The sequence below is a fragment of the Geotrypetes seraphini genome, chromosome 18, assembly GCF_902459505.1.
Source record: "Geotrypetes seraphini chromosome 18, aGeoSer1.1, whole genome shotgun sequence".
NCBI lineage: Eukaryota > Metazoa > Chordata > Amphibia > Gymnophiona > Dermophiidae > Geotrypetes > Geotrypetes seraphini.
This window is the reverse complement of record NC_047101.1, coordinates 17,204,084-17,259,867: the sequence shown is the minus strand read 5'-3', so window position 1 is coordinate 17,259,867 and position 55,784 is coordinate 17,204,084. Positions and strand designations below refer to the sequence as shown.

The window sequence follows — 55,784 nt, the reverse complement described above, 5'->3', positions numbered from 1 at the left end:
GCCTCCTAGTATTATTTAAGGGCCCAGAATGTATTTCTTTATGAATATTCAACATTTAGAGGCGCATTTTCAAAGCACTTAGACACAAACCACCTCTTTTTACTAAGGTGCGCTAACTCATCCATAGACTTAACATGCACGCGTTAGCGTTTAGTGCACGCTAAATCGGTTGACGTGTGCTAATCGGTTAGCACACCATAGTAAAAGAGGGCCTAAGCTCCATAGGTGACTGGGGTACTTTATATTAGAGAATGACGCGGTGACAAAATTCATCACTGTTCCCGTCCCCGCGGATAACCGCGGGAAACCATCTTCATGTCATTCTTTAAGGAGAGAGGGAAGAATCAGAGTATGAAAGGCCACAACCACTGACCCGCAAGCTTTGCTTTGAAGAATGCTGGTGTAGAAGGACCGAGGTTGAAACAGACACTACAGAATGACAGCCTCTGGTATCCAGAGCAGATATTGTGATGTCATAATGCTTCATTCCACCAGTGCCTAAGAGCCAATCACATCAGTGATGTCACAATGGCTTCATTATCCTTGGCTCACATAAGAATCAGAGTATGAATGGCCACAACCATTGACCCGCAAGCTTTGCTTTGAAGAATGCTGGTGTAGAAGGACCGAGGCTGAAATAGACACTAGAAAATGACATGGGATTATTTCCCGCGGTTATCCGCAGGGACGGGAACGGTGATGAATTTTGTCACCGTTTCATTCTCTACTTTATATGTCTAAGTGCTTTGAAAATGAGCCCCTTATTATACAGTGTTGATGCTAGAAAGAAATTAAACTATGTAAATGATCTCTGTCTGTATTTGTACGTATTTTTTAACCTGCTATGAGTAGGTGTGTATTCTGCTGAGCACCTTAGGTGTTAAAGTCCCAAATTAATATTTGCCCTGCGATATAAGCCGACACCCTTGCCCGTGTTACATTGACGCAGGTTTTCTGCCTGTGTGTTGGCGGCACTCCAAAGATGCAAATGCCTCTATATCCTCTTCCGTCCAAATTATTTTCAAATGCAGGTGTAATCTGCAGTGACGGAGATAGTTGCACAGACGTGTGCAAAGGGTTAACGTAAGTGATAAAAAGAAAGCCGTGAGCGCAGAACCGGTGTGTAGTAATATGGGAAACTGGAAAAGGAAAAGCCGCTGCCAGCAATGTGGCCATTCGATCCTCGGTTTATTCATGATGAGGTCATTAGCTATGTATGCAGTGATTTACTTAAGTAGCTGTACTATTCACATGCTATCATGCTGATTTACTAAAGGTAAACACTGAGACGTACTGTACACACTCGAATATAAGCCGAGAATTTGGGGCCAAAAACAATAGCCCCAAAATGGGGGTTTCCACTTATATTGGGACCATTGCCTACCCACCCCCTTCCCGGACTTATTGCAGGCCTTCACAGGGTCTCCCGCAAGATCGGTGGTCCAGCGATAGGCTGGGACATGAGGGATCAAGTTTATTAAGTATTTTGATTTATCGCCTATTCAAAATTCAAGGCGATGTACAAGTAAATAAAATTTTTGGTAACATACTTACAATTATTAAATTAAAAAATTAAAAAATGATAATCTTATATATAAGATTGTCTCCTGTCCCGGCCGAAACAAAAATAAAACCCACCTCCCCCCATGCACACACCCCGACTCCTCAGCAGCCTTTGCAGTGGATGGGACAAGAGGAATCCCCTTCTGCCTCCTGTGCCTGCCGATATTGACAACCACACCTCCCTCCCAACTCCCCCATGTACCTTTCGGGTCCCTGGTAGTCAGTCGGTGCACGGAGCAGGAGCGATCTTCCTGCCCTCCTGCTCCGTTCAAGGCTGCTGGCTGATTGGCTGCTGTGAGTTCTCACGTGTCAAGGCAGATCACTTGAATATTAAGCCCCCATCTTATATTCGAGTCAACTATTTTTCTTTTTAGGGGGAAATATGGGGGTCTCGACTTATATTCGGATTGACTTATATTTGAGTATATACAGTATTTATATTGTACTGTCATTTCATCTGATGATAGGAGGACCTTCGGATTTTTAACAACACGCCATCTGATTGTCTCACTCACAGATCTGTAAATACAACTTCTGATGTCAAAGGCAGGTTGCGTCTTCTGTAACTTGTGATTTTGTGACGGCCACTTTGCTGTTTTCATGGATGGAGCTTTGATGTCTTGCCATATTGGGATTTTATTTTTTTTTGGGGGGGGGGTGGGAGGGGTTGTATATTGTCCTGTATCTGTATAGTTTTGAAAAACGGACACTGGTCCTTTCAGATGAATGAAAAAAATAAAGTTAAATTGGAACAACAACAAAAAAAAAAGTAACCTGAATTTGCCTCCTTGCCTTTTTTTTTCTTCCACTGCAGAGCCGCCCAAGGCAGTTTACAATTAATGCAATGTATTTTTGTGTAGACCACGCAGAAACCTGTTTGCTGCGAGTAACACGATAAATCAGGGCTGCCCAATTCCGGTCCTCGAGATTTACAGGCAGGCCAGGTTTTCAGGATATCCACAATGAATATTCATGAGAGAGATTTGCATACCAAGAAGTCAGTGCATGCAGATCCATCTCATGCATATTCATTGTGGATAACCTGAAAACATGACCTGTCTATGGCTCTCGAGGACCGGAATTGCCTACCCCTGGTCTAAGGGCTTGATATTCGACCAGTGGCAGGCAGCCATTTTGAAACCACAAGTTTCATTAAGACCAGCTTAGATCATTGCAAAGAGGTTCTTGCAGATTCCCAAGAGGAGGAAAATGTGACATGTGAAAGAGATTTGGGATTTAGCTCACCCTTTTCATTTGTACTTCAAGGTGAGTTACATCCAGATAGAATAGGTATTTCTCTGTCTTTAAGGTTCTTACAGTCTTAAGGGCTTGATATTCGACTAGGGCCAGGCAGCCATTTTTAAACCACAGGTTTCATTAAGACCAGCTTAGATCATTGCAAAGAGGTTCTTACAGATTCCCAAGAGGAGGGAAATGTGACTAGGAAGAGGTGACACATCCCATGGGATAGCTGTAGGATTACCAGCAATCTGGAAGGCTTTGCAGCTATGTAAGGGGAATTTAGAGACAGAACTGGACATGGGGTTAGAGAAGGGGTATTTGTATTTATTTATACCCCCACCTTCACAATAGAGTACATACACAAACAGAACAGAATCACATACAGCACAACAAATCAAACATGAATAAAATATAATAGTGATAATGTAAAGCCTCCTAAAATTGCAAAGAGGCTACCAGCGCCTCGCGTCGAAAAACTATGAATCAAGTCCCATATTTCATCTTACAGAAGAGGTATTTCTTCAATATTTTCTTAAAACTACTCAAACATGTTTGCTGTCGTAAATATCCCGGAAGCTTATTCCACTCCCGAGGACCCACACACGAAAACACACTAGCTCTAGACACGGCAGCTGTTTCACTGTTGGCATATGTAAGTCATCTTGAGTCACCGAGCGCAACATGCGCTGTGGTTCATATGGCAGAATGCTATCCATCAAATGTTTTGGTGCCTTATTATGTATACAAAGATGCACCATGACCTGTAATTTACAAAGGATTTGATGTTCTAATTTTAACCAATACAAAGATATATGCTTCTCCCTCCGTATTCGCGGCTCGACACTCGTGGTTTCACGTATTCGTGATTTTTCATCGGCTGGCTCCGCCCCCCCCAAATTACTTCATGATTAAAGTTCCTTTCCTGTTGCTGTACAGTAAAAAAAAGTTTAACGTTTACCAACATTCACTCTGCTTTCTCCTACAAAATCGAAGTTTCAAAACTTTCACCCTGAAAATCGCTGGTTCACAGCGTGCACAGAAAAAAACGCTGCATCCCAGCATCCATAGAGAGAAATGCTGCTTCCCAGCATGCTTGGAGAACATCGCTTGCCTGCTTAAAGCTTTCTGAATCGCTGCTTGCCTGCCAAAAGCACTAACATATCTGAAAAGTTATTTGCGGTTTTAATAGCAACACCGCTGTCTCTTACAAAAAAACGCAAATAACATATACAAAAGTTATTCGTGGTTTTTCCATATCCGGAACGCATCCACCGTGAATACGGAGGGAGAAGTGTGTAGCATTCTGTCACATGATCACTCTTTCTTAATTGAAACAGAGTTCAAACAATCACGTTCTAGGCTACCTGTAGTGCACTCGGTGCTGATACAGGCATACCCAGAAGCACCAAATTGCAGTAGTCTAAGAATAATAATGCCACACTCTGCAAGACAGTCTGTAGATGGAGCTGGATAGTATGTTTTTGTTTGTTTGGGGGATATTTTTTTTTTGGGGGGGGGTTAAGTTTAATGGTTGTATACTGTATATGGTATGCATTACAAAGTTTTGTTTTCATGGGAGACTTTCCAAGAAGACGTGGTTGAAAACTGTAAATAAGAATATCCTATATAATAAAACCCTAGCCGCGCATGCGCACTCAACTGCATGCTTCTGTGATCTGTGAGATGTCGGTCCATGGCCGCAGGAGTGCACATGCACGAGTCCCCAGCCTTACTGCTTTCCAGCCGCCAGCGTTGGACTCCCTGCTCTCCAGATCGTGGTGTCGGCTCCTCTCATGAGCCGCACCAGCGTCGGAGAAGGCTTCCGACGCTGGCCGGGATCGAGAGGAGCCCCTGTGACACTCGCCCGGAGCAGGCCAGACCGCAGGCCAGGCAGGGAAGCGTCAAAAGAGACTCCAGCTGCGAGCCGCTCAGTGGGACCAGGCAGGCAGCCACGCGAGGGAGGGAAACAGAAACAAAAAAAGGGTACGTGCAGGGAGAAGCTGGGCCTGCCTGCGGGAAACATGATAAGGGAAGGGAGGGAGCCCTTGGAGCAGGCTACACTGCGGGAGGGAAGGGGGAGGGGCCAAAAGGAGCAGGCCACATCGTGCTAAGAGTAGGGAAGGGGGTGGGGGAAAATGCTGATACTGCTGCACAGGGACTTGGAGGGGAAGGGAAATACCTGCTGCTGCTGCACAGGGAAATGGAGGGGGAGAAAAATGCTGTTGCAGCTGCACAGGGAAATGCAGGGAATGAATGACAGACAGACAGCAGGAGGGGGGGGGGACAGAAAGAAAGGAGGAAAGACACAGGGGCAGGGAGAGGGACAGAAAGACAGAGAAAGGGGGCCAGGGAGAGAGAGAGACAGTGGGAGGGAGAGAGATAGAAAGACAGACATACTATATTCTAGCACCCGTTTATGTAACGGGCTTAATGACTAGTATTATATAAAGTTTTAGGAGCTGTACGTCAAAGATATCAGGAATCTAATGCCTTCCTTTTTTTTTTTTTAATAACAAAATGTTTCATTTCTGCTCTAGTACTTTATGGCTCGACTGATGAGAACAGAAGCTTAAAACTGAGGAATGTTAGCTGCACTGCAGCACGAGTCTGTCCAGTGGCCCAAATTCCTACCATGAGCTCACTCTGCTATTCCTTGCGCATCAGACTTGTATTTCAGGTATTACCACATTACAAAGAGTTTTTCCTTCAAGAAAAGGAATGAATCGGTTGCAGCTAAGTAACTCATTTATATTATTAATATTGGGAGAGTCAGAATAGGTATATTCCAAAGAGGAAGGTGAAACTGAATTTGGTATACACAGGTTAGCCTATAAATCCTTCAGTTAATGTATTAAAAGAGCAATGTCGGGCTGGTTTGTAGTGCCAGGTAGAGAACAGAAAAAAGAAAAAAAAAAAAGTATTTTTGAGATGCAGAAATCGAAGGGAGTAGCATCCGATGGCCATATTAAATTGAATCAGGTTGGGCAGACTGGATGGACCATTCAGGTCTTTATCTGCCACCATCTACTATGTTATGTTTATATCAGGGATCTCAAAGTCAATGCAAATTCATTGGGGAAATCCTGAAAACCCGACTGGATTGCGGGCCTCAAGGAGGGACTTTGACATCCCTGGTTTAAGTGGAATATGATCAATTGAAATTGGAGCAGTTAAGTGTAACCCTTCTTTCCATGAAAATAGCATGATGTTAGTTTTAGTAATGCTTAATGAAAGCATATTTGTATTTAACCACTCATGAATAATGGATAATGTTTGATTAATAGAAAGAATGTCGTATAGACTTGTGGGGTCTATATTGTGTAAAAGTTGAAGGTCATCGGCGTAGGCATAAGCTGTAAATCCAATTGATTGACAAAGAGTTAAAAGTGGTGCCAGATAGATATTAAACAGTAAAGGAGATAGAATAGAACCTTGGGGAACGCCGAAGTTGGAAAAAAATGGTTTTGAAATGGAATTATTAAAATGGACTGAGGAAGATCTAGAGCATCCACTATCTCCTCCTCTCCCTTTTGGCTAAGGCTCTTAACATTTGCATCTCTTCCTATAGGCCAGTGGTCTCCAACTCAAACCCTTTGCAGGGCCACATTTTGGATTGTAGGTACTTGGAAGGCCTCAGAAAAAAATAGTTAATGTCTTATTAAAGAAATGACAATTTTGGATGAGGTAAAACTCTTTATAGTTTATAAATCTTTCCTTTTGGCCAAGTCTTAATAATAATATTGTAATTTGTAGCTAAAGAGACATATGATCAAGAAACTGTTTTATTTTACTTTTGTGATTATGATAAACATACCGAGGGCCTCAAAATAGTACCTGGCGGGCCACATGTGGCCCCCGGGCCACAAGTTTGAGACCACTGCTCTAGCTCATCTGTTGTGGCTCTACAGGAAGTTTCTGTGACTTAGCCCAGAAGTTAAAATTTAAGGTTTATATTGCACCCCTTATCAAAGTGGATTACATACGATAAACTGCTCTGCCCATCACCCTACGCGTATGAAAGATGTATCAAGTTTATTTAAGTCTTGATATCCCGCTTATCAAGAGTCTAAGCGGTTTACAAATTACTCCCCCCCCCCCCTCCTTTTTCTCCTTTTACAAAACCGTGGAAGCGGTTTTTAGTGCAGGCCAGCACGCTGACTTGTTCTGCGCTGCTCCTGACACTCAGAGTTCCTATGAGCATCAGGAACAGCGCATTTGGCGCACCAGCCTGCGCTACAAACTGCTTCTGTGGTTTTATAAACGGGGGGGGGAGGGGGGATTAAGTAAAAACAGCTAAAAGGACAGATACGGATAACAGATACATTAGGGAAGGAGCGGAGAAATACAATATAATAAAGGAACGAGGAAGAGGTAAGACACATTAGTGGAAAGGGTGAAAATCATAAAATTGTCCCATTCTGATCTAAATTTCTCGATTTAAGTTCAAACAATTTTTATTGATGCAAACAACAACAAATACAACATTAAAACTTGTATAACGATGATGCATCAAATATAATAATATGATGAACATATTGATGTGGTCAATATTACATACAACACCAAGGTGCTTAGTATAATAATGAAGCATCGAGTAAAATACATCCCATATAAACCTAGAAAATACCTTCATCCCCCATCAAACCCCACTCAATCTATGTATGACTACATGTTTTAAATCATTTAATACCCTCTACCTTCCCTTCCCCATTCAAAGGTACTCGCCTTCATCCCCCATCAAACTTCAATAGGACTACATGTTTGAATCTATTTAATACCCTCTACCTTCCCTCCCCAAACCCTCCCTTCCCTTCCCCTTCCAATGGTACTCTCTACCCCTCCTCAATCTCAGTTAGGACACCCATCTTAAAACTGCACTACGACCTTTAGGAAATAAGGCTTGCAAATATGGATCCCATATTTGCATAAACAACATCTTTCGCTTCCTCATCCTTCCAGTATCTCTAGCTTCCCAGATTTTTTAGATGCTTTACAAGCGCGTGGGAGTTAAGAGTTAAAAGCAATCTTGAAAAAGTATGGGTGAAGATAGTGAACCCCCCCCCAAGCTACAGATGGACACAGTGGTAACATGTGAAATAGGTGACCAGTCAGCCCTGTAGTGTGTAATGTAGTGTGTCTCAAAATGCATTATATTCTGCTTACTTTGGCTGCTTATGTCCAAGTATGGGTGCGAACAAAGTGGATTTGTGGTATTCATATAGGAAACCAAAAAAAACCTCTGTGGAGTGACGATGTTCCTAAATGGACTTTATTTGAAAGTGTCAAAGTTCCAAAGGTACACTGAAATCATCCACATAAAAATAAATCATCCACATAAGAGCCTTAAAGGACCTCCTAGTCCGCTAGGGATACAGGACCCAACATGGTCCGCGTTTCGACAAAAAGTCTTCTTCAGGGATCCCTGGGGGTCTTATAAAGGTGAGTATGTGGGAAACAAGCAAGCAGTGTCTCACTTCCAGCTCACCACACAATTGGACCCCTGAAGAAGACCTTTTTGTCGAAACGCAGACCGTGTTGGGTCCTGTATCCCTAGTGGACTAGGTCCTTTAAGGCTCTTATGTGATGATTTACTTTTATGTGGATGATTTCAGTGTACCTTTGGAACTTTGACACTTTCAAATAAAGTCCATTTAGGAACATCCACAAGAGGTTTGTTTTTGTTTTTTTTTTTTGTTTTCTTTGGATTTTCTTCTTTGTGGATATTTTGGGGTCAATTCCTTTTGTTTTTTACTTGGTATTCATATAGGGCCAGCCTCCCCCCAGCCACAAGAGGAATCTGGCAGTGCTATTGCTGCCGGGCAGCTGTGAGTGTGGCCCTGGACAGCGAAGGGCAGCCACGTCGCCAGGAACCCTGAACAGAGACCTATCTGCACAAAAGTCCCTGCGCATCCCCTCAAATATCCACCTGGATCTGGCCATGTTGCTTCTAATCGGAAGCCTGTAAGCTCTAGGGAGCAGAGACCTTCTTTTTATTTGTAGCTGTGCCTGTAACAATGTTTTAGCCATCACAGATGCCAAAATTAAGAATGACAGGGGGTGCTAAATCCGTCGCAAATTACACTTCCTTGGACAGACTGAAGCATTTGCTCAATAACAGGAGTGCTCAAACACTCACAGCACCCAAAGTGCTAAGGTAGTCATAGCAGTGTTTAAGGCTGACAAGTTCCCTGCCTGGAAAAGGGAGGGAAGGAGTCATGACTCAAAACAAGCCAGCTCCTTTCCCCTTTCCCTAGTACGGCAAATCTAGTAACATCAGATGACAGATCCACCTATTACCTCACAAGTCCCATGCGTTGATTTCCACCTTTCCTCCTGCAGTTTCGTTGGGGCTTGGATGCTCTAGGACACAGCAGCGGCGGTGGAAGCAGGGAGGAGACTGGAAGCCTTTCGTGGGAGGAGCTGGCTGAGCCTGAAATTAGGGCTAAGAGAGTGATCGCTGCCTGTCGGTGCTGGGGATGATCTCCTGAAGCTGCTGGGAAGGGCACCCGGAGACATGGAGCTGGCGGCCGGACACAGCTGTGCAAACGGTAAGCCCGGGGAGGGAGCAGGTCAGGTCTTCGGGTAGGGTACGTTTTATCACTCCCACGTGATAAGCTGTGGCTTTAGCTCGGAGCTGGTCTGATCCTTTTACACTAGAAGGGGAGTGGGGGAGTCTTAAACATTGATTGCTCCTCTCTAGGCACAGCTGGGGCTCACAGAGTTCATTGCTATGGCCTTTATCCCGGGGGCCGTCTGCCCTTTCAATGAGCTTCTGGAGCTGCAAAGGTGACTTTTTGCATATAATTCAGAGCAGTTACCATGTAGTAGCTGACTTTTTGAAATGCAAAAGAAAGCAAGTCAATCCACTGACTTCCATTGTGCCTGGAAGAGTGGATAGCGGTGGACAGAGGCAGTTTGAAAAGTTTTAACTAACCTGGGTAAAGGAAATGTGAATTTAGTCTAGACTGATCTCCGGTGATTTTTTTTTGTTGTTTTAAATTTTTCCATAACCTGTTCCCAAAAAATGGAATCCAGCAAAAATATTTATTGCTTTACAAAGGGGATACTTTAAGAAATTTCAGGATGTGTGGAAACCATTAACAAAATATTGTAAGGATTAAGTAAAATTATTTCCCTTTTATTTATCAGTTCAGGATGTAGGGAGGGGGGTATTTTATTATTACATATATTATATAATAATGGAATATATGGTTGGGAGGGATGGGAAAGGGAAAGGGATAAAAATTTATATAATGTTTATAAGTGATGTATTTATTGTTATTGTGAATGAATATATTTTACACTTAATGTAATTTTGAAAATGAATAAAGAATTTAAAAAAAAAAAATAGAGGTTGGTTTTCTCCTGCTTGCTCTGGTGGGACAGACTGAAGGTCCATCGAACCCAGTATTCTGTTCCCAACAGTGGCTAACCCAGTTCCCAAGTACCTAGCTAGATCCCATTCTAGGAATAAGCAGTGGATTTCCCCAAACCATCTCAATAATGGCCTACGGACTTCTCTTATAGAAAATTATCCAAATCTTTTTTAAACCCTGCTAAACTAACTGACTCCCCCCCACCTTCTCCAGCAACAAATTCCAGAGTTTAATTACATGCTGTGTGAAGAAATATTTTCTCCGGTTTGTTTTAAAATTATATTTGCCTCAAAATTGGGGAAAAAAGATCTGTAGTCTTTTTTTTTTTATTTTTTCTTTCAAATGTTCATTTTCTTTTTACTGTTATTATTTAGCACAAGATGAGTTGCATATCAATACAAGGGGTATTTCTATAAACTCAAAACTGAAATCAATATGTCGTTTTATTGTTATTTCTCCCACCCTGAGACTGACCTTGTTCCTCTTTCTATCGAATGGTATTTTCTCCTCTTGTAAAATTTATGCTTCAGAAAATCTTGTTTCATAAGAGGCTGACTGCCTTTGTGACACTTCTGCTGCTTCAGGCTAAGATGGCTGCCTCTCTAGAAGCTTGTCTAGGATGAGTCTTAAGATTTTGCACAGGTGTGCAGCCTCCCTGCCCCTTTCCATTTTTTAAACTCTGACTTGACTTTTTAAAGATTTTGTTAATCATTTTATTGCTTTGCATGCACAAAATCAAATTATATGCACAACACAATTTACGGGTGTAAAAAAATTTAGCATTTAGCGCGCCTGCGAAGATAGATGGCTATGCTGGCGGGCGTTATATCAAATGAAAAATAAACTTTTGAAATGTTTAGCAAATGGGACGCTTAGGCACATAAGTGCTTGGAAGTTCCTTCATTGGCTGTAGTGCATCTATTAAGTAACCATAAATCGATGCTTTCTGTCCAGGGTCCAGTGCTTTGGAACGCTCTTCCGTCATTTCTCTGCCAATCTAATTTTACATTTTAGGAAGGGGGTGAAGACTTTGCTGTATGAGCATTTTATGGGGGTAAAGTCTGGAAATGTTTGAATTTTATTTTGCTTGTGATGCTGATCTGTATTTGATTTTATTGATTATGGGCTCCTTTTACAAAGGTGCGCTAAGCGTTTTAGCGCGTGCTGTATATTATAGAAACATAGAAGATGACGGCAGATAACGGCCCTAGCCCATCAGGTCTGCCCACTCTACTGACCCACCCCCAAGTCTACTATCCTAGGGATCCCACTCCTGGTGACAGGTTCCCTTGGCTTAACCCTCTAAGGGATCCCACATGGGCATCCCCTTTGCTCTTAAATTCTTGCACGCTGTTTGCCTCGATCACCTGCGCCGGGAGCTTGTTCCAAGGATCAACCAATATCTCTCGGTGAAGAAATATTTCCTGGTGTCGCCATGAAATTTCCCGCCCCTGAGTTTGAGCGGATGCTAATGCGTGCATGCTAGTCTATGGACGTGTTAGCGGTTAGCGCGTGTGTATATTTAGCGTGCGCTAAAACGCATGGCGCACCTTAGTAAAACGGGGGGGGGGGGGGGGGTATGTTTTTTGCTGCAATTTTTGATAATGTTGTTTTGAATTTATATTTTGTTTGTAATGTCGTTCTGTGTTTGTTTCATTGTGTATATTTTACTGTTCCTCACCTAGATTTGCGGCTAGGCGGGTTTAAACAAATGAGTAAACCAAAATACACCTTCTTACAAAGAACATAAGAAGTTGCCTCCACTGGGTCAGACCGGAGGTCCATCTCACCCAGCGGTCTGCTCCTGCGGCGGCCCACCAGGTCCTTGACCTGTGAAGTGAATTCTTGACCTTTATAATCTTACCTCTACTTCTATAACCTACCTCTGCTGCTATCTGTACCCCTCAATCCCTTTATCTTTTAGGTACCTATCCAAACCTTCCTTAAACCCCTTTACTGTGCTCTCGCCTACTACAACCTTCGGAAGAGCATTCCATGCGTCCACCACCCTCTGGGTAAAAAAGAACTTCCTAGCATTGGTTCTAAACCTGTCCCCTTTCAATTTCTCTGAGTGACCCCTGGTGCTCGTGGTTCCTCGCAGTTCGAAGAATCTGTCCTTATCCACTTTCTCTATGCCCTTCAGGATCTTGAAGGTTTCTATCATGTCTCCTCTAAGTCTCCTCTTCTCCAGGGAGAACAGCCCCAGCATTTTCAACCTGTCGGCGTATGTAAAGTTTTCCATACCTCTTATCAGCTTAGTCGCTCTTTTCTGGACTCCTTCGAGTTTGTCCTCTCTGATTGCGACCTTGCTACGCCCTTAGGCCAAGTTGCCCGTCCTGGTGCAGCACTGATTTCAAGTCCCCGCTCTCACTTTCTCAGTGGTCACTTAGGGATGCAAAAGCTGGACACTACGGAAACGAGACAGAAAGAAGATTGACTCATTTGAGCTTTGGTGCTGGAGAAGGATTTCAGGCGTGCCGCGAACCGCCAGAAGAACTAACAAGTCGAGTCTGGAAGAGATCAAACCGGCTATGTCAATCGAAGCCCAAATGAAGTTACGACTTGTCTTATTTTGGTCACACCATCGGAAGAGAGAGATCACTGGAGAAGGACATCACGGGGTCCTTTTTATTAAGATGCTCTATGTAATTTAGCTAAGGCATCCATTATATCCTATGGGCATTCTTAGCATTTAGCATGCGCTAAATTTGCTAGAGCACCTTAACAAAAGGACCCCCATGTTTGGGAAGATCGAAGGAACCAGGCGAAGAGGGCAAGCTGCAATCAGATGGCTTGACAGGCTGGAAACAACCATGGGGATGACGCAGGAACATAAGAATCGCCACTGCTGGGTCAGACCAGTAGTCCATCATGCCCAGCAATCCACTCACGCGGCAGCCCTCTGGTCAAAGACCAGTGCCCTGAGACTAGCCCTACCTGCGTACGTTCCAGTTCAGCAGGAACTTGTCTAACTTTGGCTTGAATCCCTGGAGGGTGTTTTCCCCTATGACAGACTCTGGAAGAGCGTTCCAGTTTTCTACCACTCTCTGGGTGAAGAAGAACTTCCTTATGTTTGTACGGAATCTATCCCCTTTTAACTTTAGAGAGTGCCCTCTCGTTCTTCCTACCTTGGAGAGGGTGAACAACCTGTCCTTATCTACTAAGTCTATTCCTTTCAGTACCTTGAAAGTTTCAATCATGTCCCATCTCAATCTCCTCTGTTCGAGGGAGAAAAGGCCCGGTTTCTCTAATCTTTCACTATACGTCAACTCCTCCAGCCCCTTAACCATCTTAGTCGCCCTTCTCTGGACCCTTTCAAGTAGCATCATGTCCTTCTTCATGTACGTTGACCAGTGCTGGATGCAGAACTCCAGGTGAGGACGCACCATGGCTCGGTACAGCGGCATGATAACCTTCTCCGATCTGTTCGTGATCCCCTTCGTTATCATTCCTAGCATTCTGTTCGTCCTTTTCGCCGCCGCCACACATTGCGTGGACAGCTTCATCGACTTATCGATCATAACTCCCAAGTCTCTTTTCTGGGAGGTCTCTCCAAGTACCGCCCCGGACATCCTGTATTCGTGCATGAGATTTTTCTTGCCGACATGTATCACCTTACACTTATCCACGTCGAACCTCATCTGCCATGTCGATGCCCATTCCTCGAGCCTGATTATGTCACATTGCAGATCTTCGCAATTCCCCTGTGTCTTCACTACTCTGAATAACTTCGTATCATCCGCAAATTTAATCACCTCGCTCGTCGTACCTATGTCCAGATCGTTTATTAAGATGTTGAAGAGCACGGGGCCAAGCACCAAGCCCTGCGGCACCCCACTGGTGACGTTCTTCCAGTCCGAGTATTGTCCATTTACCCCCCACTCTCTGTTTCCTATGCTCTAGCCAGTTTTTAATCCACATATTTCACCCTCAATTCCATGGCTCGCAATTTTCCGAAGTAGTCGTTCATGCGGAATCTTTCCGGACTAGCACAAAAGTGATTTTCTTTTTAGATCCGCAATTCATCAAGTCGCTAGGACTCAAGCACGAGTCGATGGCACCTAACAGCAACAACATATTAACTAATTACCGTACTTGATCCCTACGAGGGTCAAGATAAGGAAATTGGGTCATTAGGGCATAGACAGGGGGTGGGTAAACAGAGTGGGCAGACTTGATGGGCTGTAGCCCTTTTCTGCCATCATCTTCTATGTTTCTATGAGTAAAAGAACAGGACAACATTTGTTACTTTTACTACTCAAAAGGGTCCAGAGAAGAGCGACTAAAATGGTTAAGGGGCTGTAGGAGTTGCCATATAGTGAGAGGTTAGAGAAACTGGGCCTCTTCTCTCTTGATAAGAGGAGACTGAGAGGGGACATGATCGAGACATTCAAGATAATGAAGGGAATAGACTTAGTAGAGAAAGAGAGATTGCTCACCCTCTCCAAGGTGGAGAGAACGAGAGGGCACTCTCTAAAGTTAGAAGGGAATAGATTCCGTACAAACATAAGGCAGTTCTTCTTCACCCAGAGAGTGGTGGAAAACTGGAACGCTCTTCTGGAGGCTGTTATGGAGGAAAACACCCTCCAGGGATTCAAGACAAAGTTGGACAAGTTCCTGCTAAATTGGAACGTATGCAGGTGAGGCTGGACTCATTTAGAGCACTGGTCTTTGACCTAGGGGCCGCTGCGTGAGCTGACTGCTGGGCAGGATGGACCACTGGTCTGACCCTGCAGCGGCAATTCTTATGTTCTTATGCAATCGTTTTTGCCAAGTTTTACTACTGTCACCTAGTTGCATTTGACGCTTGCAGTTAAAAGTAAAAATGGAAGGAAGATGTAAGTGACAATTCCTCAGTAAGCCAAATGAAACGGCAAAACTGGAAACCGGATTTTGCTATTGCAAACAGCGGATCAGATCATTTCGTCTTTAATTTTGCCGTCCGACGTATACAAGATTTGTTGAAAGAACTCTTACCTTTTCAAGCTGGTAAATGGAGTACAATACTAAAGTGGTCTGATTGTGGCATCTAATTCCTACCAAATCTGTAGGAAAAATATTAAAACTTATCTTTTTGATAAATTTGTCTGATGTTGTAATGAAATTGAATGCTAATGCTGTACTAATCGCTGTTCTTGTTCAGCTTTTTATTATCGGTATATAAGACCAAGGATTGGATTGGATTGTGGATTAGATGCTATTATGACCTCTAGACATATATAAGGGTAAAACATCCATACATATTTCATACTTTTTGTCTATCAGAACCTTTTTGGGTTTGCCAAGTTGATATCAACCATACTGCCAAAACTAAACTGTTTAAGGAATAAGGTATGCTTGTTTTTTTTTAAAGTTTGGGATGCATGTATGTTTTTTATTGTATACATTCTCTTTTACATTTGACAAATTTGTTACCTCATCATTTTTCTTTTTTTTTTTTACTTTATAATTTATTCCCATATTTTCTGTTGCTTGTACTTCACTGGTTGTCAGTTGTCTCTTTATTGTGAACCGCTTAGAACTTGTTATGGTATTAGTGGTATACAAAAATAAAGTTATTATTATTATTGCTAACCGCATAGAACTGAGAGGTGCTGCAGTGTAAAAATAAAATGTATTATTATAGCTTTTAAGAACAGAGGAGTTGCCTGTGTTTGAACTGGTTAGATGAGTTGAGTCACTTTTAAAATGGAGATGAAGCAGGAAGGAATTCGGGATGAACAGATATTGCAGTTGTGGTACTTTTTTACTCAAAAAGTATTATTTTAGACACTGTTTCAAGTAAATTTTTTAATTTGGTTTTCATTTATTTTCACTGAAGTACTTTGACCCTAGTACTTTAAATAACATTAGATTTCAGTGGACAGGGTTGAGCTGCAAGTTCAAAACCAGGACTATAATGTTACCATGATCCGACCCTTCCTCTCTGAGCACTCTACCGAAACCCTTACCCGCGCCTTCATCACCTCGCGCTTAGATTACTGCAACTCGCTACTCTCGAGCCAACTCGCTCCCCTCCAAATCCGTCCAGAATTCGGCTGCATGATTTATATTCCAGGAGAGCCGCTGAAATCGCTGAATTAACTGGCTTCCTATCCATTTCCAAATACAATTCAAACCCCTCTTACTGACTTACAAAATGCACTCACTCAGCTTCCCCTCACTATCTGTCTTCACTTATCTCCTCTCCCCCCCCCCCCCCATGATCTCCGCTCAGCTGGTAATTTCCTCCTATCTGTACCCTTCTTTTCCTCTGCCGACTCCAGACACTGTCAGAGTCAGAGCCCGCCGTAGGGATTCAGGCCTGTCCTGTAGGCAGTCAGCCAGCGTAGATGACTCCTCATCGCCAGTGTGTCGCGGTACACCTGAAATCTCAAGAGGCGCACAATTTGCGATACACTGCCATAGAAGTTTCGTTTTACTTATAGCAGTAACTAACTCTCTGTTGCTGAACCAAAATAAACTCATAAGCGCTTGTTTATTTGCTAAGGTGTGCACACCTTTCTTTGTTCTCCCTCTCTTCCCTTTTTAATTCACACCCATCACAATATGTGTTCTTAAATTCTCCGCTGGGAACATGCCACATATTTAAGGTTTCACTACACCCCTGTTTATACAATATGATGAAACCTGATCTTCTAAACCTATCTGGCCGAATGTTGGAATACGGTAATTATGTAATTTCAGAAAAAACATTTGAATGGGAATACCTAAACCAGTTCCTTTCATCTCCTTGCTCTGTGCTGGCTGGGTCCTTGGGCATTTGAAACCAGAGGACATGCCTTTGAAACAGAAAAGAAAGTGGTTTTCATTTTACGGGTACTGGCGGTGTCCTGTGTAATAATAGTTTCAAGTTTATTAAAAAAAAATTATACTCCTTAATCAAATTTCTAAGTGGTGTACAATGAAAAAAATGATATAAAAACAAGTTAAAATGAGGGGTACTAAAAAAATCATATAAAACACACACTTCCCACTTATATTTAAGTGCAAATACTATTCTATATACACAGGAGTCGGCCTCAGTAACGGAGCCTACGCGTAGTCGTAGTCAATGACTGGAGTATTCAGCGTAGTTTGTTTTCGCTCCTTTTTCTCCAATCATTGGCCATACTCCCGTATATTTATTACAAAGTATCCAATTTATTCAAATTATTTCCTTGAAATACAAGCGCTGACTAAAAAGCTAAGTGACCTTTGAATAGCACTCATTATATATTTTGCTATATATAATTGAAAAAAAGATAAAGTTTCGACATGGTAGTCTTTCCATAGCTGAAATAGTGCAAATATACGTAGAAATGAGAGTGTGTTAAGACAATAAAAATATTTAAAAACTTTTTAGTGTGAGATGATAAAAAAGAAAATTTACATAAAAAATAAATTATAGATTAAATTATTAGAAGTTTTCTAAATAACTAAATTTGAATAAATTGGATACTTTGTAATAACTATACGGGAGTATGGCCAATGATTGGAGAAAAAGGAGCGAAAACAAACTACGCTGAATACTCCAGTCATTGACTACGACTACGCGTAGGCTCCGTTACTGAGGCCGACTCCTGTATATATAGAATAGTATTTGCACTTAAATATAAGTGGGAAGTGTGTGTTTTATATGATTTTGTGAAGTTCCCACTAGGGTATTTCAATTTAGTGGGTACTAAAAAAAACCAGAAAAGGTTCATAAAACACATAACAAAACAAAACAAAACATCTTCACACAGATGGGGAAGAAGGGCGGAAAAGAGCACAGTAAAAAGGAAAAAATAATAGGTAAGGGTAAAAAGCTATATTAAGATAGGTTATTAAAAAAAAAAAAAGGGGGGAGGAGTTCACCTTCAAAATGTTGTTTTTCTATCGGAGGAAACGACAGCAGTAACGGGCAAAGGCTGTGGTTTTGAAACACCAACCTTGTACTGTTGACTTAGCGTCACTGCTAAAGCACACAAAGCTAATATGTTAGCAAATATTTGAAAAAGATAAAGATCCAGTGCACAACTGGTAAGAGCAAGCAGGAGAGTGAGAATTGGGGGAAAAAAACAAAACAAAAAGAGTGATGTTGGACTAGCATTAGACTCTTATGAACACAGTTTTGTAGGTGTAGGACACTAGTCGCACCCAGGGCAGGGTTAACCAATAGGCCAAGTAGGCACGTGCCTAGGGCCCTAAATGGTCAGCGGGGCCCGATGAAGGAAGGCGTCGACATTGTTTTTTTCCAAACGGCGATGGGCCCCTCCAGCATCGATCGGCAAATAAGACAAGCAAGCAACGCGGGTAAGAAAGGTAATTGTGCTTGCCCAAAGCTTCCCTCTGACGCAGCTTCCTATTTCCGCCTGGGCGCATGGTGGGGCGGGGCAGGGGGGGCCCAGTGTACTTGTGTCCTAGGGGCCCTCAACGAATTAATCCTGCCCTGGTCACACCTGCCACTTCTTGTGACATTGAGCAAGTCGCATTATATGGATATCTTGAGAGAGAGGAAGCTCTTATTACACCTGAATACTTATCATACACGGTGCTGTACAGTGGCGATAATACTCTATGGTTCTACTGGGCATGCACAGTGCTGATATGTGTTAGGTGCATTACGTCTATCGCGGATGTTTCAGATACCCTTTTAAAAGGGGGTTTGTATAAATGACGCTCAAACGGGTGCCAGAAAAATCAGCTCTAAGCGCAGTTCTGTAAAGGTCCCATTATAAAAGGCATGTTTGCTTTATAGAATAGCGCCTAGCACAGATTCCCATCCTTAACTGTACGCACCGCACTTATGCCTGCTGAAACCTGGTGTAAATACTGACACCCGCGTAAGGAACGCTAGAGGAGTATTCTGTAACTACATGGTCTATGCTACGGTCATGCCCGCTTTTGAGTGATGTGTTAGCAGAGTTAGGCACCATGCCTTATAGCCAGGGCCGGATTTTCCTATAGGCTAACTAGGCTTCAGCCTAGGGCCTCAAGATCAAGAGGGGCCTACATTCAAATTGTTAGCAAAATTAAAATTACACTATTCTAAAAACAGTGAACACTAAAACACTGAACCAAAAATAAGGAGAAATTCTACGCTTCGGGATCGGAACTGACTTCGGCCACAACGGGGTGCCGACTCGGCTTCTCCCTTTCTTTTTCTCACCCTGGGAGGAGGATCGGGGAGGGAAAGATGTCAGTCCGGAAACAGCTGGGCAAAGCCCAGCCCCGCGGGGAGAGAGGCAAAACGTGGATCCATCAGGACAGGGCGGCCCAGACTGGCATCAGGGGGGGGTTCAGTGGAAGGGGGATGGGAGGCAGGCAGGCTGGCATCGGACGAGGGTGGTGAGGTTTAATGAAGGCAGGCAGGCAGGATGGCATGGGGGGGGTGTTCAATGGAAGGAGGATGGGAGGCAGGCGGGCTTCGGAGGGGGGGATGAGGTGAGGAAGGACGCACTGGGGGCACTATGGACATAGGAAGGGGCAATGTTGTGTGTTATGTTTGATTAGTTATTGTTACAAGTACTATATATGGTGCTGAGAATAAATGTCCAAATAAGTGTTCTCGACTTTTTTTTATTTATTATCCGTGTCTCATTTTTTATAAAGGTTAGTACCAATAACAACATGTTTCATTTAACATATTGATATATATCACAGTAAGGATGTATTTTATTATCTCTCATGTAATTTACAAACTTAAAAATGTTAGGTGAAAGGGCCTCATAAGTGGAATAGCTTAGGGCCTCTTTTCATCTAAATCCGGCCCTGCTTATAGCAGTGTTTTTTTGCAAACTGTGTGCCTCCTGAGATTTCAGGTGTGCTGCGGCCCACTGGGGGAGGAGGAGAGGTACTGGCCCTGGGCATGTGAGAGGCATGTCCTGTAGGCAATCAGTCGGCGCCGGCGCCCTCTCCTTCTCTCCGGCCCTCTTCCCTGCTGGCACCCCCCACCCCCACTGGCGTCTCAGGGCCCATCTAGAGGGCCTTCGCGCCTGCGCAGACATTGACATGACGATGTCGCGCACACATGTGACATCATCATGGCAACGTCCGCACTTCAGATGCCTTGAGCCGCGGCCGCTACGTTTTACTGTGCCGTGGCTTGGGAAAGTTTGTGGGACACTGCCATAGAGAGAAAAGCAGAGTTGTTGGTTTTTTTTAATTATTATGTGAGCCCAATCACATTTGTTCACCTAAAGGCCAGCAAAGAATTAATACTGCTCTGACTGTGCTGTTGTCTAAGGCAGTGGCTCTTAAAACTGTCCTGGGGGACTCCCAGCTAGTTGGGGGTTTCAAGATATCCCCAATCAATATTCACAAGACAGACTTGCATATAATAGAGGTGACAGGCATGCAAATCTGCCTCGTGCATATTCATTTGGGGATATCTTGAAACCCCGACTGGCTGGGGGGTCCCCCAGGACAGGGTTAAGACCCACTGGTCTAAGACCTCACAGGAATAGATCCCGTTCTAGCTGGCAGATTCTGGCAAGGGCTGGCAAACATTAAGCCCTGGCAGTAAAGACATTATTCTGATATCTCTTATCAAACGTAACAGGACACACAAAGCACTCCATTCTCCCTTTATGGCATGTAACTAAATTCAAGCTTTTGTTTTCTTCTGATCTTCAATCTAAGTTCATGACTCCCCTTAGGGGCTGACTGCATGTGGTTGCACGTACCACATTAGATAAGCATTCATGCCACGAATTTGTACTGCGTTTTGTAATTTCTTTTCAAAGTGAAATTGAGAAGCTGGATCACTCGTGCATTGCCATGCAAAAGGACCCGAGTTTGATTTAAGGCGCGGGTCTGTCGTTCCCCGGCCCACTGGGATGCTGCTGAGGCCAGCGTTCACATCCCATGCTGCAGGGTGAAGGGAGAGTCGGCCCCCTTTCAGACTCCCGTTACATAGATCGCGCTCACTCTGCAGCAGACACCTACAAATCCAGTGGAAACAAACCGAGAAGTAATATGAGAGCCTAAGGAGTGTCTAAGAATTTTGCAGCTTTCATGAATCAAGCAGTCAGGAAATGCAATGAAATATCCTGCTTGGCAGAAAAGTTGTGATCAATAAGAACATAAGAACATAAGAAGTTGCCCCCGCTGAGTCAGACCAGAGGTCCATCTTGCTCAGTGGTCCTTTCCCGTGGCGGCCCATCAGGCCTAGTGCCTGAACAGTGGTCCCTAATTAATTTTGTAACTTACCTCTAATCCCATCCCTAAAATCTACCTCTACTCTTATCTGTACCCCTCAATCCCTTTGTCTTCCAAGTACCTATTCAAAGCTTCTTTGAACCCCTGTAGCGTGCTCCTGTTTATCACATCCTCTGGTAGCGCGTTCCACCACCAACTGGCTCCAGATCCACCCAACAGGGTTGATCTGGTCTTGGGTTTACCCTATTGTATGAAGGTACTTATAGTCTGGCTTTTCGTGAGAAATTCTCTCGGGATATCTGTGTGCAATAGGGAAAACCCGGGATTGGATCAACCGTGGTAGGCGAATCTGGAGCCAGTTGACAAACCTTAGTTACGAAGGACCTAGACCAGGGGAAGGCAATTCCGGTCCTCGAGAGCGACAGGCAGGTCAGGTTTTCAGGATATCCACTATAAATATGCATGAGATAGATTTGCATCTCAAGGAGGCAGTGCATGCAGATCCATCTCATACATATTCACTGTGGATATCCTGAAAATCTGACCTGCCTGTGGCTCTCGAGGGCCGGAATTGCCTACCACTGGCCTAGACAAGATCTTCAAGTGCAAGGATGCATATCTGCTTGCAAAAGACTTCCATTTCTCCAAGCCAATGTATTTTCACTAATGTCATATGTACAGTATGTGAAAGCCAGACGGTGACCTAAGCAGTTTAGAAAACTACAAACATATAATCACATAACCAACATACAAATAAATAAACATCTTCAATCAAGATCCTAGGTCAGGGGTATCAAAGTCCCTCCTCGAGGGCTGCAATCCAGTCGGATTTTCAGGATTTCCCCAATGAATATGCATGAGATCTATTTGCATGCACTGCTTTCATTGTATGCTAATAGATCTCATGCATATTCATTGGGGAAATCCTGAAAACCCGATTGGATTACGGCCCTTGAGGAGGGACTTTGACATCCCTGTCCTAGGTCAATCGAGAGAATGCCTCCATAAAGTTTTTTTTTTTTTAATAGTTTCTTAAAGTTTTGAATATTAGAAAGCAACCTCAGCTGTCCTGTTAGATTATTCCATAATAAAGCACCTTCAACTGATATTATAGATGTTCTCATATGAGCATAATGTACATTTGTTAATTCATCTGTTGATAGTCATAACTTTCCCTCTGATCTTAATGATCTAGACAGCTGATAAAGCCTCATCAATGGTGTTAGATACCAAGGGATCTTCTTTCCGTCTTGCTTCCACAGTGTCCAACTTTCACATCCATAATTAACCACCGAGAAAATAAGTGCGTGGAGAAGTCTGATCTTCATTTTGAATGTTATTTCCTTGCCTTTAAACACTTTGTCAAGAGCCTTCATAATAGGTCAACCAAGTGCCATTCTACGGCATATTTCTTCACGACTAGTTGCTTCCTTGTTTATAAAGGAACCTAATTTTAGGCACTATTTGGGGGTGACTGTCAAAATATTTGACTGTACATACAGGGCTGGTTCTCAGTAAAAGTTGATATATATATATATACTAGTATTTTAGCCCGTTACATTAACGGGTGCTAGAATATATGTCTGTCTGTCTTTATTTCTGTCTCTCTGTCCCGCTGTCTTTATTTCTGTCTTTATTTCTGTCTCTCTGTCCCGCTGTCTTACTTTCTGTCTGTCTCTCTCCCTGGCCCCCTTTGTCTGTCTGTCTTTCTGTGTCTCTCCCTGTCCCTGTGTCTTTCTTCTTTTCTTTCTGTCTCCCTTCCTCCTGCTGGTGCTAGAATATATGTCTGTCTTTCTTTCTGTTTCTCTCCCTACCCCTGTCTTTTTTTTCTGTCTCTCTTCCTCCTGCTGTCTTTCTTTCTGTCTCTATCCCTCCCTGGCCCCCTTTGTCTGTCTGCCTTTCTGTCTCTCTCCCTGCCCCTGTCTCTGTGTCTTTCTTCCTATCTCCTTCCCTACTTCCCTGTGCAGCAGCCGCAGCATTCCCTCTCCCTCCATTTCCCTGTGCATCATCATTTTTTCCCTCTTTTAGCTTCTCCTGCCCCTCCTACACTCAGGTTAGGGGTTTCTCAAGCTGACCGCCACCAGCTGCTGGTGGCTTCGTGTTCCGTGCTCGGCCGCCACAGCCTGCAGCCGCCGCCGCCAGCCGCCACGGCCTGCAGCCGCTGACAGCCACTGCGGCCTACAGCTGCCGTGGCCTGCAGCCGCCGACAGCCATCGCGGTCTGCAGCTGCCGACAGTCGCCGCGGTTGACATCCGCCTTGGGGGGAAGAGAGAAAGAGAGAGAGATTCGCGCGCATGCGCATTCCTACCTGCGGTGCCCTACAGGTCACAGAAAACAGGAGCATGCAGGTGGGAGTGCGCACGCGCGGCTTAGGGTTTTTATTATATTAGATATATATATATACAGTGAAACCTTGGTCTGCGAGTGTTTTGCAGGACGAGCAAAACACTCAAGCAAATCGTGCCTCGCAACTCAAGCGTTGACTTGATTTGCGAGCCCCCGGCCCGAGAACCGGCATTGCCCGCCCGCCCACACCCTTACCCTGATCTGGCACCGGCACGCAAGCACCAATCCACAGGACAGGTCGGTGCCTGAAGATCCTGCCTCTTACCACTGGGCCGGGCCTTGAGCATCTGCGCATGCTCAAGGCCTTCTGGCTCCCGCTCTCCCCGAGAATCTCAGAAAGAGCAGTGGCCTCGGGGGTGGGGGGGATCTTTTTGGGATGTGGTAGGGGGAGACCAATCGAGCAAGTTTCCCTTACTTCCTATGGGGAAACTAACTTTGATATACGAGCACTTTGGTTTACGAGCATGCTTCTGGAATGAATTATGCTCGCAAACCAAGGTACCACTGTATAGTTATATATACTTATGTTTTACTTATATATCCTGCTACGTCAACGTCGGCTTATTCTGATCTGAAGAAGGGTTTACGAGTAACTTCAAAAACTAATCATATACAATGCACTAACCCCCCTCTTTTACGAACGCACAGCGCGGGTTTTAGCGCCTGCAGTGGCGGTAACTGCCAGCGTTAAAACCTGCGCTATGCATTTGTAAAAGAGGGGGTAAGTTAGTCCAATAACAATAATAATTTTTAAAAGTTTTATTTTATTTCTTTATATTATTTTGAACACTGGACAAATACGACCATCGCACCATTTCACTATAAAAGTTTGAAATGGCAACTGCCAGTTTGTTTTGGAATTGTTAATGTGCAGCTTCCCTTCTCTTTTTACGCTTAAATGATGACATTTCTGGGCTGCTTTGTTGTACTAGTCGGCTAATCTTTGTCTTTCCTTGGCCCAGGTTCTCTGATCACTCTTTCCTGCCGCTCTCGTCCAGTCTTGTGCCGCATAATCGACGAGCACAACGTGACCATCTCCATCTATGAGAATCTCACCATCGGCGCCGGTTGGGCAGGGCAAGAACAGGTGAAGAGGAGCTGCGACTTCTTCATCGGACTGGCGCTGGCCGTCTTCGCCAGTTTCCTCATTGGAAGCAGCGTCATCCTAAAAAAGAAAGGACTGCTCCGACTGGCGAATCAGGGTGGCACCAGAGCAGGTAACTCGAAGGGTTCCGGGGTGTGTGGCCAGGGTGCAGAGCTAGGTTGAGGGGCGTGGTACAGTCATGCGGCAAATAGAAAGATGGTGAACAACTTCAGCAGCGGGAAATGAGAGCCGTGGAGAGACTTTCGGTTCCAGATAAAACTTCATCCCCACTTGCAGTGATGAGTTTCTTCAGATAATAATAATAATTTCATATATACCGCTATACCGTGAAGTTCAAAGCGGTTTACAATAAAGATACATTTGACAGTACATGGGATAGAAACGGTTTACAATAAAGATACGTTTAGTCAGTACATGGGATACAAGTGGGTTACAATACAAGTGGTTTACTATCAAGGTGCATTTTGTCAGTGTAAGGGATACAGGTGGGTTACCATAAAGATACATTTAGTCAGTACATGGGTTACAATAAAGATACGTTTAGTCAGTACATGGGATGCAAGTGGGTTACAATACAAGTGGTTTACTATCAAGGTGCATTTTGTCAGTGTAAGGGATACAGGTGGGTTACCATAAAGATACATTTAGTCAGTACATGGGTTACAATAAAGATACGTTTAGTCAGTACATGGGGTGCAAGTGGGTTACAATACAAGTGGTTTACTATCAAGGTGCATTTTGTCAGTGTAAGGGATACAGGTGGGTTACCATAAAGATACATTTAGTCAGTACATGGGTTACAATAAAGATACGTTTTGTCAGTACATGGGGTGCAGGTGGGTTACAATAAAGATACATTATGTCAGTACATGAGATTCAAGGTGGAAAGTATAATTAGTTTCGGGCCTTGGAATTAGGGGGCGAGGTGGAAGGGTCATGGCGAGGAAGAGTTGGGTATAGGAATTTAGAATTTTCGTCCCCTTGCTTTGCATAATTTTTTTCTAGTAGAGAAATGACCAGAGAATCTGTCAAGTATTATGTGGTATTCTGGAGAGGAAAAACATAAAAAAACAAACAAATGTAATGTGCTGAATATGTCTAGACAGATCCTTGTGAGAGAAGGGAGTGCCTGTGCCCTGTCAGAAGGCCCATAGGGCTAGATTCCATAAATAGCTCCCAAAGTCTGATGCTGTTTTGACCTTACCTAAGCTGCTAATCTGCTCTATTCCACGATGTTGCTCTAAGACTATGAACATTCCTATCTAATGTATCTCTCTCTTTATAAAACCCTGCTTAACCTCCCTCTAAGCCAATGGTTCTTAACCTGGGTTCGACCGAACCCCAGGGGTTCGGTGAGTCAGTCTCGCGGGTTCGGCGGAGGTCAAAACACACCTCCGACTCATATAGCACTTCGGTCACGTTCAATCATCTATCAGTTATTCAGTGATTTTGATCAAGACTGATCGTGGACTCGGTTTCTTGATCTATCAATCAACAGCAGAAGTCACACTGATTTGCAGTAAATTTCATTATTATGTTATTATTATTCGAAATATAGGAGAACTTTTTTGTTTTCAAAATTGATATTTAATTTTTCCCTCACTGTATACCTATGTTTTGAATTTATAAAAATCATATTTTATTTTTCCAATAAAGAAGGGTTCAGTGAACACGCATATGAAACTGGTGGGGTTCAGTACCTCCAACAAGGTTAAGAACCACTGCTCTAAGCAATCTTTACAATCTTCAGTCCTCTCTCCATTGCTGTAGCTCGCTGATTCTCCTCAGCCATTTTTCCTGTAAACCGCCTCAAACCGAAAGGCTTTCGCGATATATATTTATATTATGTGTAGAGCGACCTTTATAGACTTGATAGTGTAGCAAACACTTCGGCCCTAATTCTATAAAAGGCACCTGGATTGGCGTGCCTAGCAGATCTAGGCACGCAACTTAATTATCTAATAAGCTTAATTGGTGCCAATAACAAGCAATTAGCACTTATAACTGGCTTAAATTGAAACTAATTGGGTGGTAGGTGCCTAACTCGGTAGACGCCTACCCTCTTTTGGATATGCTCCTAGCCCGAGGTGCCTACCAGAAAGTGGGCTTGTATAGGGGCAGATGTTGGGTGTGTTTTGAATGTAGGCGCCTAAAGTGGACTTGGGCCCCGCCCCATTATGCCTGGGTTTTCTTGCCTAAATACCTCCTAGGCGCAATTTCTCTAAACGGTGACTAACTGGAGATTTGACAGGCACTATGCGCCACATTCTTTGGTGCCTATGTCCTAAGTGTCAATTATAGAATCAGGGCCTTTCATGCCTAACTTACTTACGCCTACGAAAAGTTGGTATAAATGCTCTCGCTCAACTGGATGGCTGCTAAACACGCAAATGCAAGCATTCTGTAATATTGCACCTACTTTCTGGGAATCTCCCTGACCTGCCCATGCCTCTCCCAAGGTCACACCTCCTTTTGAGTTGTGCACTATGAAATTAAGGGGGCATCGAAACATAGAAAATGGTGGCAAAAAAGGGCCATAGCCCATCGACTCTGCCCATTCCAAGTACCCGCCCCCCTGAATTTACTCCCTTAGAGATCCCACGTGAGTATCCCATTTTCTCTTAAAATCCATCACGTTGCTTGCCTCAATCACCTGCAGTGGGAGTCTGTTCCAATGATCCACCACTCTTTCGGTGAAGAAGTACTTTCTGGAGTCGCTATGAAACTTCCCTCCCCTGATTTTCAGCGGGTGCCCTCTGGTGGTCGAGGGTCCCACGAGACAGAAGATTTCATCTTCCGACTCGATGCGACCCATGATGTACTTGAACGTTTCAATCATGTCTCCCCTCTCTCTTCGTTCCTCAAGTGAGTATAGCCGCAATTCTTTTAGTCTTTCTTCATATGTCAGATCCTTGAGTCCCAAGACCATCCTGGTGGCCATTTGCTGAACTGACTCGATCCTCAGCATGTCCTTACGGTAGTGTGGTCTCCAGAATTGGACACAGTACTCCAAGTGAGGTCGCACCATGGATCTGTATAACGGCATGATGACTTCAGGTCTCCTGCTGACAAAACCTCTACGGATACAACCCATCATTTGTCTTGCCTTGGAGGAAGCCTTCTCCACCTGATTGGCAGCTTTCAAGTCGTCACTAATGATCACCCCTAGATCACGCTCTGCCGTGGTCGCAGCTAAGGTCTCACCATTTAGTCCATAAGTTCTGCGTGGATTTCTCTTGCCCGGGTGCATTACTTTGCATTTTTTAGGCCGGATCTGTGGGTAAGTGCTTGTTAACACCAATTATTGGCTGTTGGCGCTTAATTGGCTAATATGTTTGTTGTGTGCCCATCTGGGATCCACACCCAACTTTGGGTGACCTATATAGAATTTAGGGGATAGTGTTGGTGTCAATTTAGAAATTTGGTAAATCCCTAACAGAGCAGCAAGGTGGCGTTTTTTTCTTTTTGTTTAGGTTGAGAACTTTGATGTCCCGCTTTCTGACTTTGGGACCTCTGGAGAATGAATTTTCCACAGAACTGGTCTTCTGAACCTCTTTGATTCTTTGCGAGTGATTCAGTGACCTCTGCTCCTCTTCTGTTCTCCAGCATCAGAATTGCTTGGGAGCCACTTTTTCTTCCTTAAATTTCCATGTAGATGTTTAATATCCTATGGAAATAATAAATATACATTTAAGAACATAAGAACATAAGAAGTTGTCTCCGCTGAGGCAGACCAGAGGTCCATCTCGCCCAGCGGTCTGCTCCCGCGGCGGCCCATCAGGCCCATTGCCTGAGCAGTGGTCCCAGACTATCCCTATAACCTACCTCTACTCCTATCTGTACCCCTCAATTCCTTTATCCTCTAGGAACCTATCCAAACCTTCTTTGAAGCCTTGTAACGTGCTCCGACCTATCACAGCCTCCGGAAGCGCGTTCCATGTATCCACCACCCTCTGGGTGAAAAAGAACTTTCTGGCATTTGTTCTAAACCTGTCCCCTTTTGTGGCTCCAACTCGTTAGAAAATTTTTTAAAAAGGTAAATCTGTACGTGAGAAGGTTTCAGAAACTAACACGATGGTTGATAAAAAGTGATGACGTTAGTTTAGAAGGCCTTTTTTTTTTTTTTTTTTTGCTTGTAACGATCTCATTATGAAATAATTTCCTGGAATATTTTTCTTTTATTTATTATATAGGCACAAGACAGCCCCAATAATTTGGACTAAATTCATAGGAAAAATTGTGTTTTTGTGTATTTCCTTTATGTAATAGTGTGATTTGCCTATATTTGCTTATGCATGAACCAAATGGAAATAAAGAATAAATAATTTTTTAGGGAGAGTGTGGCGCAGTGGTTAAAGCTACAGCCTCAGCACCCTGAGGTTGGGGGTTCAAACCCACGCTGCTCCTTGTGACCCTGGGCAAGTCACTTAATCCCTCCTTTGCCCCAGGTACATTAGACAGATTGTGAGCCTGCTGGGACAGACAGGGAAAAATGCTTGAGTACCTGAATAAATTCATGTAAACTGTTCTGAGCTCCCTGGTGAGAATGGTATAGAAAAATTGAATAACTAGTGTGAAAAGCTTCAATATCTGATAACCAGAGCTGGTATTGTGACATCATAATGCCTCATTCCAGCAATGCCTAAGAGCCAACCTCCCCAGTGATGTCACAATGGCTTGATTGTCCTACACTTGGCTCACTTTTACTATATTTTGATTTCTAGAGTGGCGCAGTGGTTAAAGCGTCAGCCTCAGCACCCTGAGGTTGGGGGTTCAAACCCACGCTGCTCCTTGTGACCCTGGGCAAGTTGCTTAATTTCTCCCCCCCCCCCCCCCAATTGCCCCAGGTACATTAGATAGATTGTGAGCCTGCCGGGACAGAGAGGAAAAAATGCTTGAGTACCTGAATAAATTAATGTAAACCGTTCTGAGCTCCCCTGGGAGAACGGTATAGAAAATTGCATAAATAAAAAAATAAAAAAATGGCCTTAACCTGATAATAAAATAGGGGTGGAAAAGAGGGACAGATGCTATGGGGTGTGAAATGATTGAAGTGCAAGAGTGGGCTGGCAGTGGAATGAGAAGTCCTAGCACTGCTCTCCAGTGGCGTAGCGAGGGAGGGTAGCGCCCGGGGTGTTGGCGCCTTGCATCACCACTCTGTGCGCCCCCTCCCACTCTTCTCTGCTACCTGAGCCCCTCCCCCCTCTCTTTACGCTGCTGGAGCACCCCCACCCCGCGTACCTCTTGAAACGGTCTCTGGTGCAAGCAGCATTTTCCACCTGCTGCTCGTGCCAGCCACGGCTCTCTTGTGATGTCACATCCTGGTCCCGTGACCACGAATTGTCATGAGAAGGGAGCCAAGGTCGGCACGAGCAGCAAGTGAAAAATGCTGCTCACGCCGGCGACCGTTTTTAAGGAAGTACACGTGAGAATGGAGAGGAGGAGAGGCACCGGTAACCCAACCCCCCCCCCCCCCTCACTGCGTAGATGGCACTTGGGGAGGAGCAAACTGCCCTTTATTACGCCGCTGCTGCTCTCCTACCTTCTGGGTGGTAAGAGGGAATGTGGAAAAGGAATCGGTGAAGGGTAGGGTTGGGTTTGAATCGTAAGAGTATGTATCAAGTTTTGGGAAGAGTAGGGAATAAAAGACTAGCCTTACTGTGTCAGACCAGTGGTCCATCAAGCCCAGTAGCCCATTCTCACGGTGGCCAATCCAGGCCACTAGAACCTGGCCAAAACCCAAGGAGTAGCAACATTCCATACAGAATCCCAAAGAGTAACAAAAGATTCCGGATCCTCAACATTCCATGCTACCGATCCAGGGCAAGCAGTGGCTTCTCCCATGTCTTTTTCAATAACAGACTATGGACTTTTCCTCCAGGAACTTGTCCAAACCTTTCTTAAAACCGCTCTTACACAACCTCTGGCAATGTGTTCCAATCCAGAGCTTAACTATTCTCTGAGTGGAAAAAAAAAAAAAAAATTTCCTCCTACTGGTTTTAAGTTTTGCCCTGCAACTTCATTGAGTGTCCCCCTAATTTTTGGGAAATGTTTGCCTGCCTGCCCCAGGCACTAAAATGCCTAGTTACAGCTCTGGCCTTGGCCGTGTCTCTGATCTCTTCAGTTTCCCTCGGGTTCAGCACCATGAACTGAATCTAAATTGCAGTGGGACCTTGGCTGCTAAGCGAAGGCAGGTAGAGAGAGCTGTAGGGAGCAGGACAGGAGCTGTGTTTTGGTTACATAGCTCAGGTGGTGTGACCCTTTATGAGCGATGCCTAAGGGGATTAATCAAATGCTATTTTCTTTCTCTTGCATGTTTAGTTAGTGGGGACCCAGCGCTTCCAGATGAAGGTCATCTTTTTATCTTTCCCAGTGGAAATGATACTTCTTCTGGGTTACTCTTCCTTCCCAGCATACCTGTAGTTTTGGTTGAATAATTGTTTGTTTTTTCTCCCACAACACAGCATTATCGACGTTTAGAAGGGCATAGCATCGACTAGGTTGTTTTTTCTTCCCATAATGGATAAAAACTCAGAGGTTTTTTTCCCCTTTAGACATAATAGGGGGTAGGGAAGAGAATCGGCATATTTGTTGTTTTTTTCGCAAGTGGAAAGTGTACATGGAGTGTCTGTTCTTGATAATTTCCTCTGTCTGAAATGGACTTCGTACCCGATTGATTTTTTTTTCTTTTTCTTTCTGTAGGCAGAATTTTGCTGCAAAAATAATGGATTCCGATATTCTAATCTCCAATCCTGCCTTACACATGGCATAAAATCCATCATTACTTTCCAAAGGGGCTGAAAAGTTTACCAAAAACTTGGTCTTTTGCTCCATGGAATGATGGTGCTTTTGGTAAACTTAATAGTCAAATTGAATGCATATTTTCCTGGCTAGACAATTCCTAGCTCTCTCAGTTCTGCTCATGGATCTGCCTCCGTTGATTCTTTAAACTGAGATTATCGTTTGCATCTCTTAAATACTTCTGCGTCAGGCTTAAGTTGCTGGCCTTCCACAATTTTCTTTTAGTCCTTTTCCTGAACTGTTTCTATCTGCCCTCTCGATGGCCTTGCAGAGATGTGGTCTCCATGTGTGCAAAGACCTCCTTTGCTTTTGGATATATTTTTTTTCTTTTTTAATAAATGCCTCTTTTTATGTGCTCTCTCCTAGGTGAAGGTGGGCATGGATACCTCAAGGACTGGCTATGGTGGGCCGGCTTATTGACAAGTAAGCAAGAACTTGGATGTGTTATGTGGAGGACTTGTGATCACAGACCACCAACTTCCTTTCATATAGACCAGTGTCTTTGACTACTCACATACCGATGTGCGCCCTAGAACACAGCAGGGGTACATGAGATGTATAGTTAAAGCTGTGCAGTAGAGAATGACACGGTGACAAAATTCATCACCGTTCCTGTCCCCGCGGATAACCGCGGGAAATAATCCCATGTCATTTTCTAGTGTCTATTTCAACCTCAGTTCTTCTACACCAGCATTCCTCAAAGCAAAGCTGGGCCCATTCACACTCTGATTCTTATGTGAGCCAAAGATAATGAAGGCATTGTGACATCACTGATGTGATTGGCTCTTAGGCACTGGTGGAATGAGGCATTATGACATCACAATATCTGCTCTGGATACCAGAGACTGTCATTCTGTAGTGTCTATTTCAACCTCGGTCCTTCTACACCAGCATTCTTCAAAGCAAAGCTTGAGGGTCAGTGGTTGTGGCCTTTCATACTCTGATTCTTCCCTCTCTCTTTAAAGAATGACATGAAGATGGTTTCCCATGGTTATCCGCGGCGATGGGAACGGTGATGAATTTTGTCACCGTGTCATTCTCTACTGTGCAGGTCTGTTACCAAGACTGAGAAGTATCTGCGTGGTGGTTCATAATTTGCTCCAAAGTTACAATAGGTACCTGATCCGAGCCTCCAGCTGTATAGTATCTCTCAGACTTGGGTTGTTTAAAAAAAAAAATTACAATTTTATTGATTGTGCTATAAGATGTTATGTGATTTTTGTTGTATTCCAACTTGTACCTTGCATGAGGAAATATACAAATTAAATGGTATTATTAAACTCCACCCAGCACAGAAGAGGTTTTTAGCACCGGCCGACGCGCTGAATGCTCTGTGGCACTCCGATGCTCATAGGAGCTCTGACTGTCGGGGCAGTGCAGTGCGCGTCGGCTGGCGCTAAAAACCTCTTCTGCGCTTGTGTAAAAGGGGAAGGGGGGGAGGGTTAAATTTAAGTAAGATTTGCTCACCCAAATTTCTAGAACAGGAACTCTAAAAGCAAAGGTAGCAGAATTCATGGTCCTTTGTCTCTTCAGACACCCCAGTCTAATAAGTGGAGGTAGTTTGGCTGTGTACACCTCTTCCTCTCATTGCTTCAAGAGTATAAGTCGCCCTCCTGGGTCAGACCATTTTGCTCAGTATCCTCTTTCCAACAGGGCCACTCCCAGCTCACATGTACCTGGCAGAGTACCAAGATTCTGTGCTACCTAACCTCAGGGATAAGAGTGACTTTCCTCAGATCTACCTTAATGGTTTATGGACTTTTTCCAGCAATAAACACTTTCACAAAGATATAGTGGAAGGCAAAAAACAAACAAACAACCCACTACAATATGAGCTAAAAAAAAAGCCCCCACGGGGAGGAAAAGCCTCGGACAAAGCCCTCCCACTGCCACAGCAGTGGCCGAGGTATTCAGGCGGAGAACCTCATCGGCAAAAAAAAATCTCCCGTGGAGACCACCGTGGCTCTATATTATGTCGTAAATAAATAAATGGTGAAGTTAATGGCTAAATGGTCACACTCTTAAAATTATAATGACTCAAAAAATCACCTAGAGTGACTTACGACTTATCTTTTGTTTGTAAGCTCGTTTTTTATGCCGAAGAGGTTCTCCGCCTGAACACCTTGGCCACTGCTGTGGCGGTGGGAGGGCTTTGACTAAGGCTTTTCTTCCCCGTGGGGGCTTTTTGAGCTCATATTGTAGTGTTTGGGGGGGGGGGGGTTGCCTTCCACTATATCTTTGTGAAAGCATTTATTGTTGATATATCTTGGATTTTTCACATATTCTGAGTTTGGATACTTATGGACTTTTTCCACCAGGTATTTCTCCAAACCTTTTATTTTTTCCCAGCTATATTAACTGCTTCTACCACTTGTTCTTCCAAAAAGTTCAAGAGCTTAACTATAAGTTGAGTGGAAAAAAAAAAAAATCTTTCTCCTATGTTTCATATGCTCTTCTTATGTAGCTTCATAGAGTGTCTTTTAGTCTCTTTACTTCTTGAAAGAGTAAAAAGTTGATTCATATTTCTCTCATATGTCCCTTCAGCTCTCTCTTCTCGGAGTTATCTCTTCTCTTAAGCCTTCCCCCTTAGCGTATAACCATAGACAGCTTGCTGAACAGGTTCAGTGAGTTGACTACAAGGGGAAAATATCTGGCTGGTGTTTCTACTCAATGTGTGCGTTGGGGCACGTTCAAGCCTGTGTTAAAAAGCCTCCTCTTGACTTTATGTTTTGACTAGATTGTAAGCCTTATGAGGCAGGCAGTCTCTCATGAGTATCTATACAGCCCTGTGTATTCATAATAGCTCTGTAGAAATGAAAGACTAGATTCAGTTTATAGTGCTTAAAAATCAATGCCCAAAATACTCAACGCTCAATGGAATTCTATAACGGGCACTGAAACCAGGTGTAATTCCTGGCGCCAAATTTTGACGCACATCCCCTGTATTCTATAATAGTGTTTTTCAACCTTTTTACACCTATGGACCGGCAGAAATAAAAGAATTATTCTGTGGACCGGCGGTTGAAGAACACGGGGCTAAGTCGTGGGCCAGACCCCGCCCATCTCCACCCCAGACCCCGCCCCCCATAATAGTACTAATTGCACCTTGCACGTCCCGTGCCTCATCTGGAAGCCTTCCCTCTGACGTTGCAACGTCAGAGAGAAGGCTTCCAGTTCAGGTGCAGGACGTGCGTAGGAGCCACTGCCCGTGGCTTTGTGCACCGAATCCGTTAGGAAGAGGGAGCTGGCTCGAAGATAACGCCGCATCGATCGCACCGTGGACCGGCGGTTGAAGAACACTGTTTTGGGCCTGATGCACGGGCTGACCCTGTGGACCGGCAGGAAATTTCTGTGGACCGGCACCGGTCCACGGACCGGTGGTTGAAGAACACTGTTCTATAACACTGCAGACAAATTTTAGGAGTAACTCAGCCCCGCCCATGCACCTCCCATGGTTGCATGCTATGGGATTTGGGTGCACATTGTTATGGGATAACATATAGCAAAATGTAAACCCAGCTATTGCCATTAACTGACTCCTTATCCAATTTAATTGGGTGCACATCTTGAATCACCCACAGATCCTATGCATGGGTGCTAAGTCGCATTTCCCTTCATTTAGGATACCTTATGGAAAGCATGGCTGCAAAGTCTGGCTGACTGCACCATTCAAATACAATGTACTTGTTTGAATAGCATCCATGCAGTAAATTTCACATGTGTTAGGCAGTCAAAGGAAAATGGCACAAAATTTACACCCAGGAATCCATGAAATAAAACTCTTCTGGTACCAGTGATGTAAAGTGCATTGGACTTGTTTATATGTTTTTGGGTTTCATAGCACTCCACTCTGAAGAATGCAATAAATGAACCTAAGAACCTAAGAATAGCCTTGCTGGGTCAGACCAATGGTCCATCAAGCCTGTTCTCACGGTGGCCAATCCAGGTCCCTAGTACCTGGCCAAAACCCAAAGAGTAGCAACATTCCATTCAGAATCATAAATAATAGCAAGATTCTGGAATCCCAAAGAGTAAAAAAAGATTCCGGAACCCCAGAGTAGCAACATTCCATTCAGAACTCCAAGGAGTTACAAGATTCCGGAACCCCCAAGCGTAGCAACATTCCATGCAGAATCCTCAAAGAGTAGCAACATTCCATGCTACCGATCCAGGGCAAGCAGTGGCTGCCCCCATGTCTTTCACAATAACAGACTATATGGACTTTTCCTCCAGGAAATTGTCCAAACCCTTCTTAAAACCAGCGACGCTATCCGCTCTTACCACAACTTCTGGCAACGCTCCAGAGCTTAATTATTCTCTGAGTGAAAAAATATTTCCTCCTATTGGTTTTAAAATTATTTCCCTGTAACTTCATCGAGAGTCCCCTAGTCTTTGTAATTTTTGAAGGAGTGAAAAATCGATCCACTAGTACCCGTTCGACTCCACTCGGGATCTTGTAGACTTCAATCCTATCTCCTCTCAGCCGTCTCTTTTCCAAGCTGAAGAGCCCTAACCATTTTAGTCTTTCCTCATACAAGAGGAGTTCCATCCATGAACTGTGTTTTAAATAGTAAGCAAAATCGTATTGTGCTTTGCATTTTTTTTTTTTAGGGGGTGAAGCAAAAGTGGTTCTTGCTAGGACACAAAGCTAAGTAAATAACTTATAAGCACTTAATAGCTTTTTGGGGGGACTAAATAAGGGTTAAGTTTTTGAGCTGGACATTCTCTTCATGTCCGTGCAAATATGCTGTTGATTGCACAGACCTGCCCAACCTTCAGGAGGTCATCACAAGCAGTGGTGATTCTTTGCCAACCCACAATCTTTTTGAGTTTGGCTGGAAAAGGAGAGTAGGCAGAGACTGGAGTGTGAGAAAAGAGTCTGGCTACTGATATTTCTAAAACAGTATGTGGAGGTTGCATTATAGCGAGTCAAAGAGAAGACAAGGAAATTGCTCCCTTTTCCATCGCGGTAGCTAGATTAGAGGTTGCCACTGACCCTAACCCGGCATTTATAAGAGAACCATTATTATATGAAAAGGGATTGTAGGTTTATTTATTGAGTGATCTTATTTCTATATATCTAAGTGGACTAACATGGCAACTGTCAGTGGCATAGTAAGGGTGAGCACCACCCAAGGCGGTGGTGCCCCTCCCCTTCCCTCTTCCCCGCCCCCCCCTGCCGTGCGCTCCCCCCCCCCTTCCCTGTACCTTTTAAACTTCTCCGGCACGAACAGCATGCTGCCCAGGTCGGAGTCATCTTCCTTTGATGTCACTTCCTAGGCGTGAGTCCCGAAAGTGATGTTGGAGAGAGCGCCAAAAAGTTACGGGGGAAGGCAAGGGGCACATGCAGCAAGGAGGGGAGCCGGCGGGCAGGTGAGCGAAGGGGTGGAGAGGTGGGTGGAGGAGGGGTTCCACCACGCCCTTAGGAAGACCACACCTGGGGTAGACCACACCCCCTGTACCCCCCTTCCTACACCACTGGCAACCATACTGTTTGATATTTGTTATCAAATACTTGATCTGAGATGATCTCCCTCCCTCAAAGGGGTCGGTCCAAAGCAGAATCAAGAAGAAGATGCCAAGCGAGGAGGTTGTAAATTAAACCATGCCCTTTACACAAAAAGGGCTCTTTTAATTAGTGATAATGAATTTACGGCCTCCTCGTTTGGTGGCGACTTTCTCCTCAGAGTGGAAGTTGTTCTGTGTTGGTTTGTACGACATGTGCCATATTGGGCTATTTGATGCTTTGATTATGATAAATAGTATGATATAAGAGGGGTCTTATATTATAACCTCCCCTTCACCAACTTCTGTAAACAAGATATTTGCAATTCTTTTCGGCCCTCAGAAGTGCCACCAAACGTTCAACAATTCTCATAACATTTGGCTTTATGCACCCACTCGTCACCGGGTCGTTTTTATAAAGATATGTGCATATTGTATAAATAATTTATTAAATAGTTTCTATCCCTCCAGACCCACTGCCCAAGCTAAGTAGTGCTCTCATAACTAAACTATTTAATAAATTATTTATACAATATCCACATATCTTTATAAAAACGACCCGGTGACGAGTGGGTGCATAAAGCCAAATGTTATGAGAATTGTTGAACGTTTGGTGGCACTTCTGAGGGCCAGGAAGAATTGCAAATATCTTGTTTATAGAAGTTGGTGAAGGGGAGGTTATAATATAAGACCCCTCTTATATCATACTATTTGACACTTCTATTAGACTATTATTTCAAGCTACGGGTGAATGAATTGATTATGACAAAGACATGCACCACACCCTCTAAACAAAGAAAGAAAGCTTAGTTCATCATGGACTATAGATCTATTGCTTGCAGTAGAACCTTTTCGAGATCCCACCATTGAATAAACTTGGTCTATCCACGACTTCTCGGTTTGTTTGTTTTTTTGTCTAGGGACATTTGTGGATGATTTGAGGATAAATAAGTTCCCTATGGTTCCAGGTTGTAGTCCATGGAAGAATTATTTAAAAGTTTATGATGCATATTGTAAAGTCTGCATTGTTCCTCTTTTTTTTTTTTTCCAGTGGGCGGAGGTGAAGCGGCCAATTTTGCTGCTTACGCATTTGCTCCTGCAACGGTGGTCACCCCACTTGGTGCCCTCAGCGTGCTTATCGGGTACAGTACCTACTGTTGTTATATTTTCTAATTACAGGCTGAGGCCATCAGAACTCTGCTAAAGTGTCTTGAGGATGAGAGTAGAGAATGACACAGGGACATCCCCACATCCCGTCCCCCCTGAGTTTTGTTGCTATTCTTGTCCCTGCCCCATTCCTGTAAGCTCTGCCTTAACTGCACAAGCCTCGAACACTTAAGATTCTAAAGTGTTTGAGGCTGGTGCAGATGAGGACGGAGTTTAGGCATTGGTGGAATGAGGCATTATGACATCACAACCTGAGCTCTAGAATGTTGCTATTTAGGATGTTAAAGTGTTTGAGGCTTGTGCAGATGAGGACAGAGCTTAGGCATTGGTGGAATGAGGCATTATGACATCACAACCTGAGCTCTAGAATGTTACTACTTAGGATTTTAAACTGTTTGAGGCTTGTGCAGATGAGGACAGAACTTAGGCATTGGTGGAATGAGGCATTATGACATCAACAATATGAGCTCTAGAATGTTGTTAATTGTGATTTTCAAGTGTTTGAGGCTTGTGCAGATGAGGACAGAGCTTAGGCATTGGTGGAATGAGGCATTATGACATCACAACCTGAGCTCTAGAATGTTACTACTTAGGATTTTAAAGTGATTGAGGCTTGTGCAGATGAGGACAGAACTTGCAGGAACGGAGGGACAGGAAAAGAACTCGCGGGGATGGGATGGGAAAATGAGTTCCCGCGGGGGTGGGGAAAAATTTATCCCCGTGTCATTCTCTAGATGGGAGGTTGAACAAGGATGGTGGGGAGAGCACGCAGCTACTGTATTGTGAATGGAAGTTGTATAATCTAGGAGTCTGCATGTCAGTTGTGCATGGAAATGTCTAGAATTCTACTGTGAACATGGGTATGTGTGCACTAAACTGTGTGTCCTCTGCTGAAGTTCCTAAGCAATACCTGCAAATACCTGCTTAGCTTACATAGCATGCATGTGCAAGGAGGGTGTACACATGGGTGGGACTCCTACTTAGATGTAGGTGCTCACACTTGTACTAGCTCTATGGTTGATGTAACTGTGAGTGCCCAAGTGTTAGGCAGGTCAATGCTGGGTTATACTAGCATTCCATAGTGGAACCTGGGTGCCAAGGTTCTGTTCTAGAATGCAATGGATGTCGGATAATTGCAACCTGTACCACATGACCTCGGGGCTTTTAAATGGAGATGCTCAGCGGTAGAATTGCTCCCATAGTGTACGGCAGTGTCTTGCAAACTTTGCGAGCCGCAGCCCAGTAAACTGGTGGCCGCGGCTCGAGGGCACTCTCCAGTGGGGGTGCAGAGAGGAGGAGAGGCGCTGGCAGCGGCTGACTGGCTACAGGATGTGCCTCTCGCCGCGAGAGGCGCATCCTGTAGGCAGTCGGCCAGCGCTGGTGCCTCTCCTTCTCCCCGGCAGCACGCCTGAAATCTCATGTGGCACGGTGGTGTGCCGTGGCACAGAGTTTGCGATACACTGGCATACGGGCACAGGAGTGAAAGATAAGTCGCAGTAACTGCCCATTAATCGGTCAAGATATTTCTTTGTTTGCTCTGTTTCTCGTTACTTACGGTTAAAGGCTCATGTTGAATATGTCCACCTAATCTAATACTCGGTTTTGTATACTGAGTCAGACCAGTGGTCCATCATGCCCAGCAGTCCACTCACGTGGTGGCCCTCTGGTCTAAGACCAGCACCCTAACTGAGACTAGTCCTACCAGCGCACGTTCTTGTTCAACAAAAACTTGTCTAACTTTGTCTTGAATCCTCGGAGGGTGTTTTCAGTCCAGGAAAGCTCGACTCGGTTTACAACGATTAAATTAGGCCAGTAAAAGCATATAGAGAGTTATCAGAAAGATTAGTTTCCAAAATGTTTAGTGAACAGAATGGTTTTCAAAGACTTACGAAAAAAAAAAAGAAGGGAACCAACCAGAACTTCTTAAATGAAGTGGAAGGTCGTTCCAGAGTTGGGTAAACCTAAAAGACAGAGATTGACTAAGAGTCTTGATTCTTTTAATACCTTTACTAGATGGACAGGACAACTTGAATTGTTGGTCACCCCTTGAAAAAGAGAATCTATAAGAGTTCCAGGGTAAAGGGACTAGGGGAGTAAAAACACCACAGAGGATTTTAAGAGTGACACAAGCACATTTGAACTGGACTCTAAAATACACAGGGAGCCAGTGAAGGTTATAAAGCCGCAAATGATCAAACTTACACTTCCCAAAAATCAATCTAGCAGCTGTGTTGTGGGCCAATTGTAGTCTAGCAAGACAGGTTTTAGTAATAGTAAGATAAAGAGCATTACAATAGTCGAGGTGAGAAAGAATAATCAACTGAACCAAAATAGAGACATGGTGTTGATGAAAAAGGTGTCTGACCTTGCTCAGCATACGTAAGTTGAAAAAACATTTCTTAATCACAGAGTTGATTTGATCCTTAAAGGAAAGTGAGGAGTCGAAGAGGGACTCCTAGAATCTTGGTAGAAAACTCAATTTGTAGGGAGGATCCAGAAACCAGTACTACAGAACTAGGGAGATAATCCAATTTTGGGCCAAGCCACATCAGTTTCGTCTTAGATGCAAATTTTGTATTTGAAAAGGCGTTGTCCAGGTTTATAAAATGTCTGTGGGGCACCATTAGCTTACTGAGAAACTGGCTAAGCCTTGCTAAGTCCATTTGCGTATATGGGCCGGTTCATCACAAAGAAAAGTAAAAATAAAAGAGGAGACTAAAGCCAAAGTCTCGAATGGCAAGTTTGGGAGAGGGGGGAGGGGTTTCTTGCTTGATATGGAAATATCATCTTTTCAGAAATTCTTATGTGATGTTTTTTTGGGGGGAGAGAGGGGTAGGAATGACCAGCAGTTTTGGATTTCCTGTAGGAATTCCAGCTCCATCGGAATAGCCTTACTGGGTCAGACCAATGGTCCATCAAGTCCAGTTGCCTGTTCACACGGTGGCCAATCCAGGTCACTAGTACCTGGCCAAAACCCAAGGTGTAGCAATATTCCATGCTACCTGTATCAGGCTACGACTACAGCCAGCTTTGTTCCTAATGCTGTGAGGAGGGGGGTCTCGGCCATTAATGCAACTGTTTCTTGGCCACGGGCCACATCCTGCAACTTCCTCTGGAACTCGGTGTGCCACTAGGTGATAGCTGAGACTCTTTCTCCTCCCACTGCTTAGGGGCTCTGAATTCTCCACATGCTGGCATGGAGAGCAGAGTCCTTGCCTGGGAATCAAAGCCAGATCCTCTGCATGCTGCAGCGCTTGGCCACGGGAATCTAGATCCTGAAATAACGGCCCTCTCTGAAAACGCTTACGAGCTGTCAAAGGCGGTTCTTGAGAGAAATTGGCTTGACTGAAAATTGTTTCCCCAAATGTGGTCAAAGTCTGTGCCACCTCCGTCGTACGTGCAAAAGAGGTGTTCTATGGGTGTGTGCACGTCGGAGGTGGAGAATGGTCCATCTGTGCTTTATTCTCCTCCTCCTCCCCATAGTGGTCCTGTCGTTTCCCGAGCTCAGCAGGTGATGCATGCGCTTTTTGCAATGGCTGATTTTCAAAGAGAAGCTGCATGGAGAGTTATTTTCAAAGAGCTCGTGTTAATATTACCTGCATAGCTTGCAGCTGCATGGATATCGGATAATTCCAACCCAGTAGCATAGTAAGAGTAGATGACTCCCTACTCTCCACACCCCCACTCCATCCCGCTCCCCATTCCACACTTGTGCTCTCCCTCCCCTCCCTCTCCCCCCCTCCCCCGGTACCTCTAAATCTTCACCACCGCAAGTGGCTTCGGTAGCATGCTCCTTGCACCAACATTGGATTTCCCTCTGACGTCACATCCTGGCCCCATGACCTGGAAGTGATTCAGAGAGGAACCAGGCTAGCACAAGTAACAGGCAGAAGTTGCTCACACTAGCAAAGATAATGCAGAGGTACGGGATGGGGCGAACGGGACAGGACAGAGAGGTGCCAGCGTCCTCACCGACTTGTTGCACGGGGCGGTCAGCGCCACTCTTACTATGCCACTGTTCCATCCTGTAATCAATGCAGCACGATCAGTCTCGGTATGGGTTCCCTTCAAGCCATGCACTCACAATGATAAGGGGAGTAGGCCCAGCTTCGTGGCCACGGTTAATTCTCTGTGTTCAGAATATCCTTCAGAATTGCACTTATCTTCCGTCGTAAATGTTGTTGCAAATCGGTTTTCTGTCTTGTCCTCAAATTCACAGTGCCGTGCTGTCCTCCTATCTACTGGGAGAGAGGCTGAACCTGCTGGGGAAACTGGGATGCATGCTGAGCCTTCTGGGAAGTACGGTCATGGTGATTCATGCCCCCGAAGAAGAGGAGGTTACGACTTTGAATGAAATGTATTCAAAATTAAAAGAACCAGGTGAGCGGTTTGGTTTTTGGGGGGGAAGTTCAGAATCTTCTCATGGGGTGCTTTAGCCTCATAGAAGTAGCTTTTAATCCAATGATTTTTCTGAAGAGTACTTCTTTGCTGGAGGTACAGTGATATATGCCTTCCCTTGAAATGACTGGGGTCATCTTACTCCATCCTTCCTCTGCCAGCATAGTTTCTTCCCCTCCTTCTCCTTCTACTAATCAAGATGTATGAAGCGCTGTTTGTTAAACATGTAAGAGACGGTCCCTGATCAACAGAGCTTACAATCTAATTAAATATCTCAATGACAGTTTTTAGTTAGGGGCTAAGCAGAAGAGTGTGGCGCAGAGGTTAAAGCTACAGCCTCAGTATCCTGAAGTTATAATAATTAATAATAATAACTTTATTCTTATATACCGCCAGCAATCTTGCGACTTCTAGGCGGTTTACAATACGAGAACTGTAAATACAATAAAGAGAAAACTTTACATACAACGAATTAATGAGTATAGCAGTGTGTATCTGATAACATTAATAATGTTTACGACAGTTTGTGTGCTGCAGGTCAGGAAGTGCCAGGCTGCTTACACAGAAGTAGAAATATTCCGTAAATTGAATAGAGTGTTCATGGTTGGTGATTAGGGGTTGAGGTTAACAGTTTATAAGTACAGGTATGTGATGATGTTACGAGGGGGGTTGATGTTCCGGTTCGTTGCCTAGGTATTTCAAGAATAGGTAAGTTTTTAGGTGTCTCCTGAATTCTTCATAATTGTTTGTGTGTGCAATGAGTTTTTCTAGGTCTTTACCCCATATGGCTGCTTGATACGATAGCCGTTGTTGATGGTGTCTCTTATATTTGCACCCTTTAGCCGGTGGGGAGACAAATTTCGTGTGTGTTTTTCTTTCATGTCTGTTGGTTGGGAATGAGAAGAGGTCTGTAATGTATTTTGGGGCTAGACCATTTAATACTTTGAAGCAGAGACATCCTAGCTTGAAGTTGTGGGTTCAAACCCATGCTCCTCCTTATCAACCCTGCGCAAGTCACTTAACCCCCCCCCCCCCCCATTGCCCCAGGTAGATTAGACAGATTGTGAGCCCACCGGGAAAAATGCTGAATAAATTCTTGTAAACCGTTCTGAGCTCCCTTGAGAGAACGGTGCAGAAAATTGGATAAACCCTGTCCCTTGATCCCTGTGCATGTTCAACACTGGCCGACCGTTGGTTGTCAAAAATTAAGACAAAATCTGTGATTTCATCCCTAAAGTATGTTGCCCTCAGGATGTTTCTAAGAGTACCAAGTTTTTATAGATCAAATAAGGCTGTATTGACTGACAGACATAGAAACATAGAAAGTGACGGCAGATAAGGGCCAAGGCCCATCAAGTCTGCCCACACCAATGAACCTCCCCTACCTCCCTTTGCGAAGAGATCCCACTTTTCGATCCCATTTAGCTTTAAAATCAGGCACACTGCTGGCCTCAATCACCCGCATCGGAAGACCATTCCATCGATCCACCACCCTCTCGGTGAAGAAGTATTTCCTGGTGTCGCCCTCCCCTGATTTTCCACGGATGCCCTCGTGTTGACGTGGGTTCCTTGAAGAAGAAGATATCCTCCCCCACCTCGATACGGCGCGTGAGGTATTTGAATGTTTCGATCATGTCCCCCCCCCTCTCCCTGCGTTCCTCTAGACATGACATCTTATGCCATATAAACAACTCTGATCTCCCCGAGGACGGGCTTGACGCTGTTCCTGGTACAGGTGTTCCCGGGAAACAGCTAAATGAAGAGTTGTAAGTTATGACTAAGCAATAAATGTTTGCTTGCTGTAGATCAGGGGTGTCCAACCTTTTGGATTCCCTGGGCCGCAGTGGCCGAAAAAAAAAATGTTTCTGGGGCCGCGCAAACGCTGCGGCATGACAGAGGAGGGAGCCGGCAAGACGGTAAACACCCGGGGGCAGCAGAAAATACTTCGCCCTCGACCGGGGCCGCAGGTTGGACACCCCTGCTGCAGATTTTTGAACATCAGCCAATGAAGAAATCTACTACAGCAAGCAAACATTTATTGCTTAATCGTAAGTTACAACACTTCATTTAGCTGTTTCCCGGGAACACCTGTACCAGGAACAGCGTCAAGCCCGTCCTCGGGGAGATCAGAGTTGTTCATAATGGCATAATCATACCTGCTCTTGAGGTAGGAACGATTGTGCATACTTTACACACATATATGCGTAGATTAGGGTGTTCCATAATTTATATGCATACTTGCTAACTCAGCTTGTGCACCACCCTGACCGTGACCCCCCCCCCCCCCGGCACTGCCTACTGGTAAAGTGCACACCATCATGTGAAAGTGTGCTTGTCAATCAATAGGCTTTACCACGTATACATATGCTGATGACATTCAATTTTTACATCTCCTAAATCCTGAGAATACAGAAGAGATTAACAAAAAACTTGAGACAATTAAACACTGGCTTAATACCAACATGCTAGCTCTAAATATTCAAAAAACATTACATTACATTAGTGATTTCTATTCCGCTTGTGCCTTGTGGTTCTAAGCGGATTACAATTAGAAGAGATCTGGACATTACCGAGAGAATTACATAAACAATGATTCAAGTAAGTTACATGTTATGGTAGAATATTACAAATTTAAAGATATCAGGAATTTATCCGAAAGAGTTACATAGCAAGATTCAGGTAATTACAGGATACAGTGGGGAATAACATTAAATTCGGGTAACAGAAGAGAGTTACCTATCATTGAGGTTATTAAAGGATACAGTGGGGAATTTTTCTGATAAAATTACATAGCAAGAATCAGGTAATTACAGGATATAGTGGGAAATAACAATATATTCGGGTAACCGAAGAGAGTTACCTAACATTGAAGGTAATTACAGGATACAGTGGGGAATAACAGTATATTCGGGTAAAAGAGGAAAGTTATCTAACATTGAAGGAGTAGAGGTATGGATACAGGTGGTAGATGCTTATGTAGGGATCTGAATCATTTTGGTAGGTGTGGTTCGAGGAGTTGATTAAAGTGTTATTCATGGGGGGAGATCATGTGTGATTGGGGGGAGATTAGTAAGTAAGGACGTGTTTTTTGAATAGGAATGTTTTGATTTCTTTTCAAAACACTTTGATGTCTGTTGTTTTGATCATCAGATTGGTGATGGTGGGGTCAAAAAGCATACAAGTATAAAAAGGAAATAAGTTTGAGTATCCCTTTTATTTTAAATAACATTCATCTGGATTTAGTAACTTCATTAAGAATACTAGGTGTCGTCATCGATGATAAGCTCTCCTATCATGAACACATAAGTAACACCGTCAAATTTTGTTTCTATAGATTACGCACGATTCGCTCAGTCTCTAAATTTCTCGAGCCAAAATCAATAAACATTCTAATCCACTCTCTAGTCATTGCTAAACATGATTACTGTAACTCATTATTAATAAACATTACACAAAAGGAAAAAAAAGCGTCTTCAAATAATACAAAACACAGCTGTCAAACGTATTCATAATGGTAAAAAATATGACCATTTTACCCCTTTTCTGATCAATTCACACTGGCTTCCAATAAATCACCGTATCGCCTTTAAAATATTACTCTTAGTGTTTAAAACTTTGTCTTCCAATGAACCACAATTCATCAATAGAATGCTTATCAAGTTTCAAGTTTATTAGGATTTTATATACCGCCTATCAAGGTTATCTAAGCGGTTTTTACAATCAGGTACTCAAGCATTTTTCCCTGTCTGTCCCGGGGGGGCTCACAATCTATCTAATGTACCTGGGGAAATGGGGGGGATTAAGTGACTTGCACAGGGTTTGAACCCACAACCTCAGGCTGCTGAGGCTGTAGCTTTAACCACCGCGCCACTCTAGAAATCAAAATGTAGTAAAAGTGAGCCAAGTATAGGACAATCAAGCCATTGTGACATCACTGATGAGGTTGGCTCTTAGGCATTGGTGGAATGAGGCTTTATGACATCACAATATCAGCTCTAGTTACCAGAGACTGAAATTACCAATGTGGGCCACTATTCGGCATGTTATTTGATTCCTAATTTATTCTATTTTTAGCACAAATCCCATTTTATGCAGTGAGTCCTAGTTACTAATAACTGCCGATAACAGTAAAATTGCACATCTTAAAAGGTAGCTCATGTTGATATCTGCAATGAATAAGGAGGGAAGTTTCAAGTTTCAAGTTTATTAGGTTTTTATATACCGCCTATCAAGGTTATCTAAGCGGTTTTTACAATCAGGTACTCAAGCATTTTCCCTCTCTGTCCCGGTGGGCTCACAATCTATCTAACGTACCTGGGGCTATGGAGGATTAAGTGACTTGCCCAGGGTCACAAAGAGCAGTGCGGGGTTTGAACCCACAACCCCAGGGGGCTGAGGCCACACACTGCGCCACACACTCCTCCTTATTCCTTATAATACACCATGTTCCCTTCGATCTACGGTCCAAAAGCTTTTAGCAGTTCCTTCTTTGAAAGTCATCGGAACTAGAAGACATGACATGTTTTCGATGATGGTCCCCCAACTTTGGAAGCGTTCTTCCACGCCCCCTTTTTATATAACTTCCCGAGCGGGACAGCTGGGTGGAACGTGACCAAAACGTGGTGACGTCTCCACTGTCGGGCCGCACAGGAAGATGTCATATGACTAATTAGAATATTCATTAAAGTGATCCGGTGAAGATTATGCACGTCAAAGCTTAACGTTGTGAAAGTAGTTTGAACGTGGAGTGGTGCATCTGAGGATCTGAAAGGTCACTTGGACACACAAAGTCAGAGGCGTGAAGAAAGTACAAGAGGTTTATTACAGCATGCCGGACTCTTGTACAGTGAACAGCCTGCTTACTAGAGTGTTAGAATCAGGAAATTACACTACTGAGTTCTAAGAGGAACTAGTTAGCTATTTGGTCACTTTTTTATTACATGTAGCAATGATTTTATTTTCTAGAAACACTTCTTTTTTTTTTTTTTCTATAAATAAGAGGCATAGTTATCAATGTGGGCTCCACGTTCAAACTATTTTGTGGTCTCATTATTCTAGGGACTTTTGTAGCCGACATTAATCTAAGGCCTTCTTTTACTAAGGTGCGCTAACTGATTAGCGCATGCTAAATGCTAACGCGTGCATGTTAGCGTATGGACACATTAGCGTTTAGCGTGTGCTAATTTGATTAGCACGCGCTAAACAGTTAGCGCACCTTCTCTTTGTGTCTCCAGTGGTTCATATATTCATTCTTTTTTTGTTGTTTTGGTTACAACTCTTTGGGTTCTTTGCATTGTCTTTATATTTATACTCACTTTCTTTAATGATTGTAGCCTTGCATTGTATTGACAGCTGTATTACCATGTACTGATCTGTGTTCCCTTCTTTTCCAAAGGTTTTATTGTCTTTGCCGTCATCATTCTCGTCGCATGCTCGGTGTTGATATTTTACTTGTCGCCTCGATATGGCCATACCAACATTTTGATTTACATTGCCATCTGTTCTTTGATTGGGGCGTTCTGTGTCTCTTCCGTTAAAGGACTGGGAATTGCTATCAAAGGCCTTTTCACTCATCAGGCTGTTGTACAGAACCCACTGGCCTGGATTCTCCTCATCACACTGATCATTTCAATTACCACTCAAGTGAATTACCTCAACAAGGCATTAGATGTCTTCAACACGTCCTTGGTGTTCCCCATCTACTACGTGTTCTTTACCACGGTCGTCCTCACCACTTCCATCATACTGTTCAAAGAATGGGTTTCGATGTCTGCCCTGGATATTGTGGGGACCATCTGTGGGTTTTTCACAATCATTCTTGGAGTTTTTCTACTTCACGCATTCAAAGACCTGGACTTAAGCTGGGCGAACCTGCCACGCGCCGTTCAAAATAAGAACCACTTGGACTCTGGATTCGTCAAACTGGATGACAAAAACGTTCTCTTAAACAATGGGGAAAATTCTGGAGTTTACATGGATGAAAAGTCTAAAGTATTTGTGATCTACACATAGAACTCTAAAACTAATTTTCTACTTTTGAGAGACTACTATGATGCCAGATCATTTAGACACATTTGGTGTTTTTTTCTTCTTTCATTGTGTTTCAAACATTTGCGGTGGGGTCTCGGCAAATCATTTTTTTCTTTGCTTTGTGTCCACACATGACACTGCCTGAATTTTATTCATCATCTATTATTGTCTTTGTACACAATGAACCTCAAGTCCCATGACGACTGGAAAAGTCTAGTATTGCTCCAATTCAAGAACGGTAGTAATAGACAACACAGAGGTGCCTGCTCTTACCATGTTTTTGAATGTCAAGGGTACTCCATTGTATACTTGATAAGAATGCACTGTGGGGGTAATTCTCAAAAGGTCACCTGAAGTTAAGTGCCTAGATTTTGTAATGGTAATTATGCACATACTCTTGCATTCTAAAATTGCAATTAAGTCCACAGGTACGCACCTAATTTAGGCGCTTATGCTGCTATCTGTTTGGCATGTACCTGACAGTGTTCTATAGCTTAGCATTTAAGCGCTAGGCACGTCCATGTTTCTCCTATGTCTACACCCCTAGCGGCTGTGCACTAATGAAATTGCATGCTAACATTATAAAATACTAAGTGCAATTATTCACTGATTAACTCCAATTGTAGCCAATTATTAAATTAGGCAATATTGACAATAAGTTATGCATGTAACTGAATATATACAGATTATAGAATGTGCAATTTTGCAAGCTCACCCCTGAATTCTATATATGGAAATTAAAGTGCACGCAAATTTGTGCGCATTGCTGATATGCGCATGCAACATAATTGGTAATCAGCGCCAATAATTATCACTTAACAAGCAGTTATCAGCACCAATTGCCCTAATTTGAATTTATGTGCACAACTTGCTAAGTGTATAAAGTTATACATGTAAATTCTACAACAAAAGAGGGTGTGGCTGGAGGGGTGCACTTTTAGAAGTTGCACAAACTATTTTATAGAATACGCCCGATCCATGCCTAAGTTAAGCGTGGGCATAAACCTCAGGTTTTGGTTAGTGCAAATGGCCCTGCCTAGGGTTAACAGACATCCGGAAAACTGGACATGTCCTCTGCCAGATGAACTTTTTTAAAACCTGGCATTTGTCCGGCCCCATGTGGAAGGCCTCTGTGCATGCGTGGATGACGTCGAACACATCCGTGCATGCTCCAGGCCCTCCAGATGCAGCTGGAGCTCATCCAGAAGAAGAGAAAGAAGCTTTATGGGGGGGGGGGGGGGGCAGCCGGAGGTGGAACTGGGCGGGGTCGTGTCTGGGGTTTCTTGGAGAAAAATATGGTAACCCTAGCCATGCCTAAATTTTAGCCACAGAAATGGGTGTGCTTTATGTATTTTATACTCCAAATAATATGAGTTAATTATGCAGAATTATTTGTGTTAGAATTGAGAATTAAAAAATATCTCCACAAATTCAATAATTAAATAGTTAATAAGTATAAATGTAAAGTGCAACATGTGCTTTTAAAGTGCTCATTCACCAACCAAAAAAGTGCAATTGTACCATTGTACACAGTTTTATTTATTTTGTTTGTAGTGCCCCCCTTCCTGATGACGCTGTTGCAAAACTCGAGTCAAAGGGAGGCCATTTTTATAAGAACACGGGATCTAATAAGAACGTTTAAGATTGTAATGAAGAGATGACAGCACTGTGTTATGTTTTTGATCTGCCTTCGCTTCACTTTATGAATATCAGATAAGTCATTTTTGATATATTTCTTTATATATATTTCATGTTATTCAATGAAATGGAAGGCAGAATGAGGGACGCTTTAGTGCAATGATGTCCCTCAATACAACCAGCGCTTGCACGTTCATTGGTACAATTGCACTTTTTTGATTGGTGACTGAGCACCTGTTGCACTTTAAAAGCACATGTTGCACTTTATATATTTATACTTATTAACTATTTAATTATTGAACTTGTGGAGATATTTTTTTAATTATGTATTTTATAACCATGCCTAAATCAAGATGCAATTTATAGGATAGCTCTAAGTGCATTTGCTTTTTTTTTTTTTCTTGGCGCCAGATATAGAATTAGGTCCTTAGTATGAAAATGGCCATGCAAGATTATATAATTGGGTGTATGTGTGTGACTTCCAAGACCTTCATTTGGCGCAGGTAGTGTATGTGCAAGAAACCCGCGCTAATCTAATCTAACGCAAGATTTCTGAATCGCTCTAATGCCATTTAGTTCTAGGGCGATTTACATCAAAAAGAAGCCATAATAATTCTATGGGAAAATACAATTCCTTGGATAAAAAGATGTCCTTACAATTCTTTAACTAAAAGTACTGACTTTACAATCTTTCATATAAAAATGTTTTTCCAACATTGTATGAAATTTCCAATAACTAACTTCTGTCCTTATTTCTATAGAGAAATCATTCCAAATAACAATAGCAGCATATGTAAAAGAAGAATTAAATTGATGTTTAAAGTGTATACCTCTAAAAGGGGGGAACTGCAATAAAAATGTATTACTCGGTCTATTAAATGAATAATGCAAATGTGCAGAGAACAAAGTGAGATGATCGGAAGCCTGTATAAAATGATGAATCAGACAGGGGAGAGTGTGGCATAGTGGTTAAAGCTACAGCCTCGGCACCCTGAGGTTGTGGGTTCAAACCCACGCTGCTCCTTGTGACCCTGGGCAAGTCACTTAATCCCCCCGTTGCCTCAGGTACATTAGAAAGATTGTGAGCCCACCTGGACAGAGAGGGAAAAATGCTTGAGTACCTGAATAAATTCATGTAAACCGTTCTGAGCTCCCCTGGGAGAACGGTATAGAAAACTGAATAAATAAATAAATAAATAAATAAACAAACAGTTTTAAACTCTATATGTTTCTCTATAGCAGCGTATCGCAAACGCGGCTTCGTAAAAGGAGCCCATCAAAACGCTTTTGTATCTCTTCAGACCATATATCAGCCTCAGTGCTAGGTGGTATTTCCTGTTCGGCTCTGCCTGTTTCCTAAGAACCGTTCATCTGCCTTGTTTGTTTGTTTGATCCCAAGTTATTCATGAATCTGGAATCCTCTGCTACTCTTTGATGTAGAGGACATCATCAAATAGCTCCCGTGGTGTAATTCATCTTGCTGCTTGAACCTTTTTGAGAGCTAAACTGAATTGTCTGAAGCCGATGCTTTAGGGGTTCAATGTTGGGGTGCTTTGGTGCAAGTTTGTGGATTGCTTGCAACATTATTATTTTTTTTTGTTGTTCTGTGGCTGTGGGACAAACATTCCTTAAATGAGGCCCAAAGATTTGATTGCAGTAGAATATTATAGAAATTTATGGGCTTATCATATTTGTTCTTCTCCCTGGTCTGTGATTTGATATAGTGTCCTTTGCATAATTCCCTTTTTTTAAAAATATTCTGTGGTTTGGAAGTTCTGGATCTGAGGATCACTTTATATATATATATATATATATATATATATATATATCCATTGTTTAAAATTAAGATAGCTTTTTAGAACCTTATTTTTTTAAAGCAGTTTTGCTAATTCTGGAAACTATTTTAAAAATATATTTTGTAAGCTATAGCAGACAGTATTTTTGTGCAACATTATAAAAACTTTTTTTTTTTAAATTTTTTATAAGTATTTGATGCATCTTCTATTGAATTCAATGGTTTTCTTGTGATATTTGGTTTTCCTGGTGTCAGACTGATACAAAGAGAGGCCTGTTTTGGGACTTTACTTTGGTCTGGCCTCGCTGTGATGATGTCATTGGGTACCTGGAGAGCTATCCCCTTTCATTGGTAGATGGCAGACTTCTTTTGCCCCAGATAACCAATGACGGGATGGAACTGTGAATGGCTCCCATTTTACTTTCTGTAAAAATGAATATTTCTGGTGGATATTTAATCCCTGGTTTTGACAACAGTTGCCGAGGTCCTTGAGGGGGTGGTAAAATATTGGGATATATACTATGGGTTCTAACCCTCACAATGGTGATATCCCACCCTGCTCTGCTTTGTGTGCTATTTCTCATTCAGAATTCCAAGTTACTTTTACTGGAGCGCAATCTTGCTACTAGGGGAGGTTTTTCCCGCTCTCCATAGGGGATATGAAAGATCAGTGCTAGAAAAACCAAAACAACTCACAAGGTGGCAGAACGGGGCTGAACCGATACTAAATTGACTTTTATTGGGGAGGGGAGGAGGCAACCATTTTCCCGTTTCTAAAACATAATGGCGGTGTCTTCTAAACACAAAACACAGGATTGGCATTCCCAGAGTCTGGCTCACTGTTTCTGACACTGGTTGGCTATTCTAGCAGTTGGTCTTGCACTGGGATCTGTTAAATGGAAGAGTGTTGTATATTTTGAAGTTTGGTCGGTTGGTTCACACACACTCTGCGTGCATGGGTGTCCAATCTGTTTTCAGTGGGGCTTGGTTATGACATTTATTCATTTGGAACCATTGGCTGTCATAAACAGATTGTAAGATGTATACTAAATCTGAGCAACGTTTGCTGGAAATGGTTGGAAGACTGGGGTCCTAGAGCAGGGGTTCTCAACCCAGTCCTAGGGACACACCAAGCCAGTATGGTTGTCAAGGTATCCACAATGAATGTGCACAGATAAAGGGGAAAAGGATTGGGACTTGGATATCACCTTATTATAGTTTTGCCACCACACAGGTACTTCAAGCACCTGAGGGTGTTGACACTATAGCTCTAACCACTATGTCACACTCTCCTCCAATCCAATATCAGAAGTGAGCCAAGTATAGAACATTGAAGCCATTGTGACATCACTGATGAGGTTGGCATTTATTGGTGGAATGAGGCATTATGACATCAGGGAAAGGGATTGGGACTTGTATACTGCCTTTTTTGTAGTTTTACAACCACTCAAAGGAGTTTACGTACAAGTACTTCAAGCATTTTCCCTGTCTGTCCCAGTGGGCTCACAATCCATCTAATGTGCCTGGGCCAATGGGGGATTAAGTGACTTGCCCAGGGTCACAGGGAGCAGCGTGGGATTTGAACCCACAACCTCAGGGTGCTGAGGTTGTAGCTGCAACCACGATGCCACACTCTCCTAAACTTGCATGCCCTGCCTCCATTGTATGCATATTCATTGTGGGTATCCTGAAAACCTGGGTTGAGAACCCCAATCTATAAATACTGTGAACTTCGGCCCCCCCAGCTGTGCTTGCATACAGGGACCTGTTTTAACTCATGAAAGAACCCTGGGGTAATAAACATTGGCAAAACTAGGAGCCTTTATTGTTAATCTGAATGGATATTTATTTCCACTTGGCAAAGACTGGGAAAGAAATGATGATCTTGTGAATCATTTTATTTACAAGAAGACAATGCAATAGCAGTGTTTCTCTTCACTGTAAACAATGATAAAATGTACAAAATAATAAAAAAAAATTTAATAAGAAAAATTTTCTTCCAGTGTGTGCTTGAAGTACATTTCTAAGCTTAAGCGCAAAGCAGGAGCTGATTGGAGCTTTGATGGCATCAGTATGCATCCATTAAAAATAAATATGGAAAGTTTACAGAGAGATGGTTTAAGGCAGGGGTGTCCAACCTTGGCCCTCACCAGGTCAGGTTTTCAGGATTTCCCAAATGAATATGCATGAGATCTATTTGTATACAATGGAAGCAGTGCATGCAAATAGATCTCATGCAAATTCATTGGGGAAATCCTGAAAACCCAACTAGATTGTGACCCTTGAGGACTGATGTTGGACAACCCTGGTTAAAGGCACGTTTTCCAATATATACTTGCAAAAGGAGGAAGTTTGCGTAGAAAAACACATGGCAAGTGAATTGGGGTGGATGTGCATGGGAAGCGTGATGGTATAGGCATGTGGGATGGAGGAGTTGCTGGATATGAATGTGTTTATAGGTAAACATGGCACATGGGGGTTGTGGGTTTAAATGGGTTGGTGGATATAAGAGCATGGTGGTGGTCTCTAGAACTTTTGAGGGTAAATTAGAAGTGGGAGCTGTGGATTTAGGATTACATGGATTGTGGTTGTGTAGAGGTTTCTGCTTTGAGAATGTGATCGCAATAACGATGGTAAGGGCTGGCTAAGGGGTGTTCCTTGATAAAGCTACGGTTAAACATAGACTCGATGTCGGAATAAGATCCCCTTGCCGTTATTCAAGTGAAGCACAGATGAGTCTTTTTATATACAGTAATATTTAAAACATAAGCTGGAACAAAAATTAAGACGAACTAAGATATGACCAATGAAGAATTTGATGGGTTAGACTGCATTTGGGGTTAGATTTCGTACTTTATGAAAAGGATAACATACAACTACTTCCTGCCGGTCCACCTGTGATCTTGCAGCAGTAAAGAAGGTGGAGTAGGGTAAGAAGGGCAGCCTCTGGCGTAAGGTTTAGCTTAGTAAAGGACCACTGGCATTTCTGTATGTCACTGAAAGAGTGCTATCACATTATCTACTTATGTCTATAACTACAGAGATGCACACAGATTAACAGAACCTTCACTGGGGCAGCTTGTGATTGATGGTTGCACATCTACATCCCCCCTTTGAAGCTACCTCAGTTCTTGCCGGGTTCCTCTGCCAGCTACTACAGAAAGGAGGCGAATGTAAGTACAGAATGGAACAAACACACACACAAATTCAACATTTAACGCAAAAAATAAATGAGAGAGAGAGAAATTTGGAGCTCCTAATCATATTAGTTTCATGTGGTAAGATACAAGAATATTTGGTTTTAAAATTTGCTTTTTATTTGAACTTTTTTAGACATTATGCCAGAGCAGTGTGCCTCCTGAGATTCCAAGTGTGCCATGGCACATTGAGGAGGAAGAGAGTCGCCTGCCAGCTGACTTCCCTACGCGGTACGGCGCCAGCACTGCCCGATTCGCCGAAGGCCTGCATGTTTCCCCCTTCTCCCTAGCACCCTCCTGGCCTCACCTTTAAAGCTAATTACAGCAGCCTGCAGAGGATCGCCGGTAGGTAAAATGATTTTATTTTCAAATCTTGCGATTGAAATGTGTCAGTTTTGTGTATATTGTGTATATATGAAAAATGAATGGAAAAAATTGCATTACAATTAGTAAAGGGGATGGGATCTGGGGCAGAGCTTGGGTGGGCCTAGGGAGGT

General features: G+C 43.3%; 1 protein-coding gene across 1 annotated transcript; it reads left to right on the top strand.

Annotated features, from left to right (window-relative positions):
- The first annotated feature begins 9,196 nt into the window (after window positions 1–9,196).
- On the top strand, window positions 9,197–49,864 carry NIPAL4 (NIPA like domain containing 4). Its single transcript, XM_033927186.1, has 6 exons — window positions 9,197–9,353; window positions 24,614–24,868; window positions 31,924–31,980; window positions 38,114–38,204; window positions 42,449–42,609; window positions 48,023–49,864. The coding sequence occupies exons 1-6, from the start codon at window positions 9,320–9,322 to the stop codon at window positions 48,637–48,639; spliced, it is 1,215 nt and encodes a 404-aa protein (XP_033783077.1). The 5' UTR covers window positions 9,197–9,319; the 3' UTR covers window positions 48,640–49,864.
- The last annotated feature ends 5,920 nt before the right edge of the window (window positions 49,865–55,784 follow it).

What these genes read in the sequence shown, in the direction of transcription:
- NIPAL4 (XM_033927186.1), top strand. Translation starts at nt 9,320, where the DNA reads ATGGAGCTGGCGGCCGGACACAGCTGTGCAAACG. An exon ending in TCAGGGTGGCACCAGAGCAG is followed by an intron (nt 24,869 to 31,923) that starts GTAACTCGAAGG and finishes GCTCTCTCCTAG; the next exon opens with GTGAAGGTGGGCATGGATAC. An exon ending in GCCCTCAGCGTGCTTATCGG is followed by an intron (nt 38,205 to 42,448) that starts GTACAGTACCTA and finishes TCAAATTCACAG; the next exon opens with TGCCGTGCTGTCCTCCTATC.